A 71,663-nucleotide genomic window follows, 5' to 3' on the forward strand; every position below is an offset into this window, starting at 1 on the left:
CCTATTTCTATATACTCTCACCAGCAAAGACCAATAGAGAGAGAGATAAATTCCATTAAAATGACTAGACAATATAAAATATTTGGGAGTTTACCTGCTAAGACAAACTCAGGAACTATATGAACACAAAACATTCTCTGCCCTTGGAGAGGGTTGGGTACTACTACTAATTCTTGGAACTCACCCTTATTTGCACTTTGCTCCAAACCCATAAAAACAACTTCTGTTCAACTGCAGGCAAAAATAGGTTAGGCTGGTTTTCTGCTGCCCCCTGCTGACTCTCACAAAAACTACTGACTCCTTAACTTCATGGGCAGATTTCAAATTATATTGGTAAGGAGTACTGTGCAATGACATACAATAGTTTGCGACAAATGTCTGCTTGAATCCAGATAAGTCAGCATAGTTTCATCCATCTAGGGTCATATTAGGCTGCTTCTGCCCTTTCCGTGGTTAATATTTCCTGGGCACCCATAGAAATAGGGGTCTTATCCCCTCTCTTTCTTGTCCCCAAAACCTTGAAAATTAACTTACACGCTCCATAAATGATCACACTTATTATCGCTATCATTAAATAAGTCATGTCCTTAGGGTAGTTTTTCCAGAAGAGGAAATGAATTTACTTCTATCCATCCATGCTTTTCCCAATAAAACTTCTCTTGCTTGGAACAAGCAGTTCGCTGAAATAATCATGAAATCTGTGTGTTTATACAGAGAGGAAGATATGACTTCTGGTTACCTGAAAGACTTCTAAGCAAATAACTGAATAGCTTAATTGTTTAGGCTCTAGGGACAGTAGAAAGAAAGGGGCAGAGAGAAAAGCAAAAACAAACTTGAAGAATTTCCTAGCACTACAGACTTGTATGTAGGGAAGCTGGTTGCTAATATGTTCTTTGATTCAAAGACCCTAAAAATAGCTAAGAACAAACTTCTCCAATAGATTGTTCTATTCTTTTATTCTTGTATATTCTACAACATGCTCTAAGTCACTTAATTTCCCTGATTTCTGTATACTGTTTACTTTGATAAAGAGGTTTGCTAAATTACTCATTCATTAACCTTTTCTGTATCCAGGAGGGAGCTAAACTGGGGAGAATTAGCTTTTTCTGGAGAACAGTCAGGGAAAGTTAGTTTTGTCTGGAACCTCTAGGATCCCTAAATTACAGGTAGTTGTTTTGTAAGTTTCAGGGATGTTCTGGAACCAGAATCATGAGGTCTGATTGTTCAGTTTTCAAATGTATGCTTTTTAAATATTGAAAAATTTACAAATATTACAAATCAGGGCTTGATTTATTGTTTTTTAATTTTTTAGACCAGGAGCTGGGAATATCAGTCTCCACATAAAATCATTTGGTCTGGCTTCTCCACAGTCACTCCAAGTGGGACTCAAAATTCAATAAATCTAAGAGCTTTTTAGGGGTGAAGTAATTGAATGTCTGACCAAATATAGCAGGCTAATTTTCAAGTTGATAATTTTGTATGACTGGAGAATGATTCCATAAATATCCAAATGGCCTTTGGCAGAAAAAAAAGGTTCCCCAGCCCAGGTCTAGACTTAAGAAAATGATGGAAAAATGTTAAAAATGCAGACTAAATTTGAAATAGGGTTATGGAGTTTTGGAGAGTCAGTTGTTAAACATCTCCTAGTACACCCCTGGAATTCTAGACCAATATCTTTCTTGAAGATAAGCAAATGAAGTTACAGTCCAGGCAGGGCCCTCTTCCTCCTCTTTCAAAAGGTGAAAATTGAAGCCTGGTGGACATGTCTATTCATGCTACACATTGGTCAGCTATATTTATATTTGACAGCTATTAACTGCACATATATTTTCAGAATCAAAATGATATTGTTTAGGTTACATCTTCTCATTAGCCACAGCAGAAAGAGTTGAAGTCCAGAGAAAAGAAGTAACTCTTAAAAAATTAATTTTTACTTATATTTTTAAAATATTTATTCTCTTTCTCTCTCACTATCCCTTACCAGGTGAACAATTAAAAGAATAAAGAAAACGCTTCTAATAAATATGCTGTGTCCAGTAAAACAAACCCTTATGTTAATTGTGTTCAAAATTATATGGTGCATTCAAAAAATAAAAATAATGGCTAGTTCATATGAAGTACTTTAAGAATTATTTCATCTTATCCTCATAATAACCCTGAGAAATAGATGTTATTATTATCTTTGATTTATAGATGAGGGTGAGGCAGAGATTGGTTAAGTGACTTTCCCAGGGTCATGCAGCTAGTAACTATCTAAGATTGGATTTGAACTCAGATCTTCTTAACCCTGGGTCCAGATAGCCCTCAACCATTTCCAAACTCAAGTATTCATTTCAGTTGTCAAGATCTAATGCTGGAACTAACAGACACCCTCATAGTAAGAGTTAGCAAACGTCCCCAGTCTAGAATTTTTTCACTGCACCCACCTAGCTGCCTCTGCATTGTGAGTCCATAGCCTGTCTGGCACAAAGTAGGTGGAATGTTTCATCTATTTATCACTGTATGAACAGAATTCTAAAAGTCAGAGTTGTTTTTCTTTAGGACATTATTGCATAAATTGTTCTAGTTCTCAGTTAATTAAAGTCTTCCCAGAAACTATTTTATCATTTCTTTTTTTTTAAGCCTTTTTTTTTTTTGCAAGGCAATGGGGTTAAGTGGCTTGCCCAAGGCCACACAGCTAGGTAATTATTAAATGTTCGAGACCGAATTTGAACTCAGGTACTGCTGACTCCAGGGCCGGTGCTCTATCCACTGCACCATCTAGCTGCCCCTATTTTATCATTTCTTATGGGAGAGTAATACTCTATTATATTCACATAACACAATTTGTTTAGTCATTCCTTAACAGGGTAGCAACCCTCTTAGTTTATAGATTGGGCTACTAAGAACTGCTATAAATATCTTTGTACATATGGATTCTAGAAAAGAAGTAATTTGCCAAAACTTTCATGGTCAATCAACCAGCCAGGAATAGAGCTTGAACCTCTCATCCATAGCTCCCTCCAGCTCACCACTATAGCATGGAATCACTTATCTAGTTAATTTTTGACCTCTGTTTTTTGATGTTAGAGTACAAGTATGTTCTATCTTTTCCTTTTTTTTTTCAGTTTTTGCAAGGCAATGGGGTTAAGTGACTTGCCCAAGGTCACATAGCTAGGTAATTATTAAATGTCTGAGACTGGATTTGAACTCAGGTCCTCCTGCCTACAGGGCTGGTGCTCTATTTATTCACTGCACCATTTAGCTTCCCATTATCTTTTCGTTTTTGTTGTTGTTTTTGTGGGCAATAAGGTTAAATGAGGGATTTGAAAATGAAACAGAAATATGGCAGACAAGTTGGTTACTTTCCAATGTTGCTTTCAGTCTACTCAGTCTATTCTGTCTGTCTGTACAGACCCTAGCTCTGGTTGCTTTTAGATTTGTAACAACTATAGGAGGTAGATTTGATAACATTTTTCCAACCTTCCACTCTGTTGCTTGCTTTGGATGCCATTGGGATAGTTCTCAGTTATACTCTCAATTTCTGATGAAATATTTTAACCATGACTGACAAGAATCAGGGGTAAAGTCTGGTTATGGAACCAAAGCCAGGAAGGCTAAACCTCATCCAAAAACTAAAGGCTAAACACCTTATCCTATCCCCCAATACTATATTCTGACCAATTTTTGGTCAGCTGAAGTGTGTCAGATAGAGGTCTACTTATAACTTTAATTTCTTTAATCTCCAAACAGAGATCAGGTTCTTCTTGTTAATCTGTTATTGTAGCAGGGGAAAAACCAAATTGTAAAAATAGTAATCCTTCATTCCCTCCATTCCTAAATGACAGTCACAAGCACAAGAATGACATCACAGGATAAATGGGAAAAAATTCCTTTAGAGAGAATTGCATCTGGATGGCATAGTAATAAATGACTTTCTGCTCTATGGTGAAATTCCCTGGGATTTAAGAATTCTTGTTATTAATGAGTAAATCAAATCAATGCATATGACTGTAATCTGGAAGGATTAAGGAACTTTCCTTCCCCTATTTTATAGATAAGGAAACTGAGGTCCAAAATAACTGACTTGGGCAAGGTCCCATAGGTGGTATCTCTTGTGGCTCTTGGATCCACTCCCTTCCTTGTCTTGACTAATGGAATGGGGACAAATGGAAGGAGGAATGAGGTTCAGAGAAGAGATCAAGTTCAGAGAAAACTGAAAGTGGTTATGCCAGTCAAGTTTTGGCTACCAGAAGTGATTTTTTTTTTCTAAAAGGGATATATATATATATATATATATATATATATATATATGGAAGGATTTGACTTGAATAAACTCAAGTATCAAAGAACCAAAAGGAGCAAGGGTGGGCATGGTCTGAGTGTGCCTGGACCTGTTACTGACTTCATCACGCCACAAATGATGAACCTTCCTGGAAGAGTAATCAGGGATCTATGAGTCAGCTGCAACAGAGGGTAGGAGTAGAGTCCTAGCCAGCAATAGAATGGTGAATGCAGGACAGTAGCCAGAAGTGGAATCAATGCCCTAGGTCCTGAGGTCCTTTATGTGGTTAACACTGATTTTCTGGAAACTGGGGAAAAAATTGGGGATGCTTGCTAGCTCTAGTACAGCAAGCATTGCCAATGCTGATTCTGGCACTTGGGGGTGTCTGCTAGCTCCAGCATTGGGGATGTTGGGAAGATCCTTAGTCTATGCACTTGATTTAGAATACTTGGGTTTAGGATAAACCTATAGAATGGTAAAAGGTTGTCTGAGACTGTCAGGAGCAGCTATAGTTATTTTATGTTTGTAGTAGTTATTTTAATATATTTGATTTTATTTCTTTTGGTTTTTTTGTGAGTATGAGTAAAGAAACTGTATGGAATTCAACCATATTTGTGTGATCTACTTATTTATATCATGTTCCTATGATTGGGATCTTTTGAAACTTAGTAATAAGAGAAGAAGCTGATCTCCAGGTGATTAAAGCTAGGATCAAGAGATTAACTGAATAAATTCATACAGACTAACAGAAAATCATTGCCCTACATGTGAAGAGTGGAGCAAGAGGGGGAAAAAATTAATAATGAATCATAGAGAGCTCCTCAATTTCCCTAAGAGGCCCTCAATGCTGGGTGGAATGCATTAAAAAAGGGGGAAAGGGAAGTTGGGAGAAAGGAGGAGAGTTTCGGATTGTCATAATTTAGCTCTTTTGTAGAAGAGGGTCTGTCAGCTATATTGTAAAGTGGATAGAATACCTGCCCTGTAGTCAGGAAGATCTGAGTTCAAAATTGAACCCAGACACTTACTTAGCTATGTGACCTTCAGGCAAATCATTTATTTTAATTTTATTTTTTAAATGTTATTTTATTTTATTTTCTCCAATTACATTCAACATAGTTTTCAAGACTCATCTTTTTGTGAGCTTTTGAGTTCCACATTTTTCTAACACCCTCCCTTCCTCTCTCTCCCTGCCCCACGGCAGCCAGTAATCCAGTATAAGTCATACATGCACAATCGTGTTTTTCATATTAGTCTTATTGTGAAAGAAGAATAAGAACTAATGGGGGGGACCATGAAAAAAAGGGGAAAATCATGAAAAGAAGAAAAAAAGATAAAAGAAGTTTTTGTTTTTGTTTTTTCTTAGTTTTTGCAAGGCAATGGGGTTAAGTGGCTTACCCAAGGCCACACAGCTAGGTAATTATTAAGTGTCTGAGGCAGGATTTGAACTCAGGTACTCCTGACTCCAGGGCCAGTGCTCTAAAAAGAAGTTTTTAAAAGTGAATATAGTATACTTTGCTCCACATTCAGACTCCATAGTTTTTCTCTGGACATGGATGGCATTCTCCAATGTGTATAGTGTTCTGATTCTGCTCATAACACTCAGCATCAGTTCATAGAAGTCTGCTGGGAAACTATTTGCCTCAGTTTCCTCATCTGTTAAATGATCTAGAAAAGGAAATGGCAAACTATGACAGTATCTTTGCCACAGAAAATCCCAAAGCAGGTTGGTTACAAAGTGCTGATTAACAGTTGAACAGCAACAAAAGAACAGGATCTGACAAATGTCCAGAACTACTCTCTTGTGGTTAAAAGTTTTACTGAGGCATGAAAGTCAGGAGACCTGGGTGTTAGGCTCAGCTACTCCTGCTTTGCTGTTACATTGAGTAAATCACTTGGCCTCTCTGGACTTGTTTCCTCATCTGTGAAATGAAAGGTTTAGATTAGATCAAGAGTGATTAAACTTTTTTTTGGATCATAGACCTCTTTGGTAGTTGTCTGAAGCCTTTATCAGAATAATGTTTTTAAATAATTTTAAAAATGCTAAATTCCCAAAGATAGCTTTTTTCCTCCATCCAAATCGATGAAGTCACTGAAATCTATTCCTGCATCCCAGCTTAAGAATCCCATACTAGATAATCTCTAAAACCTCTTTTTAGATCAAATCTTCTAACATTCTATCCACTACCCTGAGTTTTGATGGGGAAAAAAGAAGGGAAGGCTGGGGAAGACAGAGAGAGGAAAGAACAGAAAGGAAACAGTGTTATCACCACCACCCTCCGCATTCTCTTTCTTCTTTGCTCCTACCTCCAGCATTTTAAAAAAGCAATTTAAGTTCTTTGGTTCCTATTAATTTTTTTAATGGAAAACATAGTGGGACATATTCTCTACCAAGCAGTCAGTATGGTGGTGAAATAGTATCAAAGATACATGATTAAAGGATATGAACAAGAAGTTTTCATACCAAAAAATCAAAACTATCTATAGTCTTTTGAAAAAAATGCTCTAAATCATTATTGATTAGAGAAATGCAATTTAAAACAACTCCAAGGGACCATCTCACACCAATCAGATTGGCTAATATGACAGAAAAGGGAATTAAACACTGGAGAGGATGGTGGAAAACTGGGACACTAATACACTGTTGGTGGAGTTGTAAACTGATACAATCATTTGGGAGAACAATTTGAAACTATACCCCAAAGGGCTATAAAACTGCATATTTTTTTTTTATCCAGGAACACTGCTTTTTAGGTCTGTATCCCAAAGATATCTTTAAAAAATGAAAGAGAACCTATTGGTTCAAAAAACCATTTCTAGCAATTGTATTTGTGATGGCTAAGATTTGGAAATTCTTATTGTCCATCAATTAGAGAATGCCTGAACAAATAATGGTGTATGATTATATTGAAATATTCTTGTGCTATAAGAAATGATGAGTTGGATGATTTCAAAAATCTGGAATTACTGATATAGACTGAAGAGAATATAACCAGTAGAACTTTGTACGCAGTAACTTTGTTCATAGTAACAGCAATATTGTGTGATGATCAACTAAATGACTTTAGCTATTCTCAGAAATACAATGATCCAAGACAATGAATGCCAAAGGATTCGTGATGAAAAATGTTATCCACCTCCAGAAAAAGAACTAATGACAGACTGAAGCATATTATTTTTTCACTTTTTTTTTTAGTTTGAATTTTCTTCTACAAAATGACTAATATGGAAATGTTTGACATGATTGCACATGTATAACCTATATCAGATTGCTAACCATCTCAGAGAGGGGAAAGAGGAGGGACAGAGAGATAGAATTTGGAATTCAAAAGTTTTAAAAAAGATTGTTAAAATTGTTTTTACATGTAATTGGGGGAATATAAAATACTTTTAAAATAGCATTATAGATTTAAGAGAATGTTAGGGTTTGGAAGGCACTTAAAATTATCCAGCCCCTTCATTTTACAGCTGAAAAAACTTAGAGTAAGATTATAGATTGCAGAGAAGATAGCATTCTACCTTGGTAAATGAAGGGCATGGAGTTTTCTACATTGATAAAATCACAGATAAAAACAAAAACAAAAAATGAAAAAACTAAATAGAAGACAATGGCCTTGCAAAAAGAAATGCCTCTACAGCCTGGGTGGGTCAGTGGCTTTCTTTCCTTCACCTCTCTTCTATTAAATATGGGCTGAAGGAATTTCAGAGAATCTTGAGATACCCTTAGACAGATTCTTAACTGAGAAGCACTGGCTGGCATTGTGGACTGCTTAAGTAAATTCACTGACATGTCAAACTCAAATAGAAATTAGATCTACTAAGTGGCCCATAATAAGCCCCTTGGTCACCATGGGGAGTGTTCTGGGTCTCATGTGGGCAAAGGATTTAACATCACTCTGAGGATCAGAGAATGTTAGTATTGAATGGGGCCTTAGAAGTCAACTGGTTCACCTTCAATTTCTAGATAAGGAAGCTAAGTCCCAGAGAGATGAAATGGTTACCTAAGGGTACACAGGTGGGAATGTGAAAGCACCAGGAGCATTCTTCCCTCTTTTCATTGTACCCTCTAGGGGTTAGAGGGTGGTGGTGGAATGTGGAATATTTATATAATCTCTGGTTAATTAGTTCACTGAAAATACTAAATGGTCTGAAAATTTTGTTTCATAAACTGGCAATGTAGAGATTTATTCAATTCTGGAATAACTTGTACGAGATGAATTTGAAGTTTTGAGCTTTTACAGTCAGGTTTTATTTAAAGGAAAGGTGAGATATGAACTAGTGGAGAGGAAAGAGGCCATTAAAATTGAGAAAATGGTATTAACATTCTTTCTGCCCCAAATCTGAAATGAGTAAGTCAACTGGAGAAGAAGAAATGTATCTATGTTAATAGGGTAGTTAACAGACAAGAATAAAGCAGTAAGGTGTCACAGTGATTAGAGTTCTGATCTTTTAGTCAGGGAGACCTGAGTTCAAATTCTGCCCTAACTGGAGCAATAGACAACCTCTCTCACTTTCAAGTTTCTTTACCTATAAACTAAAGATGTCCATAACAACTACTTCATAGGGTTGTTATGAGGATCAAATTCAATAATACACATAAGGTGCTTTGAAGAACCTTAAAGACCTATATAAATACTAATTATTTTCATTAATGGAGAGGAGAAAGGTAATGGTTAGTGGAAGACCTTGAAGTTCAGGCAGTGTGAATCAGATTTAATTGGTGACTATTGCAAAGTCTTTAGAATAGACAAGTAACTGAGTGAAAACAATATTTGGAATGATTATTCTAACAGCTGTGTGTAGGATGGTTGGGGAGACTGGAGGCAGAAAGACTATCTCTACCTCTGATTTTTTTTCCTTCCCCATTGCAACTACTTTTCAAATAGGTAATTATGTTTACTTTCCACATTTGCAGCCCTACTCCCATAGAAGCTTTTGGAACAACTGACCAAATAGTATCCATCATGGGAATCAGGATTCTTCACCCAATGCCCCCCCCTTTTTTTAGATTTTTTCAAGGCAATGGGGTTAAGTGGCTTGCCCAAGGTCACACAGCTAGGTAATTATTAAGTGTCTGAGGTCGGATTTGAACCCAGGTCCTCCTGACTCCAGGGTGGGTGCTCAATCCACTGTGCCACCTAGCCACCCCCTACCCAATGCCCTTTCAACTCCTTTCTGGTTATATAGCCTACAATGATCTCTTTCCCTTCTAAATACACTGGAAGGGCAGCCTGATCTGGAGTCAGGAGGACCTGAGTTCAAATTCAGCCTCAGACACCTGACACTGACTGGGTGACCTTGGGCAAGTCACTTAAACATGATTGTATTACAAAAATAAATAAATACATTGCTACAAGAAGTATTTTCTGTATCACTTTCTTGTCTCTTGACTAAAGATAAAGGGAAGAATGTGCTGGGTTTTGGGGTATACTTGCTTTTGTTTTTCAACTTGACTGTGAACTCTGAAGTCATTGACTTTTCTTAAGTCTTATTTACTTATTGTTATTCAGATACAAAGCCTTACCTAGAGTAAGTACTCAGGAAAACTTGTTGATGGATAGATAAGTCTGGAGACTGGAGTAAGATTCTGTAACTTTTCAGAGGATATCCTAACTTTAAATATTCATTGCCTCCCAAATGATAGGATTGGGAATAAGCTGTGTAGAGGTTAGATGACTTGTCCAAGGTCTCACAGCTAGTATGTATCTGAAGGTAAGACCTGAATTCTGGTCTTCCTGATTCCAGGTCTGGTGCTCTATCCATCACACACCACTTTATGATGAGATTAGAAGTCAGATTGCAGAGGATTAAGGAGAAAGGAGAGGGAATGGAAGGATTAAAATAATCTGGTTCTGAGGTTAGTGATCTTCACAACCGGGTTCCAGTCTACCCTTCAAGACTGATTATAGCTTTTTTGCCCGTCCAGCCATCGTGGTGGAAGCTTGGCTGTCATATCATCATGTCCTCTCATAAAACATTCAGAATCAAGAGGTTCCTGGCCAAGAAACAGAAGCAGAATCATCCCATTCCCCAGTGGATTCGGATGAAAACTGTCAATAAGATCAGCTATAACTCAAAGAGGAGACACTGGAGAAGGACCAAGCTCGGGTTATAAAGAATGTCCAGGGAAATGAAAGACATTCTACACTAAGACCACCTCCCCCTCCCTACCATTGCATCCATCCATCCATCCATCCATCCATCCATCCATCCATCCATCCATCACTTAAATCGCCTCATTGCCCCCAATAAGAAATAACTACTACTGCTGCCCCTCCCATTTTGGAAACCTGTCTGCCAAAGTACAGACGTCAAAGAAAACCTGCAGCAAAGTACTCGAGTTGTCTTGCCCTTGAATGTCTTCATCTCTTGCATCCATTCGTTTGGTAAAATGTGTATTGTGATATAATTTAAATTACTGTTCTCTCCATCTCTGTGTGGCATTTGTATGTTTGAGGCTATGCTTAAGAGGCAGAGATCATACCGCAACAAGTTATTCCTGTCAAGAAGAACCAAGCTCAAGCCCTGCCTCAAACAAGCCTTCACAACAACCTCTCTATGTTTTGTTTTGTGTTCTAAGGAGTTAGAAGAGAGCACCTACCTCACAGGGTTGTTGTGAGGATCTAAGATTTGCAAGCCTTCAGTGGAAGCCTCCAGTGCTGTCTCAGCCAGATTACGCGCAGCTGACTGTGTTCATTTCTCTAACTCACAGTCAGAGAAGTAGCCTGTTTGAGCCCCTGCTTATTTCACACAATAAGCCATCTTCGTTCCTTGTTGGGAGGTGGTAAATTAAGTGTTGGCAACTTTCTTAAAAGTTGTCGGTTATTTGTGTGTTTGGGAAAGCCCAACCTTTTTGTTAGGAACTAGACCTGGTCCAGGTGAATGGCTTCATAATTTTCTGAAGATGCAATTCTGCTAATAAAGGGCTTCTACAAAAAAAAACCCAAAAAGACTGATTATACATTCCTATCCTCTTTCCTCCCCCACCCCCCATCTCACTCCAGTCCATTGGTCTACATGAGGTTCCTCCAACACTTCATTCTTTCTCCTATCACCATACTTTTGGCTCCCATACCACCCATGTCTCCTATGTTTTCACTCTCCATCCTTCTCATCACTCCCTCTTAGAAGCCCTAACTAATCCCTCAAGGTTCAGCTCCAGTTTTACCTTCTCCAAGAGACCTTTCCTGATTCCCCCCAAGGGTTACTGCCCCCCTCCTCTTTGTACATAGATACCAAATCTGCCTCTCTTTAAGCACATTTCATCCTCCCAGTAGTATGCCAGTTTCCTGAGGGTAGGGACCAAAAGTTTCGTATTTCTATGCCAGGCTTCATGGTACTCACCATATAGGCACTTAATAAAAGCTTATTTATAGATTGATTAAGTAAAACAAGGGATTCTTTTAAGTTTCTTTTTAAAATTCATTTGAGGTAAACAGGCATCATCCTCCAAGCCCTTAGTAGCTTGTACCTTCATGTCAGTCAACCAATCTACAACCATCTATTAAACACCTACAATGTGCTGGAAATTAGATGGCACAGTGGATAGAGTGCAGAGCTCACTCACTTTCTTGAGATCAAATCTGGCCTCAGATCCTGATTAGCTGTGTGACCCTGTCTCTTCACTCTGTCTCAGTTTCTTCATCTGTAAAATGAGCTGGAGATGGAAATGGCAAACCATTCCAGTATCCTTATCAAGAAAATCCACAATGGCATCATGACGAGTCAGTTGTGACCGGAAAACAATTCAACACATGATGAGTACTGGGTAGATGCTGGCCAGTGACACAAGTGAAACAATCCCTTCCCTCAAAAACTTACATTTTATTTAAAGAATCATGTACACATGTATGGGATGTATAAAATAGATGCAGATGATTGGGAAAGAGGAGGGCACTGGCAACTGGGAGGGATAAGGAGACACTTCATCTACAACGTGGCACTTGAGCTGAATCTTGAGGGAAATTCTGAGAGGCAGAGATGAGGAGGAAGGGCATGTCAATCAGTGGGATGTCACTTGTGAGTGATGGCAGCTCAGTCAATTTAGGTAGATGTGGGGAGAAATGTGTAATAATTCTGAAAAGACAAGCTGGAGACAGAATATCTTGGTCCTTTCATTTCCTCTCCTTAACTTGCTGCCATCTGACTTTTAATTTCATTATGAAGCAGCCAGGTAGTGTTGTGGATAAGGGATTGAACCTGGAGTCTGGAAAAACCTGCTTTCAAATCAAGCCTTGGACACTTATTAATTATGCAACCTTTGACAAATCACTCATCCTCTGTGTTTCCTTATTCGATAGTAACCACCTCTCAGGGATGATGTGTCAAAAAAGATAATTTTTCATTAAACAAATAATCTATTTTTACAAACAAAAAGAGATAATGTAAAGTGATTTGTAAACCTTAATGTGTAAAATAAATGCTAGCTATTATTATCACTATCATTCTATTGAAATTACTTTCTCCAAAGTCACCTATAATGTTTCCATTGCCAAATGGTCTTTTCTCAATTCTGAGAAAATTCTTTTTGGCTTTTCTGTGGTATTAACACTGTTGACCACTCATTCCTCCTGGACACTCTCCCTTCCCAGGGTTTTCATGACAAGGTTCTTTTCTCTTTTAGGTCCTACCTGACTAATCCCTCTCAGACTCCTTTACTGGCCCATCATCCATGTCATGCTCACTAACTTTGAATGTATCCCAAGGTTCTATTCTAGGTCTTTTTCTCCTCTATTCTCTTCTACTTAGTGATCTCATCATTAGCTCCCATATCATCTTTATGTATATGAATGACTCACATCTATTTATCCATTTCTAATCTCTCTTCTGGGCTCTAGTTTTAAATAACAAACTGCCTATTAGATGTTTCAAACTTGACATTACATAATTCTATCTAACATTCTATGCAAAATAGAACTCATAATTTTTCCCCCAACTCTCTTTTCTTCCAAACTTCCCTTTTACTATTGTGGGCATCACCACCCTTTAGTCACCTAGTTTTGCAAACTTGTCATCTTCAACCCTTCACTCTCATTCTTCCTATAGATCCAATCAGTTGCCAGATTTTGTCATTTCTCTCCCAACATGGTTACCATTTTAGTTCAAGCCCTCGTTACTTCTGACCTGGACTATTGTAATAACCTCCCTATTTGGTTTCCTTGTCTCAAGTCTCTCCTTGCACTAATCCATTCTCTATACAGCTGTCAAAGTGATTTTTTTAAAGGTACAGGTATGACTCATCCAATTCCAGTGGCTCTCCTTATTATTGCAATGATATTTAAAGCCTCTTACAACATGGCCTCTTCCTAACTTTCCAGTCTTTCCCTCACTCTAAGGTCCAGTCACACCTGCCCACCCATCTCTTTTGTTTTGGCTTTCTTCATAGGACTGGAAATGCCCTTCCCTTGAAACTCAGCTTCTTGGAATCAGCTTCTTGGGAAAGAGGAGGGCACTGGCAGCTGGGAGGGATAAGGTGACACTTCATCTACAAGGTGGCACTTGAGCTGAATCTTGAAATGAGAAGGAAGGGCATGCCAATCACTTGTGAGGGATGGTAGCTAGGTCAATTGAGGTAGGTGGGAGAGGAATGTGTAATAATTCTGAAAGACAAACTGGATATAGGATGTCTTGGTCCTTTCATTTCCTCTCCTTAACCTGCTGTCATCTGACTTTTAAATTCATTATGAAGCAGCCAGGTACTTTGGCTTCCTTCAGGACTTAACTCAAACACCATTTTCTGTGAGATACAACATGGTGTCATGGATCAAGAGCTGCAGACCTCTTAGTTATATAATCCTAAGCAAGGTATAGAAAGCCTCTAAGCCTTAGCTCTTTAATTGTAAAACAAACTAGTTGAACTCAATAATCTCTAAGATTTGTGATTCTTGCTCTCTCATTCTCCATCTTCTAAAGCCTTCCCCTCCAAACTGTCTTTTGATACAAGTCTCTTATATATTCCTCTTTATGCACATGTTTTCTCCCAATAGGGTGAAGATTCCTTGAGGACAGGGTTTTGTTTTGCCTTTTTTTTGTTGTTTTATCTTTGTATTTCTAGAGCTTAGCATATTCCTTTAGTACATGGTAAACACTTAAATGCCTATTGATTGGAGAGAGCAGTTTCAGTTGACCAATGAAATTGGAACCAAGATTACAGAGTTGAAAAAAATGAATGAAAAGAGATGAAGTGGGAATGAGTAAATATATTTTTTTTCCTAGAAAAATGAGGAGAGGTATAGGACAATTATTTGATTAGAAGGTAAGGTAATGACTTTTTTTTTAAGGAAAGAGATAATTGGGCATGTTTTTAAGCAATTGGGTAAGAACTAAAAAAAAAGGAATTTTGAAGATTGGAGAGATGGGAATGGGAGAGAATCATCTTAACATTCTTTGGATTAGCAATTTTAAGATTCTTTAACAGTGGACTGATTACAATAGAAAATAGAAAAAAGTTACAGGCAAACTGTGATAGAGGCAAGAAAGAGAAATGGGGCTTAGTTTGATAGATTTTATACTCTGTGTAGGTTTAGTCCCAATTATAACACTCAAAATTATCTCCTGAGGGAGAATCTCCAAGGTCTCTTCCAGTTCTAAATTTAAATTTTTAATAGGGGATTGGACTAGATCCCTTCTCAGATCCTCTTTAGTTCCAACATTCTATAGTTCTATACTTCATTTTACATATATTTCAGACTAGAAACAAATTCAAGTTTAGTGGAGGGGAAAAAACTAAAGAAATGTTACATTTATCCCAAACAATAAATTCCAAAGGGTAGTTTTTTTTCCTTCAAGGCTTTTTGTTTTTTTTATTTTCACTACAATAAAGTGGAAAGAAAGGTATTTGACTAAGTGACTCAGAATATGTTCCAGAATTTTCCCACCAGCCTCCTGTATAGCCTAAAATAACTTTCACTCTGGATTCCACTCATTGGAGTATGGTTACATTTGTATAATGTTACAGAAGAGTAGACAAATCACCCACATTCACACAGTGACTTATAGGAATGTGGGATGAGATTGTACATGAGTATTCTCTCCACTTCATCTCCTGAGAAATAGCTAACTACTGTTGCCAACCAAATCCAAGTTCAAAGAAGCATGGTTTATGTGTCACAAACAGGAACTGCCTTAACATTTTTTTAACAGTTAAAAAATATGTCCTTTGGGGGGCAGCTAGGTGATTCAGTGGATTAAACACTGGCCTTGGAGTCAGGAGTACCTGAGTTCCAATCTGGCCTCAGACACTTAATAATTACCTAGCTGTGTGGCCTTGGGCAAGCCATTTAAGCCCACTGCATTGAAAAAACTTAAAAAAAAAGTCCTTACATTTTATTTTAATACAACACTTTCCAATAAAAACTCAAATAATTTCCCACTCCAACTCCCAAGAAAGTATATTTTCTAAAAATAATTCAACAATTGTTCATAAAAAGGATAGTAAAGCTAGACCTGGAAGAGATGTAAGAGCTCATTGCATCCAACTCGCTCGTTTTTTTAATAAGTAAACTGAGGTCCGGGTTAGTTACATGAATTGCCCAAATACACAGGGGTGAATGGCAGTTAAGAATTTAAACCTATAATTTTGGGGAGATAGTGTGAAACAGTGGAGGGAGCAAAGTCAAAGGAATTGTGTTCAATTTTTGGCTCTACCAATCATTACCTCTGTGATTATGGGCAAGGTACTTAATATCTCTGGATTTGTTTCCTCAACTGTAAAATAAGGGTGAGAATAGACTAGATGACCTCAAGGGTCTCTTTCATTTATAAATCTATGAATCTATAATTCTTTTTAGTTTTTGCGAGGCAATGGAGTTAAGTGGCTTGCGTAAGTCCATGAATCTATAATTCTAAATCCAGCGAAGCATATCATCTTCAGAAAAGATGTGCCCTTTGATAGCATAGTGTTAATGTTGACTTTGCTGTCTCTCCATGTAGATGTAATCATTATTGTAGTCACAGTGTATAATGTTATTTTGACTTTTTTCCATTCTGCATCACTACATAGAAGTCTTACCATATTGTTTTATAATCTTCATTACTCATTCAAGTCAACAAGCATCTATTAAATACCTACTATGCCAGGAAAGAAATAAAGGAAAGAAATAAAACATACAATCCCAGTTCTCATAGAGCTGATGGTCTAATGGGGGGGATAGCATGCAAACAACTATGTATAAACAAGATAGAGATTATCTCAGAGGGAAGCCATTAGCATTATGGGGATTAGGAAGGATTTCTTGCAGAAAGTGGGATTTTCATTGGGACCTGAAGAAAGCCAGGAGAAAAAGATGAGGAGGGAAAGAATTCCCTCCTGGAGAACATGTACTGAATGTCTGGTCTGGGGACCAGAGATGGAGAATCTTTTGAGAGAAACAAGGAAACTAGTGTTAATAGATCATAGAATACACGGAGAGGAGAAAGGCGTAAAACGGGGAAAGTAGGAACAAGTTTATGAGGGACTTTAAAAGCCAATAGAAAATCATATATTTGATCTTGTGAATAATGGGGAGACACTGGATCAAAATTGCACTCTAGGAAGATGTTTGATAATTGAATGGAGGGTAGGCTGAAATGAGGAGAGATTTGAGGGAGACCAACTGGAAGACTACTGTAATAACCCTGATGTGAGGTGATGAAGGTCTGTACTAGGATGTTGGCAATCTTAGAGGACAGTCTCAGAGTGACCTCCATGTAGCTAAGATCATTTTGATGATCACTTTGTTGATGCTAAACTAGAAACAATTGATTAGATAAGGCAGAATGGGGGTGCAGGAAAGAGTGAGGAATTGAGGATGTCACTTTTGTGATAATAAGGGAGATAATAAGTTTAATTTTGGACATATTGATGTCTATGGGCCTTCCAGGTCAAGATATATCATAGGCAGTAGATGTGGGTAAGGTCAAGAGAGACAAACTAGACAGAGGATAATCTACATAGAGATGATAATTAAATCAGTGGGAGCTGATGTCACCAAACTAAATAGACTGAAGGATCAGACAGAGGGAATTAGGAAACAATAGTATGAAAACCTAGGAAATATCAAAAAGGAGAGGGTGATTTGCTTGGTCAACAGAGATTTCATTAAATTTACACACCCCGTATACAACAAAAATGTCCAGCACTATCTCTTCTGGGTCTATAACCTGAAGAGATTAGTAAAAGGGTAAAAACATCACCTGTACAAAAATATTCATAGCAGCCATTTGTGGTAGCAAAGAATTGGAAATCGAATGGAATTCAAGGAAGCCTGGAAGGATTTGCATGAACTGATGCTGAGTGAGATTAGCAGAACCAGAAGAACATTGTACACCCTAACAGCAACATGGGAGTGATGATCAACCTTAATGAACTTGCTCATACCAACAGGGCAGCAAGCAGACACAATTTTGGGGTGTCTGTAATGGAGAATGCCATCTATATCCTGAGAAAGAATTGTGGAGTTTGAACAAAAACCAAGGACTATTACCTTTAATTAAAAAAATGCATTATTATGTAATTCTGCTATATCTCATACTATATGTTTCTTCCTTAAGGATATGATTTCTCATCACATTCAACTTAGATCAATGCATACTATGGGAATGATGTAAAGACTAACTGCCTTCTGTGGGGTGTGGGGGGAGAAAGCAAGATTGGGGGAAAAATTGTAAAACTCAAAAATAAATAAAACCTTTCTAAAATTATAAAAATAGAATAAAAAAATAATAATTTTGCACATATGCTATAGATTTTTTCTTATCAATAACCTCCTTGATCCTAATTGGGTCAATTCAACAGGAGTCTAAAAAGGGTTAATTCTCAGAATCTGGGTTTTATTAGGATTGACATATCTGTATACTGGGAAACAGACTGAAACAGACAAAAAACTGGTCTACACAATATTTTTAAATTTTTTTATTTTGAGCTCAAACATCAATTTTTTTTTACACACACATAACACAAAAGAGAGTTCTATAGGAAATCATAAGGGTCCATTTCATACCACGACTTAAAATACATACACATGTATATAATATATATATATATGTATATGAAATCTTTCAAAATTATATTGCTTGTCTAAGCTTCCTCCTATTCTCTTTGGTGCACCCTAAAAAATATCTATCAATGGTGCTTTTTGGGGCATAATTATAAAATACTATGTGAAGTGAATTGTGAACTTTTTGTTATTCAGTTGTGTCCAACTCTTCATGACCCCATTTAAGATTTTCTTGGCAAATATACTGTGGGAGTTTGCCTTTTCCATTTTCAGATCATTTTACAGATGAGGAAATGAGGCAAACAGGCTTAAGTGACTTGCCCAGGGTCAGACAGCTAGTGTCTGAAGCCAGATTTGAACTCAGGAAGATGAATCTTTCTGATTTTAAGTGCTGCACTCTATTGTGCCATCTACCAATCCTAAATTGTTGATATATAGCATTTTTATAATAGTTTAAGAATTACAAAATGCTTTATATACACACACACACACATATATTTTCATTTGATCTTTGCAACAATTCTGTGAGGTTTTTACAGATAAGGAAACTGAGGTTTTGAGAATAGGTATCTGAGACAAGTTCTAAATTCAGATCTTTCTGACTTTAGGTCCAACATTTTATTCACTGCGTCCCTTACCTTGAGTGGTAACAGCAATAATGAAAAGAAATATGTTGCAGGAATAGATTTTTATGATAGATCCAATATAGAGGAGAAAAAGAAAGATTCAAAGAAAACTCCAAGCCTGTGACTAGGAGAATACTAGTGGCATTCATGAAAGGAGAGAATGGAGGCTGTCTATTAGGAAATGTCTAATAGTGAATTCTGTTTGAGACATGCTGAATTTGAGTTAACTTGCACATAAATATTAGGGAATGTAAAATCAGAATAAATTAGAACTTGAGCTCCTTGAGGACAGGGTCTGTCCGGTTTAGCCACCCACCCAGCTCTTAACCCAGAGTCTAGAATATTGTAAGTACTTGATATTTAGAGACTGAATAAAAAATCTAGGAAAAGGAAATGAAAAACTTAGCACTCCTGGAAAATAGTATACCTGAACCCCAAACAGGAAGATAGCAGCTACAGTCAATAGCTACCAGCAACCTACCAGTCAGTTCTATGCTGGAATTGCCTCCAATTAATGCATATAACAAGGTAGAAGGTACCTGTTTTCATCACACACTAGGGGCAGTCTAGGGACCCTGATGGTATAGGACTTCACTGCAGGGGGCACTGTGACTGCTTCTATCTGCAAGGCAGTCCTAGATGTCTTTCTTTGATGAGTAGGCTTCTTGGGACAATACTCTTTTCCTGAAATTTCTCATGTCCTTGGGATCTTCAAGATCTTTATAGCATCTTTTTAACGATTCTCTCCCTCTTGAGGTATGTCTGTCAAAAATCAGGGATTCTGATGTGAAAATGAAAATTCCAATGTGAATTCTTTTGCTATCAATTCTTTTGTCTGTTTCCTAAGGAAAAAGGAAGTCCTAGCAAATAGAAAACCTTGCAGTTGGGGGGGGTGGAAGGTCTTTGTTAATTCAATTTCATTAAGTGCTTGGGGGTGAGGGAAAAAACACGACATGTTCACAAACAAATAATATATAGAATTAGAATGAGCAAGTGCCTGGTTGATGCAAAGAAAATAATTTGAGATTTCAAAGGAGATAAGGGTTAATTCATGATTGAGAAAAATCATTAAAAAAAATACAAGTGGAATGACTGAATCTTCAAGGACGAGTAGGATTTTTTAATAGCCTGAGATAAAGAAAGGATCGGTATTCTAGGAATAGGAAATGGCATAATGGTTAAAGAAAGCAAAGGATATATTGAGGGTATAGCAAATAGTTTATTCTGGTTGCTGTCTAGGGTTATGTGAAGGACAGTGACTTATAACCTAAGGACCACCAGCAGATACCAAATCTGATTCTGACTCATCTAACAGCAGTCCAAAGAGAAATGGACACATTCTTTTTTTTTATTTTTTTTTTTAGTTTTTTCAAGGCAATGGGGTTAAGTGGCTTGCCCAAACCCACATAGCTAGGTAAGTGTCTGAGGTCAGATTTGAATGCAGGTACTTCCAACTCCAGGGTCGGTGCTCTATCCACTGGGCTACCTAGCTGCCCCACCACATTCTTTGTCTTGACTAAGTCTCCTAGGGATTCTGTTTGCTACAAGTCACCTTCAGTTTTTTTCTGTGTGAAGGATGTACAGGATCCTCTCTTATATCAACAGTGGGAATATGCTTCAAGAAGAAATGCAATCCCATAGCCAGAAGGTGGTACCCAGAATTAATGCTGGCAGACCAACATCAGAATGGCTTCAGCGTTGTTCACAACACTAAGAGCAGCAGACTGGTGACACAGAGTTGTGCATCACTGATTCCAATATTAAACCAGAGTTAACAATGATATTCTAAACATAAGCTTTGGGGTAGAACAGATTTTGTGGGTTACAAGTGCTTGTCTCAACTGGAACACTTATTTTGTTTACAGTAAAAGTCTGTACCATGGCCAGATTTTCTTTGTAGCTACATTGCTTCTCTAGCCAAGATTTTTGATAGACTTAAGGCTTTGCTTAATCACTCCATTCTCTATTGGTTTTACTGTTCTAAAATAGAGAGAACATCTAGAAGGAAAAAAATACAAATATAGACTAAAATATATACTCTATATACATACATATATATATATAATATATATATAGTGACTAGGGGCAACTGCTTAAATGCATTTAAACAAGACAATGACAATTCTGAACTAAACAAAGTTGTGTAAGAATTTTTGTGCATTTAGTATTTTCTTGCACTTAGTTCATTTTCCCATTATTTATTATATTTAGCACATGAATCATTACATAACATTGAAGCAGCATAGAAAAAAGTGCTACTTACACTGGGGAGTCAAATACATGTGACCTCTGCCAATGACCAGCCCTATGTATGATCTTTAAAGTCATTTTGCCTTGCTGGGGCCCATCAATTTCCTTATGTAAGATGAGGGATCCTAGGATCATAGAACTCAAGGTTCTGGGTGTGATAAAACCCTATTTTTAGAAAGAGGATTAGTTCTAGAGAGCCTACCTTTGGGGAGAATCCCAGACAGATACTGTGGCTCAAAGGGACTCCCCATCATGATGGCCCAGATAATGAATCCCTAAATTCTAAAGACTGGCTTCCTGAAAGCCTTGCCCAGCCACTTTGGATTTTTCCACTACTTTACTTCACCCTGCATATCCTGAAAGGGCCTTGAAGACTCAAGTCACATAGTATGCCCTTTTGAAGTCTGAGGCAGATGAGAACACCTCCCCCCCAGGTTCTTGAATCTGTCTGGCAGGCTCCAAGAGGTGCCGGCATGTTGCCTTATTTCATGGGTCTTTCAGTAGTAATGGGTCAATGAGAGGCCAAAGCAAAAATGCAGCTCAATCCCAGACAAGACTTGTAAATGGGGCCTAATTCAGATATGGATCAGTAATCAGGGCTTCAGAAACCACGACAAACACGTCTAGTTATTATATTCTTGGTTTATTTTCCATTCTTAAACTGAGCATTGAAAGTTGTCCACACATATATATAAATAACACTATGGTTTCTTATACACGTTCTGCTGTCATGACTTAAAGTGTCCAATAGTGAAAAGAGGAAGGAAAAAAATCATCTTCTTGAAAGTTAAAGTTGGTTATTCTTCAGTGGTGGTATATGATTTCTCCCCCAGCTCCCTAGCCAAGGAAGCCACGTGGGAAGACAATATGCACAGATTAACATGGTGTGCCCTTGCACACAGAGGGCCCCTGAATGACTCAAGGTTGGGACTAACCTTTTCAAACAATAAGCAGCTTCTTTATTTCTACAAGAGAAGACTACATAAGAAAAGCATCGTTTTTCATTCAGCTCTTTCGGAGCTTATCCCTACTCCCTCTACCCTGGCCCAAGCTGTTACTGTGACCCCCCCAAGCGGCTAAGTTTATTATAAACCAATGGCTGCACAATTCCTGAAATGCATGCAACTGAAAATGTCTGTAAGCACACAGGGTCAAGTTCCCAAGTCCAAGTTAGCGTTTTATTTGGAACAGTTGGTGGCTTTGGTTCTGCTGGGTTATGCGCTGTTTGGGCTTGAACCAGCATCTACGGCCTCTTTGGGTTTGGCCTCCTGGACCTCAGTTTTGGATTTCTTCTTGACATTTTCATCTCCTGTGCTCTTCTTACTTTTGTCAGCTGCTGAGGTGTTGTCTGCCTCAGTATCCTGGAGGGCCTTAACATTTTCTTGGGAACTCGGCTGGAGTTCGTAAACTTGAACTTGACCTGGGACATCTTCAGCTTTCTGTTCAAGTTTTTCCAAAATCTGCTGGACCTTTCTGACGCCATCCCTCCTGGCCTGACGCACGTCGGCACGTCCTTCAGGGTCCACGGAATCCAAGGCCAGAAGCTCTTTGGTCAAATATTCTTCAATCATCAAATATTTTTTGTCTGTCTTCTTTCCTTCAAATGAATTCACAGCCTGCTCTAGCCCTTGGACCTTCTCCAGAATCGCTTCCACTTTCACCACACCAGGATGTTTGGGGCCTGCTTCCCCATCGGCTGGCTTCTGGGGGGCTGGTTCAGCAGAGGAAGGAATAGGGGAGGCTGGCTTGTCTTCTGCAGCTATGTTCTTGGAAGAGCTGGGGGCAGGGGGAGAGCAGGGAATGGGAGATGGGCTGGGAACTGGAGCAGAAGGGACCTTGACTTCAGCCTTCTCAGGAGGAGGTGGAGACTTTTGGGAAACCGGTTTAGAATCAGTCTCCTTATGAATAACTTGAATTGGGATGTAGCCTGAAGAGAGATCTGGTCCAGAAGAACTTGACTGATTTTCCAGCTTGTTTTCAGGTTGAGGCACTGAAGATGACTCTTGGTGGACCACTGGCTGCTGAGAAGAAACCTGAAGACAAATATATTTTTAAAAACAGATTAGTTTAAACTTAAATTTAAACAATTTGCAGGAGATGTAGGTAGTCATGGGTGAGGAGGACCTTTTTTTTTGGAGGGGGGGAGTCAGGAGAGAGGAGAAGGTTGGAACTTTGTCTCTTTAGCCTATACTGAGATTCAACTCAACCGTTAACTGCTGTTTCCTCTTTTTGGTAATAAAGGTTTCTGGTCAGTGTTTTCTTCTAAGATTCCATTTCTGAAATTTGGCACTTCTTACTGCTTAGGGTTGTTTGTGTCAAGGACACTCAGCTTTTAGAAAGGATGATCAGGATATTTAAACCTTTAAGAATTGTGCTTCAGAGAAATGGGGGTGGGGGGGTGTTGAGGGCCAAGGAGAGTTCAAGCCAGCAGTGCCAGAGACAAGAAAGTAACTAACTACAGGCAGTCAACTGGCACAGCAGACTGTTAGTCTCTGAATCAGGAAGATTCAAGTTCAAATCCTGCCTCAACTGCCTCCCATGTAAAACTAGAAGGTTGGATGTTCATGTCCTCTAAGATTCTTTTCGGCTCTAAAATTATGATTCTATGAAGAAATGTCAAATATCTACTTAGAATGATTGAAAAGAAATAAAATGACATAGATATTTAATCTTTTAAGAACTGTGCTTCAAAAGGGGGTGGAGCTGGGCTAAAGACAAGAGCAGAAGCTACAACTGTAGATGGTGCCTAGTGGACCCCTGGACCTAGACTCAAGAAGCCCCAGGTTCCAATCATACCTCAATCATTGTGTGGTCTGAGACAAGCCACTAAACCCCCTCCCACAGTCAGATGATTCAATTGTAAAATGGGGATAAAAATAACAACTACCTCGTGAGGTTGTTTTGTTTTGAGGATCCAATGAGATTAAGAGACTATATGTAAAGTATTTGGCAAACCTTACATAACTATTATTATTCAATGTGTTTGCACTGACTTTCTGAGTGTTTTTAGGAAGATAAAAGTTTAGGGTGAGACCCTGTCCAAGTCCTGTTGCTTCTTAATGAACAATTTGTTGGTTGATAGGTGGATTGAATAATCAAGGGGAGTCAACAATGTCACAGTCAAGGAGTTCATGATCCTAAGATCATGGATCCTAAGATCATGAATTGTCTATTTTTTTCTTTACATAGCATAAACAAAGAGAAGGAGATGGTGGATAGATCACTAAATTTGGAGCCTGAACGAAATAGGTTTTAAATTCCTCTCAGATCTTAATTGCTTGGTGACCCTGGGTGAGTCATTTAAATTCAGCAAAATGGAGATTTTACTTCACTACACTTACAGCAGCCACTACACATCAGACATAACCTATAGAAAGTACTTTGCAAACCTTAAAATGCTTTATAAATGTGAATTGCTATTAAGAAATCTTAATATTCCACAAAAAAACAGGGTAGTTCTAGCATTTAGGCTCTGTGGAGGGGGAGACTGAATGGAAGTGCCTCAGAATACCCCTGTGTCACAAGGTGACTCAAAACTGAATAATGGCAAAACATTCCCACAATGACATTACAAAGAACAGGGAGGAAAAAAAAGTCCTAAAAATATTTTTTGACAATTAATATTTTCATTATGCTAATTCAAGAGGAAGCTATCTTCATTCAACAGACAACTATCTGTTTTTCAAGTAGCAGTCTGGCTTTTTTTAAAAAACTGTTTAAACATTTTAATATAACAATTTTAAAAATCTTATAGCTTGACAAAAAAATTAAGCCAGCCAATCAACTCTTAAGCAATAAGCACAGCATCTTTTCACTTAAGAATAGATACAGTTGGGGCGGCTAGGTGGTACAGTGGATAAAGCACTGGCCCTGGAGTCAGGATGGACCTGGGTTCAAATCCGGTTTCAGACACTTAATAATTACCTAGCTGTGTGGCCTTGGGCAAGCCACTTTAACCCCATTTGCCTTGCAAAAAAAAAAAAACCTAAAAAAACCAACAAGATACAGTTGATTGAATATGCTGTAAAGGTTAGGGGAAAAAAAAACCTTTTCATTTCCCATTGTTTAAAGATAAACAGCATAACCAAAGTAGAAAATAAACACAGGCATGGTGTGTTTTTGCTGAAATGTTATTTACAGTTTTACCCCATAAACATGAATATCAGTGTTCACTTTTCCTTCCCTCTTATTGTTTTGATTATGCTAAAAACAATTTTTCCCCCACTACTAAGCATAAAACTCTAAGAAAAAGGTTCAAAACACACAAATTAGAAAACTAGATATTAGATGAAAATAAAAACTGATTCCTAAAAGGTGAAAACCTTCACATTGAACATTTTCAGCCCTGGTGTGTGCTAGCAGCCTGTTTTAAGCAGACCGAGATATGTCATTGGTGTAAAAACACAAGAGGTCACTTCAAGGACTTCTGGGAGGGCAGAAATGCAGGGCAGCTCTCCTGCTGGCAGGTCCACGTGGCAGCAGACGCACATTAGATAATAACAGGAATCATAGCTAATATTTATATGGCACTCTGCAAACCATTTCACAACTTAATTTCATCTGCTACAGCTCTGTTGGTTGGTCTCCTATTCCTCTAGTAAAGATGAAGACACTGAGGCTAAGAGCAATGCAAAGACTTGTCCAGATCAGGCAGCGAGAGTGGTTGGAACAGGATTTAAACCCTCCTCATTTTCAATGAGGCTCCCACTAAGCTCCCAGCTGCTTCAGCTCTCAGTAGGAAATGCTGTTTTATAGACAATCTAACCTTTCAGGTAAATGTAAGGCACCCATCTCGTATCCCAGGACATCACTTAGGGGAGTCCTGTCTGTCTACTGGCAGCTTGATCTTTGGTCCCCTGGCAAACATCACCAAGGCAAATAAAAGCTTAACTAAACAAGCAGATTAAAATCATGGGAATGAGAGACCTGAGAGATCATCTAGTGTTTCTAATCCAAACTCCTTATCTTATAGATAAGAAGGAAAGCCCAAGGAAGAGAATGACTTGCAGTGGGGCTTTTGGAGTAGATGAAAACCTGCCTTAATTAATGGACAGGGTAGAGGAATTGATTCTTCTGGGCCCTTCAGAAGTGGTTTCTCTGACTTTTGGGGAAAGGGAGGACCAGTATATATATATGTGGAGGCTTTGTTACTTTGAGGTGAGAGTGATTAGTCCTCCCCACCCCAATATTCAATAACATTAAAAAGTCGTGAATCACAGCTAAGCCCCAGGAACCTATGAAATTACGCCAGGCCCAAAACAAGTTAGGCTGTTACAATGCAAGCTGAAGCATGTTGTGACCAGGAATCTTATTTCTGGAGGCAGCTCAGAGGAAAGGACAGGAGTACAATAATGGAAGGCTTGCAAAGTGACTTCCAAATACCTGAGCTTAACGGGCCTTCCAACAGCCCTGGAGGCGGGTGTTGTTATTAGCCCAAGCCTGAGAGAAGGTCAGTGACTTGCTACCAATATCTGAGCCAGACTGGATCTTAGGATCTTCCTGACTTCAGGTTCAGCACTTTATCTACCACCTCACTGAGCTGCTGGGTGTGATGAAATGAAGAGTGCTGGATTCGAAGTCCAGCTATAACTGGGTTCAAATCTAATTTTTCAGGCCCAAATGGTTCAGAAGTTGTTCAGCTATTGCCATTCTGTCCACCCTAGGGGAAAGTCACTGAACCTCTTTGTTCTTGATTTTGCTTCTCTATAAATGAGGGGAAGGGGGGAAAATGTGAAAGTTGGGGCTCTAAATTCAGAATCCTTTCTAATTATGAATTCCAATTAATTGCCTTACACGAAATGCATTAAATGCATCACCTCTAGAAATGATGAAAGATCACTGGGTGACAATTATTACTAACCCTAGAAGGGGTAAAAGATTAAATATGTCTCTGGAACAGCAGTCTTCCTACCTGAGGGCTGTCTATAACAGTGTGTACTCTGGCAGGAGATGAAGAAAGCCCTGGTGCATTTGTTCTACAAGGAGATGCTTCCCGGCTGGATGTGCCCCTGGTGACCACTCTAAATGGGGACTGTGCACGGACAGCCCTGGTGTCCCGCTCATCAGGATGGACTCTGTATGTTGGCTGTGGAGATTGGTATTCTGCCCCCTGGGAAGCTGGATAGTGAGTCTTCTGTGCCTGATGATAAGCCTGGGCTGGAGGCCTGGGGAGGTTTTGCTCATGGATCACAGGAATAGGGATGTAGCCTCGGGGAAGCTGGCTTCCCTTGGTGCTCCTGGCAGCAGATGGGGGCAGCCCAGAGGAGGAGGAGCAGGAGGAGGAGTCAGAAGCGGCTGGAGACTGGGATCTCTGCAAATCATAAAGGTAAAAAAGAGATTTCTCTTGAATGACTTCTCATCCTATGCATTCCTTACATACATTCACTCAATATGATGGCTTGGTTTCTTTTATTTCTTTTTGCTGGGGCCAAAGAAATGGGAACAGATTCTATGTCCATTTGCTGGGGAAAGGCTATACATATTGTGGTTCTGGCATGCAATGAAGATTATCAGGTTGTGGAAAAACAATGAAAATAATGAATACAGAGAAAAATGGGAAATATCATATGAACTGACACAAAGTGAAGCAAGCAGAACCAGGAAAACAATTACATAATGACTCCTACAACATAAATGGGAAGTTCAACCAAAGAATCCAAACTGAATGCTGTGAAAAAATAATGATCATATCTGGCCCCAGAAAGGACACCTGAGAATGCATGTCCCTCTCTGAAAATATGAAGGACTATGGATGTAAAACACTGTATATGGTGCTCAAATGGGAGCTGTATTATTTAGTTTTACAGAAATGTTTTTTAAAAAGATCATCTCTATTCTTTATTTACCTAGCCGTGTGGCCTTGGGCAAGCCATCTTTAAGGATGGTTCTGTGTAAAGGGAAGGGAAGGGCTGAGGGATACCTTGGAAAATACAGGTGAGGTTAAAAACAAATCAATAAAAATCTAAAAAGAAAAATCCCACAGAACACAAATACAAGCATTACATGTCATAAAAGAGAAAGCTTCCCTTGATGTTCCACATCATCCACATCCACATATTTTAATGTGGGTAGTACAAATCAAACAGATGCAGAATGCAGAAGGGATGAAAACTATCTTTAGGGCACACAAAAATGGAAAATTATTGTATAAAAGGCAAGTAATATTATTTCCACCTAGCATGCCTAAGGTTTTGAGCCAAATAATGGATTAGGAGCTAGATTTCAGATACTAATGCACTGAACTTAACTTCTAGAACCACTGCTTCAGAGTTGCCAGGGATCTGGTCCAAGCCCTCATTTTTGTAGATGAGGGAATGGACCTAGAGAAGTTACATGATTTGCCCAGGATCACTGCTGGCATAGAGCCAAGAATAAAACCCAATTCTTGAGACTCCCAAGTCCTTTGCTTTCCTACAATGCTTTCTTTTTGTTGTTTTTTTTTTAGATTTTTTTTTTTTTGCAAGGCAATGGGGTTAAATGGCTTGGTAATTATTAAGTGTCTGAGGTCGGATTTGAACCCAGGTACTCCTGACTCCAAGGCTGGTGCTCTATTCACTGAGCCACCTAGCCGCCCCCTACAATGCTTTCTTGCATAGAATCATAATGCTAGGAAATTGGGAAAGGACTTATAAAAAGTCACTTAGCCTAACTTCATTTTATAGTTAGAGAACCTAACCATATAGGGCAGAGTCAGTATCTGAACCTGAACCTCCTTCTCAATACCAGCTAAGCCAGGCTGCAATTAAGACTGGCAGCAAAGTAAAGTGGAAAGAGATTTAGGTTTGGGAATCAAAAGATACTTAGGTTGAAATTCTGCCTCTGAGACTATTTATGTATTCACATAGCTCTTTTCCAAAATCATAGAACCAAAACTCAGGTCTCCTCAAAATGGGGATTATATCTAGAATGCCTACCTCATAAGGTGGTTGTAAGAATTAAATATTACAATATAGAACTCTAAAAAATACTATATTATTATTTGATGAAATAGCCTCAAGGGATTATTAAAAGAACATTCAAATATATATTTTCAGAGAATGTCTATTGTGGGAACTTTGGATAATTGTTGGAAGGTATCTTTTGTCAAAACAATGTATGGGGGTGGGGAGGGAAGAAAATCAGCTTTTCCTGAGTGGTTGGTGATTGATGAGGACACCCAAATAATATTATGTTATGAGTCAAAAATGCTCAGAAAGGGGCAGCTAGGTGGCGCTGTGGACAGAGCACAGGCCCTGGAATCAGAAGGACATAAGTTCAATTCTGACCTCAGTCACTTAATAATTACCTTGGGCCAGTCACTCTAAGCCCACTGCCTTGCAAAAACTCAAAGCTAAATAAATAAATAAACAAAAATTTAAGACACCCCCAATTACCTCAAGGCCTTGAGAGGCTGGAGCCTGGACTGCTGCAGCTGCTGTTGCCTTTCCACAAGGCTTTTCTATTTGGGTAGATTCAGATGAGCCTCTGAGGGGGGATTCTGATGGGGAAAAGGACCTTAAAGGTGACTGAGATCTCAGAGGGCTTGCATTTGTTTTCACTCGTTGCATCCCAGGCTGGTGATGGGAGTAGAATGGGTGGGGCTGTCGATTTTCAAAGCCCTCATGGATAACTGGAATGGGTATGTAACCAGCACGAAGCTGGGGGTACACTGAAGTCCCCCCTCCAACAGGAGGTAGCTTGGGACTCTCCTCCGATGGGCCATTGGCTGATGATTGACTTTCCTAAACAAAAGAAATCAGAGACAAAGAAACGGGGGATTAGGAAAATAAAATATTCAAATCTTCAGAAGCAAAGAGAACTTCTTGATACCCCATATGGGAATGTTTTTAGACAATCAACTTCAATGAACATTAAAAAAAAAAAAAACTCCAAAAACCATGGCACTTATTCCATCTGACTCCTGGGGTAGGAGTCACAATTATGCTTGCTCCTCTGTCATTTCCAAATTATTCTCTTAATGGTTAGTCTTCTTTTGGGGGAGATTTTTTTTGATAAATGTTGAATATTAAAAAAATATCAAAAACAACCACTTCCAATCATTATTCTCCAGTCCCCTCCCTTTCAGTGGCTACCATTTGATTAAATCAAAGACTCATAACAACAAAGAGAAAGCAGGTTGAATAAGGTCAGTGTCCAAAACTGGCCAATTAGGTCTACTTTGGGTGATATAATGGCAAGAGAACAAACCATGCAGAGAGGTATTTGTGAGCTTTACTGAGTCATCTGGAACCCATCAGGGAAAGTTGATCAGTCTTCAGAATTGATGATTAAATAAATTTAAGAACACCAAATCACTAGATTATTTCAAGACAATTCATAGATTTAGAGCTGAATGGAATTTGGGGCATTAAATCCAATTACTTTATTTTTACCAGTGAGAAAAATGAGGCACACAGATGTTAAATAACTTTTCCTGGGTCACACAGCTAGGAAGTATCTAAGGCAGAATTTGTATACCCTGGTCTTCAAGGTTCAATCTCATAGCCACCATACTATACTTAATATGCCAAGATTTAGTCTCTGTTTAACTAATTAGGAAGACTAAAGAAGAGCCAAAGAAGTATGTAACAGTGATCTTGCACCAACAGAGAGGCTAGCTCCTGGAAAATCAGTTTAAGCCAGGGCTCAAGTTGAGAATGGGATAAAAAAGAAACAAACTTGAAACATACAGAAAAAATGTAGCAGTGGTTATGAACTTAGGATTGCAGTCTAGGACTATTTGTGCCTTACTGATGCTAACAAACAGGTTAAGAATGACTGGGATCCTCCTCATGTCCTCTTATGAAGTTCTTTCTTCAGTGGCCAGTCTATTTTGGGGCCCTATAGAAGGCCAAGTTCCAGATGTACCACTGGGAACGATCATGTTACAGACAACAAGGCACCTCAGTCACTCAACTAAGCAATGTCATTATTCCCCATGAAGAGAGCTTTCCAAATGAAGGCACATCACACAAATATGTGGAGTTCCCCCCAAAGTAGTTAAAAGTTATGAGTAAAAATTGTCAAATGGCATCTGACCATTGAAAAAACTGTACTATGACCATTCATGTACTTTCTAAATATGGAAAACGTCTTTGAAAAGTACTCATTTTCTGGTTCAAATAGAAATATTCTTCATTAAGTGATCATATCTTTGAAGACAAAAAAAAAAACCCCAACAAAACAATTTAAAGCTAAAGAAACTTTGAAATTTTAGAGAGAAACTCCTCCTGCAACAAAATTTGTCAAATAAAATTTCAACATGAGAACTATGTGACAGATCTAAGTTTTAGTTTTATTACATGAATATGCATATGTATATAAACATTTAGATGACCCTGGAAGCTAAATATGTTGACCTAACAATGTTTCTCTCTCTTCTCTCTCCCTTCTATCAACTTTCTTCAGCCATTAGCAAAGGCAAGAATATCACTATGTCCTTGGGGACACTGGCAGCCACTACCCACTCTCAGGACTGGATTAGCACACCCACATGCTAGGGCTCCAACATATTTTTTATTAGCATGTTTAACTCTCCAGAGTTAGGCATCATACCAAGAGTTGGATTTCTACCCACTAAAAGGGGCTGTATGAAAAAAAGAACAAGAGAAAAATACTACTTTCTGTTATAAAGGATTTGTTACTTCTTTCAACTTTAAAAGTGGAACTGGAAAAAGGCTGAGATTTCATCATTTGCTAATAGAGCTTTAGTGGTTTTTTGGGGGGGATAGGGGTGGAAGTTGTTGTTTTCACCTGTCATACTTTCCCAGTGTTTGAAAGTCTTAACTGGGTTACACTCAATGGGGCCAAGTCAACTAGTATTCCTTAAAAGCCTTCAATGGGCCAACACAGAAACATACATAGTGGAAGATATCTCTCTTTTTTTTTAAGTTTTTGCAAGGCAAATATGGTTAAGTGGCTTGCCCAAGGCCACACAGCTAGGTAATTATTAAGTGTCTGAGACTGGATTTGAACCCAGGTACTCCTGACTCCAGGGCCAGTGCTCTATCCACTGTGCCACCTAGCCGCCCCTGGAAGGTATCTCTTACCCTCTCAAATAAAGCTTAGTCTAATAAAAGTGGCAAGAATACACATTCATAATCATAGTTGGAATATTTTCTTAATAATTACAACTATCCAAGAGGAAAATACATGTAGCAGATTCTCACTGAACAATTTTTTTAAAATTTTTTGATTATATAAACTTGGGCTTAGTTAATTTTTTAAAATGTTTTGATAATTATGTTTCAGTATAATTTGTTTCCTTTATAATCTTAGGCTTCATCAGAATGCCAAAGATGGGGAATCAAGGGAAGAAAAAGACTATTGTTTTTAAGAATGGGATAGAGGGCAATGTAAGTAAAAAGATATAAGGTGGTTATGTGTCAAGGTCTAGTTTTAGTGGGACAAAAGTGGTGGTATGGTTGGAGATTGCAAGAAGTAAATCGGGAATGCCTTCCCTTTCTGGTTGAGTTTGCTTAGCCTTGATATGACAGTCAATAAAAGGGAGACACTTTTTCTAAGTAAGTAGAGTAGGATTACATAAGGAAAACATTGTTTTACAAAGATTCTCAAAGATTGTACTCAAACTTTTTTTACCCAGTTAGGACCTGCAAGAACTTGTGCTCCATTCCACACAAGCAAACCCATGGTATGTCCCTGGAATGAGACTTAAAAGGAAGCTAGGATCAGAGAGGTCGCTCAATCACCTCTCAGCTAACCTACCTTAAGGTGAACAGGAGTTCCAGCATCTTCCAAGCATCTGGTCCCCTGGAGGGGCTTAATCAAGTGCTTGAATAAGTTCTAGGCTGCCTGAAGGAAATGGAGCTACACTCTGAAAATGTCAAATTCTTGAAAAATTTTGAAGATCAAAGGAGATCAAATGCAGGATGGATTGGAGAAGGCCAGAATGTAGGAAGAGAGGCAGCTAGGTGGTGCAGAGGATAGAGCACGGCCCTGGAGTCAGGAGTACCTGGGTTCAAATCCGAACTCAGACACTTAATAAATTACCTAGCTGTGTGGCCTTGGGCAAGCCACTAAACCCCATTGCCTTGCAAAAAAATAAAATAAAGTAAATGACTCACAAACCTGTATAACTAGCACTGGTTTTTCTCAAGCCTCAGTGCCACATCACTAATTAACCTCTAACTGGATGTTCTATATGCATCTCAAACTCAGTAGATCTAAAATAAAAATAAAATTTTCTCCCTAAACTTCCTTATTTGTTCTGTTAAGCTTACCATTTTTCTAGTCTCCCTAGTTCACAGATTAAGAACCATCCTTACTCTCTCTCCCCCATCCCCTTTTTTGTTCCCGATTTAATCAATGTCTAAGACATAGGTTCTTCATCCACAAAATATGTTGTCTACTTATAGTGTCTCCCTACTTATAGTTCCTTCTCTCTAAACTTCACAGCTATCAAAATAATCTTCCTAACGTATACATCATTCATTTCCCTGCTCATGAGTCTTCAGGGGTTCCCCGCTGTCTTTGGATTGAAATAGAAACTCTCCTGCAACCTGGCTCCAGTCTCCCTTCGACACTCATTGTGGGTTCCAATGAAACCAACCTACTTACTTGCTGTTCCCCTAAAAGTCAACATTCCAACTCCTACTCCTGGGTCTTGTAGAGATTACTCCTCCAGTTTGTCTGCTGTTCCCCAAACCTGGCATTCTACCTATTGTCTCTGCATAAACTGCCTCTCACCTCTGCAGTGAACCCCACACCTCCTCACCAACACCTTGGAAGCTTCTTTTTCCTCCTCCATGACTCAGCTCAGATATTAGTTTTCCCCCTAAAGAAGTCTTTCCTCATACTTTTGGCTCTTTGTGCTGGCTGCCTTCTCAAATTAGCTTCTGGGCTAAGATATGTCACATAAGAGTCAAGAAAAAACTTTTTCAATGGAGTGAAATGGGGGAAGGTGAGGGGGAATGAGTGAGCCTTCATTCTCATCAGAAATGGCTCAGATAGGAAATAACATACACACTTAATAGGATATAGCAATCTATCTTACCCTAGAGAAAAATGAGAGGAAAAGAATGGGATAAGGGAGAATGGGGGGAGGGAATGGGGGAATAGGTGATAGATGAGAGGGAAGATTGTGGGAGAAGGTACTCGGATACAACATACTTCTCAACAGGGACAGGGTGAAAGGAGAGAGAGAATAGAACAAAGGAGAGTGGGGAGGAATTGAGTGGAGGGAAATACAGCTAGTAATAGCAACTGTGGAATAAATATTGAAGCAACTTCTTTGGTGGCTATGATGGGGAAGGCAACTCATCCCAGAGACAGAACCACTGGAATCTGAACACAGACTGAAATACACTTTTTTCCCTCTCTCACTATTCTTGAGGTTTCTCATCTTCTTGAGGGGAGGGGGGGTTTTTATGTTTATCTCATAACAAGATTATTACAATAATATAAAATAAATAAACCAAATTAGCTTCTTATAGATTGGATTCTCCAAAAGAATGTAAACTAAACTCTCTGAAAACCAGGAGGGACAGGTTTTCATTTTTTGTTTTTTATATTCCTAGTGGTTTACATAGAAAAAATATTTGATAAATTCTTATTAAGCTAAATTCCAACCTTCCAATTTATCCCCTTTTCTCTCTCCCATCCTGCCTCTTGGAAACTCTACCTGACACCTTTTTTTCTTTTTTCTTTTTGCAAGGCAAATGGGGTTAAAGTGGCTTGCCCAAGGCCACACAGCTAGGTAATTATTAAGTGTCTGAGACCAGATTTGAACCCAGGTACTCCTGACTCCAGGGCCAGTGCTTTATCCACTGTACCACCTAGCTGTCCCATCTATCTTACACCTTTATACAAAGTGTGCTTTATGATTTACAAAATCCTTTCATTCTATTTTGATCCACTCAAAATTCCTGTGGGCTCCTTTCGATTCAATAAGTATTTTCTGGCTTTTCTGGATTGGAACATTGTATTTGGGGTTCAAAATATAAAGATCAAACAGTCTTGGCTATTGTGGACTGTACATTCAACTTGGGGAATAGAGCATAGGACATATACACAAATAAGTAAATACAATATATGGAGGTTAACCCAAAGGAACTTTTGAGAGAAAGAGAAATGGAGAGGGAGCACCAACGTGGTGGTGGGGGGGGCCCTCAGACTCCCAGAGGTGGTGGCACCTGGATGGTGCTTTAAAGGAAACCAGGGATTCTATCAGGCATTATTTTTAGCCTACTGTCTTTTGGAAGACTTTATTAGTTTCTGTCATGTTCAAATAGAATTATATCAGTTCTAATTAAATAAAATGATAATCACAAAACAAGCTTCCTGTGATGTGGGAATAACCCTTATCATTTCAAGGAGCTCTAACAAGGGTGGCAGCTAGAATCCAGGTCTTCCAGAATCCCAGGCTGCTCTCTTTAAGTAAAGTCCAGTTCCCAGGTGTTCTATCAGATAAGAGTGCTACTGGAGTCAGGAAGACCTGGGTTCAAGTCTAGCCTCAGACACTCAGGTGCTGTGTGACCCTTGGCAAGTCATTCAACATGCTTGTCTCAGTTTCAGAAGGAAATGACAAGTCCCTCTAGTAACTCTGCCAAGAAAATCTCAAATGGGATCATGAACAATCAGGCATGCCTGAAAAATGATTCAACAAATAAGAGTCACACTAAGAATAAATAATTTTGGTAAAGGACAATGCTGATTTCTCTATCCAAAAATCTAAAGTGGCTTTGTCTTTATAAGTAATAAAGAGGAAAGTACCCCCTCTAATGAAGATCTGCAATCTATCTGGTAAATTGTAGCTACCTAGGACAGAGAGTTTAAATGATACACATGCCAATGGTCACAACAGCTAGTGTATGTCAGAGGCAGGACTTGGACCCAGGTCTTCCTGACTCCAAGGTATTTCCCTATCCATTGATCATTAAAATGACTAAACAATATGTACCAGAACATTCATAGTGGCATTCCTGGTGGCAGCAAAGAAAAGGAAATAAAGGTGGTTACCATTAAAGAATAGCTAAAAAAGTAAGGAAATGGTCAATGAGGAATTCTGACAAAATGATGGAGGACAAAACACCAAAAGCCAAAAGAACAATGTACATAAGAAACACAACAAAGTGAATGAAAACATCACTAGAAGGAAACCTAACAATGAGTAATGGGAAAAAAACCACTGAAGGGCTCAGAGAAGAGATGATGAAATACCCTTCACCCTCAAGTCAAAAAGGAAGGGGAACTAGTAAGCCAGGAACACTTTGAAATGTAGTCATTATAGCAAATGCATTTAATTGTTTTCTTTAGTTACATGGAAGGTTCAATGAAGATGGGGAAAGGAAAGGAAAACAACTACAACACAAAAGACATCAATAAAAATGTAATCTTTAGAAATTAATCAACATGAAAACAAGTAAGCTTAAATACAGCTTCCCTGATTATCTTATATTATGGCACCCTTATCTTCAAATTTAGGCATAGTGAATCTTGGAAGGCTTTTTTCTTTTTTCTTGTAGAAAGCAATGCTATTAACCACAAAAATCATAACATACAGGCAGTTACTATAATTATATTATTCCTTATTCATCATCATTCCAATTTATTTACAAATGACATAACAGTATACCTTCAACATTTACTCTAAAAAAAAGGAATATGTGATAAGAAATTTGAACAGATTATCATAATTTAGAGGGTACAAATTGGCACAGTGGATAAACTGGACTTGAAGTCAGGATAACCTGGGATTGAATTATTTTACTATGCTAATTAATATTGGTGTGCTCATGGACAAGCTATTTAACCTCCCTGAGCCAATTTTCTAAACTATGAAATGGAAATAACAAAACTTATAGTATTATTATTCATCTCACAGAATTGAAAGGAGACTCACATATATACAAAACTACTTTTAAAAATGTAATATTAATGTTATTTAGAGACATAATTTGATAATTTAACTTTTATATTCCTTAGTCTTAGCATTCTGGGAACTACTTTTGCCAAACAATTTTGCTAACTTTCATCATCTTTTTTGGTAAATACATTGGATTATGTATTATTTGCTAAACCCAGATAGGAATGAAAAACTCACTGCTTAGCCTAGTGTATTCCATTGAAAATCTGATTGTAGGGGCGGCTAGATGGTGCAGTGGATAAAGCACTGGCCCTGGAGTCAGGAGTACCTGGGTTCAAATCCAGTCTCAGACACTCAATAATTACCTAGCTGTGTGGCCTTGGGCAAGTCACTTAACTCCATTTGCCTTGCAAAAACCTAAAAAAAAATCTGATTGTTCTTGCCTGTAATCTTGTAAATTGCCTTGAAATTCTCAGTCAATTGCCCTACCCTCAGGTGCCAGGTTCTCCCGCTGAGTTTCTCCAGGGAAAATTACCAGAATAAGAGATAAGGAAAAATTACCCCTGATGAGATGAGTCTGTCCCATTAAGAGCAAGGTATTATTAGAGGAAACCCTAGGCAAGTTTTTATACTAGAGGAACTTAAACTATTTGGATACAAAATCTAGAGGGGACTTAAGAGAAAAGCAATATTTAAGATATTATGAGAAAAACACTTCTAAGTTTACAAAGCACTTTCACATCAATCACTGGTGGGTGAAGGGGCCAGTACTAGTATTGTCTTCAACATGGTATGTAGAACATGGATGTTGAAGGCTGAGTTTGGAGTTGGCTACTTTGGGCCCCCAAACCAATTCTTCACCTAGCTTACTTTACAGGAAGGCAGTACAAACATTGAAACTGAGCTCATAGAGGGTGAGCAAATTGCTCAAAATCAGATAGTAGAACTGAGATTCAAACATCTTCAGAGATCAAGCAAGGCCTGCTTTGTTAGCTAAAGGTAATTGTGAGAATGTTCCTCCTAGGGAACTTGAATAAAATATACATAAGGATGGCTCCATATGGATGGGGTACTATGTGACATGAGGTCAGCACTGCTTAATCGTTTTTATTACAAGAGGCAATGAGAGATGTGGTGTGAAGGTTAAGGGGAGGCAACAAAGACAATAATTTTTTAAGTTTAATGTTATGAGAAAATTTAAGAACAATAAAATTTAACCCAAAAAACCAAATGAAGCAGGTAGTGTATCCGTTTGGAGTTCTCAGCAACAATGAAGGTTACAGCCTATATGTCTACCTTTTGGAATAACTCTCATCCTGGTCTACCTATAAGTTTGCTTTAGGAGGTGGCCCAACGTTTTGCTGAAGCTTTCTTTTTGTGTCTCAAGGGTATTTGTAACAGGAGCACATAGATGGACAGTCCATCAGTTATTATTCACTTTCACCATGTGACTGCTATGACTGTATTTCTTTTTTATTTTTGTTTCATGACATGCTTTACTCTGATTCTTTTTCCTAGATCCTTATTTGTTATGGGTTGCAGTCTGTTAACTACCAAGCTCCAGGCCATTGTTCTTGAGTGATGATTGAATTTTAATTCTTTGGATACAGTAGTTTCCACTCAATAATTGAAGTATAGAATTATATGGCATTAAATAACAAACTTTAAACCCACATTCAATTAAGCCAAACCCCCCACCCACCCCCAGAGGATTCAAGATGAACTTCAATGCCTTCAAAAAGTGTTGTTCCAAAATGGAGATAATGCTATCAACCCACCAGCAAGTACTGAGGCATGCTTATGAATGTATAGTGCGAAAGGAGAATACTGATCCATCTTTCCTTTCTCCTCTGGCTTCCCTTATGATCAAGGAGGAACTAATTTGGGAGGTATCTTGTCTGGGGGAAGGTCTGTCTAGTCAACAACCAAAGTGATTGTGACTAAACACAAGGAAACCCCCAATCCTGACCACATTTGCACAGTACTAAACCTGTTGTATCCCACTTGCTGATGCTGCAAATCAGTCCCCAATACTCTTGCTATCCAAGATTCTTATGGTTTACTATGAAGAGACTTCAAAAGCTTATTCCATTGTTCTCCTTGGCTCTCACAGGACTGTAGAGCTAGAGCTGGAAAGCACCTCTGAAAACCAGCGTCCAAATCCCCTTTGGTTTAAAGATGAGGAAACTAAGACACAGAGAGATTAAGTGATTTGTTCAAGGTTATACAGGTTAATAATCGTCTGAGGCATTATTTGAACTCAGTTCATCTGGCTCCTGCCAGTTACTTCAATTCCCTGAACCCTGGAGACGGTAGAACAGCCTACAAGAACAAATTTAGATAATTTATTGATCTATGCACAGAGTAAATAGCTTGGAATAGGAAACCCTGCTTTAACCAACAGAGTTGAGGTGACTGCTAAGTCTAACATATCTAAAATGAGTCAGTATAATGATGTCATCATATGGTGTAATAGAAATGCTACGATTTTGGAGTTAAGATATCAAAGGTTTTTTAAAACTGAACTCTGTTGCATACAATCTGCTGCTACCTGTGTGACCTTGACCAAATCATTTCACCTTCACCGAGGACTGTTTCCTTATCTGAACAAGGGTCTGGACCAGATGCCATCTAAGGCAGTTTCTGCCTCTAAAATTCAATGACCTGAGATCACCAAAGTAATAATAGCTCCATTGCACTTCTAATTTCATAACTATGGAGCCCTTAAGTAGGGCAAAGATTTAATTATCTGAGTTTTTAGGCCAGAAAAGTCTTTTTAAATTATGACTTAGATCATACAATCAGATGCTGGGTTTCACTGATGATCAACCAAGAAAAGCATGGCAAAAGAACAGAGGATAATATGTTAAGAAATAAGGAGCCTGGAATCCTTTTCCCAGAAATTTTGGAATACAAGCTAGTTTTCAAATAAGTGATTTGAGCTAAAGAAAAGACATGGTGTAGCAGGGCAAGTGATGGGCTTTACCATTATTATTATTACTCATGAGCAATTCTAATGAATTCATTTCTCAATATTATTTATATTTCTCAATGTGGAATATTAATCCAGAAAGAAAAATCTTTATATAATGCTAGAATCATAGCTAGAAAAAATGCTCAAAAGTCTATCTTATAATGTTTTCCAGCCTCCTTATTTTACAAATGAAGGATTCCAGAGATTTGAAGTTGCTTAGAATCACTGATTTGGAAATGGAAGAGATCTCACAGGTCATCTATTCTAATCCCCTCCTTTTACAAATGAATAAAGTCTAGAGAGGTATCATACCTTATCCAAAGTTGCCCTGTAGTAGGTGGCACAGCTAGGTGAGGTCCACTGACTCCAAATACAGTCATCTCTTCACTGTACCATGAATGCCAAACATTCCAAGCAACAACTACAAGTTTAGTGTCAACCAGTAGGAAATACTGGCTAGTCAAGGCAGATGTAAACTCCCTGGGAGCAGAGGGCAGGAGCAAGGTGCTCAATGTACTTTTTGTATTTAGAACCTCAACAAAACAGGAACCTAGGGAGATTTGTGAGGAATTAAAATCTACCAAATCTAACCTGAAAGTCAAGTAGTGACTATCTGAATATTTAATTCCAAAAAAGGAACAAAAGATGGGTGTTCACCATCTTCCTATAGAAAACAAAAAAAGCCTAGGTTCTGATCCAACTATTGTAGAAAGCAACTGGGAACTAAGAACTACAGCCTCCAAACTATTGAACTCTCTCTATATATACCCATTGATTGAGCAATTCTGGGACTAGATGTGTACTCCAAGAGATTAAAAAAAAGAGGAAAAGAACCTATTTATATAAAGATATATTTGCTCTTACAAATTCTTTTTGTGGAGGTAAAGAATTGGAAACTGAAGGAATGGCCACCAATTGGGGAATAGCCAAACAAGTTTTGTGTATGTGATGGAATGCTATTATGCTGTAAGAAATGATTCAGGACTGGGGGCAGCTAGGTGGTGTAGTTGATAGAGGACCAGCCCTAGAGTCAGGAAGACTTGAGTTCAAATCCAGACTCAGACACTTAATAACTGCCTAGTTGCGTGATCCTGGGCAAGTCACTTAAACCCTTGCCTTAAATAAAAATAATAATTAAAAAAAAAGAAATGATTCAGGGAAATGCTTGAGAAAGCCCTGGAAGATTTGAAAGAACTGATACAAAGTGAAGTGAGCAAGACTAAGAGAATAATGTCCATAAAACATGTTATATACCTTCAGAAAGAGAAGAGATGGTAGGAATTTGTTTTATTCGAATATCTCTGATAGGTTTTGTTTTTCTTGCTTTATCAGTGGTTGGGGAAGGGGAGACAGGACAGATTCATGAAATTTAAAAATGCTCTTCTCTGAGCTTCTGTCTGTACCAAGGTAAATAGCTATACTTTTCTGATCATTAATAAGCTGCTTTATTCATATAAAGACAAAGTTTGACATGCCTTCTCTATTACTGGCTTTTATGCAGGCTGGTAACCAAGAACTTTATATTATGCAGCACATGTCTGTAGATTTAAAAACCCCTTTCCAGCATTAAAACCCATACAGCAGTTTATTTTATAACCACTTAACAGATAACTTGTTGAAGACTCAAGAACTATATCCTCAAATGCATGATATTGAAACAGAAAGTGATATAATTCAAGTGCCCTAAATTCTTTAAAATATCCTATCTAGCCAACCAGGTATCAACCTATTCAAAATAAAAATGTCATGATAACAAAAGGACAAACTCTCAATGGTATGTTCTATTTTCAGTGATCACACACCTATACCAAAACTGTAGAGCAGGGGATTTCCTTCATTATTGAGAGAAAAACAAAATTTCATTTAGATGTTGGTAAAAATAAACATGAAAATTTTTCTACATATGAGCTCATTTGGTTTTTTTTGCCATATATTATAAAAAATAACTATCGTTTGCAGAGTTTCTTTGGGCCAACATATTTACCTATCTGACCATGTTTTCCCATAATTAATGTGCCCAATGATTTCAATAATAAAAATGAAAAGAGTACCAAATGGTAGCTGGACTCTGCATAATTAAAAAAAGTGAAAGTTCCAGAGCAGAGAAATAAGATAAAACATATTTTCCCTTCTCATAGGATGTAAAAAGAGGAGAAACTATAAGAATAGAAGATTGCATACATAAAATTTACTCATAAAATATTCATATGTATATATGTACATATAGTTACATATGTGTAGATATATATATATATATAAGCATATTACTAAACAATCTTAAAGCTTAGAGATAGAAAATTAAAAGTTGTCTATAAAATCAACATGCTACAAATTTGAAAACTTTAACTCAGGAAGTTGGTCCCTTAACCAGGAGATCTAAATCGACCAGTAGATTTCCAAGGCCTGTTCCTGTTTTGGGATCTCTAATCCAGCTGGCATTGTTCTATTTCACTGCCCCTGAATTCAGCAGGAAAAGTAAACCATTCCCTCCCTTTCCTCATCTTATTTGTGTCTTGTCTTCAGAGAATTGCAAAACTAAGGCCTCCTCACAAAAAAAAAAAAAATAAGGATTTCCATTTTAACCAATTCCAGGGTGAAAAATCATAAAGAAAAAATCACCTGAAGTTTCCAAATAAATTCCATTCCTTTTAAAAAAGAGAAAATAATTTTGCAATAATACTCAAATAAAGTGACTAAAATATCCATTACCTGTATTCCAGAGATCCTGGGGCTAGGCTTACAAAGTCAAAGAGAGAAGGAAGTCCCAGGGAAAATCAAACAGGCAGGAAGGCCCATATACATATCAAAATAGTCACTGCAACACTTTTTTGGGGGTTGCAAAGAATTGAATACAACATAGGTACTGCCCAATGACTGGGGAACGACTAAGCAAAGGTACATGAATTAATGATTACTGAAGCATAAGAAATGAAAAATATGAAGAATTCAAGTACATGTGAACATATGAACAGTGAAATGAATAAAATGAAGAAAACTATATTACATGTGAAAATAAAATGAATAATAAACTCAAACAGAATGCTTGGTTATGATGAAGGAACTCAGCCCTAAAGAAGAGAATGGTTTTCATTGCAGAGCTACGGGATTAGAGGCATGGAATACTGCATTTCCTGCCAGACACTGATATACTGATATTGGTTTTAATGAATTACTTTATTTTAAAAAAAATCTGTTACAAGGGATGGCTTATTGGGAAGGATAAGGGGGAGAGAGAAATGCAAGTGATGTAAAATTATTACTAAGAATAAGAACTAAAACAATGACATTCTGGTAACAGCAAGGAGCTTTCAAGGTCTGCTTTTAAAATATTTTTTATTTTTATTTTTAGTCAATTGCTAGGATGTCTTATTGACCTCAAATATTCGGCGACTTTGAGAAGCGACTTGTTTTAATCTTCCCTTTAGCAACACATTCAGTAAGAGCCAGTCAGCCACTAAGTCCAAACACTTTTTTTAATGGGTAACTAGGAGAAAGGGCTTCGCTGGTTTTTTTAAGTCAGAGAAGCAGGGAGGGTGTAAAATCCAGCCTCTACTTCCCAAGTAAGCCTGGGGAAGTCACTGACTCATCTGTAAAATGAGGGGTTCGACCCCTTCCTCTCCAGAGCCTGCATGTCTATGTGCCTGTCCTGTACCAAGAATCACAACTCATCAGACAAATGGGCAGCCACCGCGTCCAAAACAGGATCTAAAAACAGCCCATGGAAGCAGAAAGTCTCTCTTGTTTCAAGGATGGAAGAGAAAGATGAAGGTTTTGTTCCTTTGGGCAAGAGAAGTCTATCCTGTGGGGGAAATTCTAACCTTAATAAGTAATCTGACCTAATTTTGATGAGTGGCATTTAAAGTTGAAGCAAAGTAACAAGAGGAAAAAAGTGGGTAGCATAGCATGCTGCTTGAGGAATATCCCGAAAAAGTTATTAGAGAAACGGTCAGCGGGGCCACGGCAAGTCGCTGTGATAGTCCACTTCTCCCCAATTTTTTCAACAAATTCAGACTTTTATTATTTTTAAAACCTCTATTATGCTTTTATCTGCTTTTATTCAAAGCCTTGAAGGGACAACTGCCAGCTTGTGGTGTCCTGGCCAGAAGACCATGAGGCCTGAGGTCCGCGGGCCCAGGCCCATCTGGGCAGCCAGCAGTGCCCGCCGCCCCGCCCACCCGAGCCCGGGCGGGAGGTGGGGGGCGAGTTTCCTTCCTTAACCCCGGGAGCCTCCCTAGCAACTTTCCCGGGGTCCCTACTCTACGTTCTCCCAATTCCCAAAATTCTGCCCGTGTTTGTGTAAATAAAGGAAAGAGGAGCCCCGCCCGCCCCTGGTCGAGAACATTCGGTGTCCACAGAGTCCACAGCCCAGTGCTGAGTCACTTCTCCAGCGCTGACCCAGGGCGCCCAGGCCCGGGCCTGAGTCACCGCGGCTCCGGCTCCGGTGATCTGGGGGAGGGGCTGTCTATGCGCCACTCTTAGAGAAAGGGAAATTAAAATACATCCAAACTGACCCCCCCCATCAGATCCGATAATAAAGGCAGAAAAGGCAAACAATTTTCTCACAGCAATTTTGCTCTTTTGTAGCAAGGAACTGAAAACAAAGCGGCTGCTATCGATTGAGGAACTGATGAATAAATTATGATAGATGGCTGTCATGGAATGCTCCTGAATCATAAAAAAAATGATGAATGGGATTATTTGGGAATGGGAAGCCTGATACAGTGAAGCAGGTAGAGCTGGGAGGTGTACAGTAAAACTACAATATTACAAAGGAAATCACCTTTGAGAGATTGAAGAACTCTGGCAATGCAATGACCAAAAGGCTGAGGATGAAGCCCACTTCTTGGGAGAGGTAAAAATGAGACATAAATTATCAGGCAAAAGCAATGTGTAAATGTTTTGCTTGAATATGCCTATTTGTAATAAGGGAGGATTCATTTTGGGAGTAGAGAGTTGTACATAATAAAGACTTAAGAGTTTCATTTATACTACTCTCCCCCCTTCTTTCTATATGGAAATGTTCTTTAAGGTATAGCAAGTTAATAATATTCAGAAAAAATTTTAGTGAGATATTTTAAAAGAAATAGTCCTCATAGGGAAATATAGAGACTAAGAGTGCTAAATAAAGGCACGCTGCAGTCACTGCAAAGTAGCAAAAAGTTTTGTGACTCAGTCTGAAGGTCCAGAGTTTGTACAACATGGAAGTAGTTTCTATTTTGCTAGAATGTCAGCTCCTTTAGGGGTGGTACATGTTGTCTTGTTCATCTCTATGTGTCTTACATATAGTAGTCACTTAATCAATGTTTCAATTAAATATATGTTATAGGATCAGTTCTTAGTATCTTCTCCAAATCAAAGAATCCAACATTACTGGTCCATACTTTTATGTAAAGTCATTATTTTGGGAAGCTAATTGGTCAATACTTGGGCCTTTATATAGAGGTACTTCTGAGCCTATATAGAAGACTATATTCTACAGTCCATATTCCCTGGGAATAGTCTAAATAATAGTCCAAAGAATAGAAAGCCTATACTTTCTTTTTAGGTTTTTTTTTTTCAAGACAATGGGGTTAAGTGGCTTGCCCAAGGCCACACAGCTAGGTAATTATTAAGTGTCTGAGACCGGATTTGAACCCAGGTACTCCTGACTCCAAGGCTGGTGCTCTATTCACTGGGCCACCTAGCCACCCCTGGAAAGCCTATACTTCTTTGGAACCACGACAACAGGAACCACAATGCCTGTCCTGGAATGACCCAATAGAAACTGGTAAGTCCCATTTTATTTTGAACTAAGCTGCCTTGTTCTCCAAAAAACTGGATAGGTCCCTAAAGATATGTCCCTGTTCTCAGTGAACCTGTGGTCTTCTTTAAAAGATTAAGGCAGGGGGCATGGTGAAGTAAATAAAGCACCAGCCTTGGAGTCAGGAGGACCTGAGTTCTAATCCGGTCTCAGACACTTAATAATTACCTAGCTGAGTGACCTTGGGCAAGTCACTTAAGCATATTGACTTATCCAAAAAACCCTCAAACACAAGGAAAAAAAAACAAAGATTAAGGCTGTATACCAAGTAAAAAAACTGAAAAAGTAGGAAAAATATTACAAGTCAGTATACAATAAAGGTACAGATAAGTTTTATGGAATAAACAAGGCATTAGGAATTAAAAAGGCCTTACTACCCAAATAACATGGTTTAGGTGAGAAAAAAAAAATCAATGCTTCTCTGACCCTCAATTTTCCCACATGTTAAGATGAAACTGTTAAGTGAACCCCCTTTTTCATCAACCACAATTTCCAGAGTTTGGGAAGAAATGACTGGCTTTAGACATAAATACTACAGGAAACCTTAGATTTTTCACAAACCATGGAAAATTTGTGTAGAGGAGAGTACAATGATACAGGGAGCAAGGTATGGGAACATTTGAGAGTCAGATTTCTAGAAGGACTTATCTTAAGTTTGCTACCTTACATGACCCCTTTTCCACATGTTTAATACTTTTGATTGGGATTTTTAAAAGTAGCTCTTAAAAAAGCTTACAAGATCAAAAATAAAAAATATACAAGGTAAGTGAATAAGAAATACTGATTGAATTCATTGAACTTGGTTTCATATTCTGGCTCTGATGCAAACTGTTAGACAATCAGTAAAAACTATTTAAAGTTACTGGTTCTCAGTTTTGTAATCTATGAGCTAAGGAGGAGCTTACTGAATGGTTTCTGAGAAAGCCCTATATTTACAGCATCCCTTCAATAGTCCCACCTCCTATTTCCTTCCTAGATATCTGAAAAGCTCAGAAGGAATTTTACTTTGGGAAAGCCCAGTGAAAGGATGAAAGTTCTCTTCCAACTGTTTGCTGAGTTATTTCATTCACAAATTAGGATTCTACACTGTTCCTGAAAACAGGTCTAGCTATATACATTGTAAAATAGGATAAGTGTAAGACATCTAATTTTCCAGGAAGTCATAGTGCAGCAGGAACGAACCTTTCTGGATAAGAGAGTATGGGAAGACAAGTTAAGGAGAGAAAGTCACCCTATGAGAGAGAGACAGGGATAGTGAACTGCAGATTTATATTGTATTGTATTTTCATTTCTGTTAAATGTTTCCCAATTACATTTTAATCTGGTTCTGCCACTCATAGCTGAGTTGGAGACAGAAGACCTTAGGAAGTCCTGGCTCCATCACAGACTAGGGCAGATATTTGTTTGTAGAATCAATCCCTTATAACTATGAATTCATGATATTTATATTACTTGCATCATTTTTATAAGGAGAGTATTTTTTTAAGAGTCATAATTTCCCAAAGTGATAGACTTTCAAATTTACCTAAAACAAAGTCCTTCTCATCTGATTTTTTTTTTAAGCCACAGCCTATATGATTTTTTTGGGCAGACCTTTCTTGCACATAGCTTTCTGGACTTGTTAGACCAGTTTCATGTTTACAACAAAATGCCAATCTATCTAGGCCATTCAACACATCACAAGAAGTAAATGCTCAAACTTGATAATTATTAACATCTGCCTTGAATTTTCCTGATTTCTACATATTTCCCATAAGCTGGCTTATTTATACAGGAATGACATGGCAAAATAAATGTTCCCTAACTACCTGATATTTTAAACTGATTTAAAATGACAACTCAGCTAACAATACAAACTCTTCCTAAGATGATTTCTACCTCACCCAAGTATCTGCGCATTCCAAAATTCATGTACACAATTATGTCCTAGGTTAATTATAGAAAATTAGTCAGCTGTGCTAATTTTTAGAAATGAGTATACTATTAATTACTTGTGAATTTATGTCTGTGGGCAGGGGAGTTTCCTCAACATTGTAAGATTATAGATCATAGTATTGGGGGGGGCATCAGAGGTCATCTAGCTCAACCTTTATTTTATAGTTCAGGAAACTGAGGCCTAGGGAGGCTTGGTAGGTATACAGTATTTTATAAAACTCAAGTGGGGAAAAAGCATTTTTCTAGGTAAAATACTAGTTATAAAATACTTCCCTAAAAATTTTTAATACTTGAGAGCCTTTTAAAATTCAAAATAACCTGTCAACTGGTTTCTGCTTTGCTCATCCTTCTGGCTTTGGTTTTTGTCTTATGAACTGTTGCCTGCCCCCTTCATCAATCACAATTTTTACACGTTGGTCTTATTTTTTTAGTTGATTTGCCCTATTTTGCTTACATAGTAAAAGCCGTTACCAGCAGACGCTAAAATGAATGCCCTAAGTGGGAAGCCCAGGCGAGGAGAGTCACCTTCACAGGGGCCGCCGCCCGCGCCGCAGGAGTGGGCCCAGAAATAGGCCGCCTGCCTGCCCTGGCCACCATTTTTAGGGGAACAGCTGGGAAGTTTCAACCCATTTCCGAAGAAGTGTCAGGAACCTTCCTTGGCAGCTAAAGGAGTCAGGCCTTGGGAGGCCCCGGGCCAAGCCCGCGGCTCCGCCGAGTCCGCCCAAACTCCCTTCAACACAGGCCTCAGCAGCCTCCGCGCCTCTAACGCGCTTCCCCGGGGCCGCAGGACTCCAGAGCCCACCTAGGCCCGGCCCGGGCTCCGAGGGGACACTTCTGGAGTCACCCCACGCTCCAGGGAACGTCAGTGTGCCCCAAACGTAACCAGAAACCATCAGTGGTGTCGGGGGCGCCTCCTTTCCTCTCCTGGCCCTCCTGTCGGGATGGCTCCGATCCTCCGTGGAGGACTCCGAGCCGCAGCCCGCAGGGGCCCGGGGCCGCCAGGCTCGGAAGGCAGCGCCTCCGCTCCCGGGCCGGGCCGGGCCAGCAGCCCGCCTCCCGCCTCCCGCCTCCCGCCTGCATCTCTATCTATGGGCTTCTGGGCGGCGGAAACGCCTCCTCGGCGAGCATCCCTGCACGCGGGGCCGGGGAGCGCCTCCGCCGCGGGCTCCGGGGCGGCTCGGCCGGACTGGGCCGGCGCCTCGGGGCTGGGGGGCAGGGCCCGGGGTCCCGGCGCCGCCACGCCGCCGGACACAGCAGCCTGCCCCGGCGGGGCGCGCGCACGCAGGCGCGCACACTCGCCCGCGGCCCCCCGCGCCCCGGCTCTCCGCTCCCAACTTTCCGGGCGCCGCGCGGCACTAACCCAAAGCAAAGCGGGGGGAGGAGGGAGCCCCGCGTCCCGCGCTCCCCGCCCGCCCCCCAAGCCGCCGCTGCCCCGCCCAACAACTTTCTCCTCCGAAGCCCCGACCCCCCGCGCTGCCCGCGGGGAGGGGTCGGAAGGCCGGCGAGGGGGAAGCTCGCTCACCTTGTGCCCCTCGGGGGTGAGGCGCGGGTCGTTCCACGTAGTGGTCCGGTTGTTGTGATCCACGAAGAAGGGCCAGCCGGTCTGGGGGTCGATTTTAATTTCCCAGCCCGGGGGCAAGGGGTCCCGCTCCCCGCCGCCGCCGGCCGCCGCCTGAACCATCGGAGAGTGAGTGGCCGCGCTCATGCTCTGGGGAAGGCGCGGCTGGAGCTGGGGCCGGGGCTGGGACCGGGGCCGGAGCGGGGCCGGGGCCGGGGCCGGGACCGGGGCTGGGACCGGGGCCGGAGCGGGGCCGGGCTGCGTCTCGTCTCGGGCTGCGGCCGGCGCTGCTGCCGCTGCTGCTTGCTGGCGAGGCTGCTACTAGCCGGGCTGGGGCTGGGGCGGGGAGAGGGGACGGAGCTGGGCTGGGCCGCGGGGCGGGGGCCGGGGGGAGGGGAGGCTAAAGAGCAGGCGGCTGGCGTCCGCCCACAAGTGTCCCGAGATCCGCGGCCCCGCACCTTTATGAATTACTGGTGGAGTGACGTGGGAGGAAAGCGCTGGAAGGATCTGGAAATAGCCGTGCGGACGCCGAGGCCGGAGGAGAGAGAGCAGAGGAGGAGGAAGCAGTCGAGCGGGGAGAAACTTCTGGTGCCATCGAGCGGACTTGGCCGAGCCCCTTGTCCAGGCCGCCGAGCTCCCCCCTGAGTCATCGGCTATTATTGGGGCCCGCGGGCCTCCCGCCTGCTCCGGGCTGCCTGAGCCTCAGGAGAAAATCGCGACGCTTCACGGGCCGCGCCTGGCCCGGCCGCGCCTTCGGGGGGAGTGGGGTGGCCGTGGAAACTTGGGCCTTTCCAGGAGCCCCCCTAACGACCGATGGTCCAAAAAGAAATCGGATTGGGAATGTGGATCCTTTTCTAGTTTAGCGACTCCTTAAAAGACAACGGCAAAGCCAAGGAGGACGGCTTTCGGCCCGGATTCTGTAGGACCGGGGCCTCGCAGGAGCCGGCTGTGTACCAGCCCCAACGGGCAATTTTCCCCTTCTCTGTACGATGACGTTTTAAAATCTCGTCCCCAGTAGTTTGAGGATTTGGAGGGGTGGGGTGGGGGGTAAGAAATGTTGAACGTGCTGCACGGGAGTGGTTCTGCTTGAGTTCTAATACCCCCCCCCCCCAAAAAAAACCAGACAGTTGAGATTGGAGGCTCTGAACATCACATCCTCAAGAAAAAATCCACATCCATCAATCCAAGGTCGTCTTCTGCTTTTGTGCCCCGGACGGTTATCCATTCCCACCCATTCTCAGTTGTTCATGTTACAGGTCCCTCAATCCCCACTCCCCACCTGCCCCAACCTTTGTGTCAAAGAACAGTTCAGTAAACCTAACCCAGCCACCCTCTGGACATCTATAGAAGATTCCACACTCCAAGGCCCTTCTCCAAAGATTAGAGAATTTCCTCGTTTCTTCTTTGGGCCGATTGTTCAATATAATTAAATACAAACCAATGAACTTCATTTTTTCAATGAACCATTTCTGAATTGATTGCCATTAACAAAATATAAGCTGAATTTAAGAAACCAGAAATATAAATCTTGATGTGTATCTGTGAATAAGGAAACAAGGTCTACTAATTTTTCATTAAATCCCATTACAAAGTCTTTAGACTACAGTAATTCCATGAAAATTTTATAGACAGATTGGGAAAAGGGTTGGAATGGTTCAGTTACCTAGTATTTCAAATTAAGTTAGTTCATTCTTCCCATACTCAAATGACTAATGTACTAATACTAATTCTCCAATCTACAGGTTGGAGGCTGAGATAATCACGTAAAACCAAAAAATGCCCTACCTAAGTTCTAGGATCCAGGAATCTATGTTACAGTGCCCCCCAGGGAAGTGGGATTTCAGTGATCACTCTGATCCCATACTCCTAGATATAGGGGAAATGGTCTGTGGCATATCTTCCAATCAAATGATGTTACTAGAGCAGTTAACTCTCAGAGATTATATATTCAGTTAAAAAACTGTTTAATATAATGTAAATGTTTAACTTACACACACCTTTAGTTTATGTGCTTGATATCTGTCCACAGGCTATTGTGGATTATAAATTTTTTTTTTTGCAAGGCAAATGGGGCTAAGTGGCTTGCCCAAGGCCACACAGCTAAGTGTCTGAGACCGGATTTGAACCCAGGCATTCCTGACTCCAGGGCCAATGCTTTATCCACTGCACCACCTAGCTGCCCCCTGGATTATAAATTCTTATAGAGCAGGTGCTGATTCCCTCTTAATTTTATTTAGTATAAATACAGGGTATTCAATTCTATCTACTCTTACTTTATTCTGTCCTTAACTATACTCCTCCCCTAAAAATATGATTATACTTGGCCTATATAAAATATAAACATCAAACTGATTTAATAGCTCTTATTTTCCTGGGTCAATTCGACCATAGATTCAGTGCTGGAAAGAATCTTGGAGATCACTAGTCTAATGCCCTCATTTTACCAGATGAGGGAAATGAAGCCAAGAGGCTAAACTGGCTTACCTAAGTTCACACAGGTATTAGGTGGCAGAGATGTCCTCCTATATCTATTTCATCTTAAATTTGAGGTTATAAAAAGTCATATCCATAGACAATGTCCAAATGGCACCAATTAGATTTTTGATAGATGTATTCAGTTGAAGATGATTTTCAGTTCTTTCTATACCAAGATACTATATGAACATATTTATAAAAGGTAAGCATACAGACAAGCCATCTGTGTCCCAAGAATAGTCAAGAAACATTTCATGTCATCAAGTAAACTTTTATTGAAATTGTTATGTGCAGAATACTGTCCTAGACACTTGGGGTGGAGGAGAAGGCATGAAAATAAGTATAGAACATGGTCTTTCCTCTCAAGGAATTTCTAATTTCCAGGAAGGTAATAGTATAGTAAAAAGAACATTTTAGGAGTCAGGATGAAGAGGCCACAATCTCTGTAAAGTACCTTCCCCTAGACAATGACTAGGTAAAATCCCTGCCCCCAGGCATCCTATCAACAAAATAATAAATCTCAACCCTAGCCTGAAAGGATTAAGTCTTGGAACTATCTCACTCCCACGCCATTATTCAGGACTAGTAAAATTTATTTAAAACCTACCCATACTTATGTCCCAATCCCTACCCTAAAGAAATTTTTTTTTATGTTGCTCCCTCTTTATGCTGCTTACCCCTTACTGGCTGCTTCTGATCAGCCCAGTTGCAACACCTTGAAACTCCTTTCCTTCACTAAATACCCATTACAATTTCTTTTGTCCTTTTTTAAATCTATTTTTTAATTTAAGGCAAGGGGTTAAGTGACTTGCCCAAAGTCACACAGCTAGGCCATTATTAAGTATCTGAGGCCAAATTTGAACTGGAGTCCTCCTAACTCCACAGTGCCACCTAGCTGCCCCTACGACATCATGCAGATGAACTGGATTTGAGTGAGGGGGTGCTGTGCTAAGTCACCAGCCTCACCTCCAGGGACACCTGGGTCCAGCGGCCAGATAGGAATCTGGACGGCTGGAGATGGCCCTGGAGGTGAGGCAATCAGGATGAAGTGACTTGCCTAGGGTCACACAGCTAGGAAGAGTCAGGTGTCTTGAGGCCAGATTCAAATTCCTGTTTTCCTGACTCCAAAGCCAGCACTCTTAACAACTAATTCCTTTTACCCCTTTTTTCCAGGACAACTCCATATAAACCCTGGCTTTATCCCATGCTGCAATACCCTTACAGCTTTCTTAGCTTTGCTACTATAAGGAACTCCAGCAGTTTCCCTAGGAAATTTAGCCCAGTTACAATACTCTTATAACTGTTCTTAATTTTCTTTCTCTATGCTGCTCCCACTTTATACTGCTTTCTCCTTGTGGGCTGCTGCTGATCAGCCCAGCTGCAACTCTTGTAATTGTCCTTACTTAGCTTCATTAAAGCCCTATTACTGCTTAATCCCTTAACTTACTTTATTGGGGGTTTTTTTGGCAAAGCAATGGGGTTAAGTGACTTGCCTAAGGTCACACAGCCAGGTAATTATTAAGTGTCTGAGACCATATTTGAACTCAGATCCTCCTGACTCCAGGACCTGTGCTCTATCCACTGCACCACCTAGCTGCTCCAACTTGGTTACTGTAACAAAATATACTTTATTGCTTCTGGGTTGAGTTGGTCTTTCCATTAATTCATTAACATTCTTGAATCCAAGACTAGATCACTCCAATTTATTTTTTTATATCAAGGAGACCTGAATTATATAAACCCAGTTCTATCTCTTTATAGCCCCAGCTGAATTATGTATCATTAACTGGGATATCCCCAACTCTACAACCTAACAGCTGTGACTTTGAGCAAGTGATTTCACCTCTGTCTCAAATTTTCTTATCTGTAAAATGAAGGTACTAAATTACATGATTTCTGAAATATTCTTCTAAAATTATGGGGGGGTGGTTAGAAGGAACTATATATAAACTAGTTCATGATCATCCACAAGCCTATGATCTAGTTGTAGAAACGAGCCATAAACAAAAAATTACTTATTTTTTTGTTCCTACCTGTAATTAAACAAAGATACCTAGTTTTCACTTGATACAGATCAACCTCTTATCGTCTTACTGTTACCTTACAATCTGAAAGGTTATTACTTTCCTATAATTATACAGCAGAACTTGAACCTAAGTCTTCCTGATTCCAAGGCTGGCCCTCTAACCTTTGTCTCACTGCCTTTCTAAGCACCAATACGTGTATTAAATAACAGTATAAAACCACAACACAAGAAATGTCATAAAGGGTGTCACCGTTAATTGCTAAATCATTGTTGAGGTCAAAGGAAAGTAATGTCATTTTGAGATTGAATGGTCTAGGAAGGCTTAAAGGAGAAGGGACTTGAGAAGTCTTTTTTTTCAAATTTTTTGCAAGGCAAATGGGGTTAAGTGGCTTGCTCAAGGCCACAGCTAGGCAATTATTAAGTGTCTGAAGTCACATTTGAACTCAGGTCCTCCTGACTCCAGGGCTCCTGCTCTATCCATTGTGCCACCTAGCTGCCCTTAGAACAGTCTTTTAAAGGTTGGGTTCATTTTGCCCTCTTGCAAGTCAAATTTAAAATGAATTTTAAATTCATTTATGTCTTTCTTTGCGGAATATAGTGTATAGTGTAGTAGGGTGTTTTTTTTTGGTGTTGGGAATAGGGAGTCTGAACCTGTGATTTTATCAGTGTAGGGAACTCCCAGTATGGAATTTCCTCCAAAATACTTAGTCACTTATTAGCAACATCAGTCTTTTTTTTTTTTTTTTGGCTTTTTGCAAGGCAATGTGGTTAAGTGACTTGCCCAAGTTACATAACTAAGTCTTAAACTGTCTGAAGATAAATTTGAATTCAGGCCCCCCTGACTCCCTCTATCCCCTGCACCACCTAGCTGCCCCCAGTAATATCCAGCTTAGGGAGTTTCCTGGTGCATTTAGTTCAGTAGCTTGCCCAGGATCCCCACACCTAGTATGTGTCGGAGGCAGGTAACTCAGGTCTTCTCTGCTCTCACAACTTTCCACTACATCTTTTGCCTCAACTTTTTTTTAGTAGATTTTGTAACTATTTGATAAATGTAGGTTGAAGTCTGTAAAGTTATGATTTAACCCTCCTAGGTATTGTCTTGAATAAACCTTTGCTGACATTCTTTGCTCAAGCTGAGCTCTGCAAGTTTTGAGCAGTTATACAGCCCAGAGGACTGGATTCAAAATGGTGTAGTTCAATTCAGGGATATGGAGGCTTCTAAGGCTTCTTTAAATAGCCCTAAGCCAGGATAATTAAGTGTGGCCAATACCACCATATTATGGATAACTTTTATAGGGCTGGTGAGACAATGCAAACTTTGTCCCCTTGACTTAAGACTTGCCTTAAAGTCTAAACAAGGGCAATATTTGTCCACTAAGAAAAATGTAAGAAAGGACCCACTCAATTCCTAACAGCAGTACTACTCAGAGCTTTGAACAGTTGAGATCATGGCTCAGGCTAATTGAGAGCTCCCTTCAATCTTTATACCTGTTGCAGGACTTCAAAGCAAGGTGGTTTTGTGGGTGAGTGCTACCTCCATCACCATTACATCACAATTCCTCTACTCCCTGGCAGATAAGACTTTGTGAGTTGTGGAAATTAAAAAAATCACCTAGTAACCACTTAACTGACCTCACTTTGGACAAGAAACACCCCGATTCATGCCATGGCCAACCTGGTACAGAAAGAACTGAGTGGACAATTACAGATCTCTTAAGAGAACTAAGGGGGGCAGTTAGGGGGCTCAGTGCTGGCCCTGGAGTCAGGATGACCTGAGTTCAAAATCTGACTCAGACAGTAACTGCCTAGCTGTGTGACCTTGGGCAAGTCACTTAACCCCATTGCCTTAAATAAAGAAAATAAAAAATTTTTAAAAAGAGAACTAAGAATCAGGAGCTATTCTATAAGACTGTAGGCCTAAATTTTTTCATCTTCACAAGACAAAAGGATTCATTACAATAGTGCTTATTCCAGGATCATAAACACAGTAATAGAGATTGTGGTAAAGGAGTGATGTGTATGTGTGTGTGTGTGTGTGTGTGTGTGAAGAACAGATTTTCCTATGTGAATATCTTATCACAAGAATTTGCCTATAATCACAATCCCATTCTATCGTAGTTGGGGTGGGGAGGTGGAATAGCATTTTTCAGGGGCAACTAATTTTTTTTTATTAAACTTAAGCAGTTTCATAGAAGATTGCTATGAAGACTTATTAAATCAACATCATTAAAAATAATGCACAAGACTAAGCATAACTTAAGTTTAGTACCTTCAAATTGTTTGGTTTTAAATCTCAAAAACTCATAATCTAAAGGATTTAATTCATTTGGACACAGGAATTGCAGTACAATCAGTTCTCTAATATCTCTATTAATGGGAAGGGACAAGAAGCAAAAACAAAAACCTCTAAAGTCATTTTTATGCATGCTCCCAAAGACTAATACACATATGTGCCCAACCCTCACCCTATCCACTTATTCTCTCATGTTTTCCTGTCCAAGACTGGCAGCTTAAGACCAATGGGAAGCTAAAGGGGAAGGAGGCTAGTAGGGAAGAGAAAGAAAAGTAAATCTCTTTAGATTCAGGAAATTATGATATCTATAGTTAATTCAGTCAATGAGTAACAGAATATTTTTTAAAGCAATGATTGCATAATATTAATATTAAAAAGATGAAAAAGTTAAAGTTTTCAGAAATTGCAAAAGTACAATAGCTTAATTGATAAGAAGCTGAAAAACCATGGGCATGAGGATTGTGATAATATACTCGGAATTCAGCTAAGAATAGACAAAATTGAACAACTGGACTTCACATTTTAGCATTCATTTTGAATCTTATTAAAAGTCTGACATTCTCATCATTTGGAGGATGACCAAATTATGTAAATGAATGTGATGGAATACTATTGTTCCATAAAAAATGATGATGAATATAACTTCAGAGAAACTTGGGAAGACTTGTATTGATTGATTGCTGTTTGTCCTTCATTCTGTTAGAGACCCAGTAACATCAGGAAGGTGACATCCTGACTTTCAAGTGAATTGTATGTAAGTGTGGGGGCTGTGCAAGGTCATCAGGCTCACTCTCTCCTCCAGATGTATCTGAGTTTAGTAGCAAGATATTGATCTGGATGACTGGAGATGGCCCCCACAGAGAGATGCAGGGTGAAGTGAGCAAAACCAGGAAAACTATGCAACAACAATACTGAAAACAAACTCTGAAAGACTTTTGGACTCTTATCATCACAATGGCCCACAACAATTCCAAAAGACCACTGATGAAGCTTACTAACCACTCCTTAATGGTGGGCTGACAGAATCTGAGTACTGAATAAGAAATATGCTTTTTGGACATTTGTCTTGTTTGACTTTATAAATTTGTTTCAATTGCTTTGTTTTTTTATATATTTTTCAATATAGAGGGGAGAGAAAAAGTTTTTTAATTAAAATTAAATTAAATTAATAATTTAAAGTATTTAGATTCTGATGTGGTTCGATTCTACTTTTATTTTATTTTTCTATTTTTTTAAATGTTTTATTTGTTTTTCCAACTACATGCAATGACAGTTTTTACCAGTCATTTTTTTTTGCCAGGTTTTGAGTTTTACATTTTTCTCTCTCCCTCTCCCTGCTCTTGACAGAAAGTAATCTGAAAGTTCTACATTTATAGCCATGCTAAACATAGATCCATATTGATCATGTTGTGAGAAAAGAAATCAGATTCAAATAGAAGAAAGAAAACCACAGAGAGAAAAAAATGACAATACATGAGATAACTTTTTTTGGCAGTTTTTCTTTTGCAAGGTAATGGGGTTAAGTAACTTGTCCAAGGTCACACAGCTAAGTAATTAAGTGTCTGAGGCCGAATTTGAACTTAGGTACTCCTGACTCCAGGGCCAGTGCTCTATCTACTGTACCCCTAACTGCCCCGAAGATGACTTTTAAAAATTGAAGATAAGCAATTCAATTAAACTGGATGTGTATAGTATTTTCTATTACAAATCTTTTTAAATTGTCTTTGATTTCTGTAAACTGTTTGTAGAATAGAAATTAGGCATTTGATTGAAATGACCCCCAAGTTACTAACTTGAATTGTGGAGAGTTCATCTGGTAGCCTTGCATATCCCCCTGCCTATTTAAAACAGAACTTAAAGGCTATATAAATAAGTTGTTTTGTTGTCATTATATGTCATGTGGGTCTTATTATAGATTATGATTCCATTACTTTCTGATAGTGCTGGGAGTTGGGGAGTTTTTCCAGTTTTAAAAATGTCTTAAAAAAATGTCTTACAAGAGCTCACAGTAACCTGTCCTTTGGGTGTCAAGCAAGTTTGTGCATGAAACATCTTGCAAACTGTCAACTTGGGCAGAATATTCTTTCAATTATTAGGGAGTAGTCTGCCATCATGAAGCAGCAATGGACCTATTATTTAAATTAAACATGAGTGCTGGATTGTCTATCAAGCTATTAAACATCTTCATTTAAAATGATTCTCAAAAGTTATTAGCAGAATTTTTAAGAAAAACTTTCTTCATAAGCAAGTGGAGGCAGACTAGAAATGAGATTTTTTTAAACTTTTGAATATTTTTGATGAGTTCTTTCAACTTTGGCTAAATTAGAATAAAAGTGCTCTTCCTACTCCCTCAGATTATCTTGTATAGATTTTATATTTACTGGTGTAAATGTGCATCCTGCCTTTTCTATCTCTTCTAGCACTTTGCATAGCCTTACCTGGACCACAGTAAATATTTACTAAATCCTGCTGAATTAATTTGAATATTAAAGTAGAAATATATACCCTAGGTGTCATCTAGTTAAAAAAATAGTTAAAAGATAGTAAATTTGGATTCAAATTCCTGTTCCCACACTTGGGAACTCTGCAACTTGGTCTACCCACCGAAGGAGCAGATAGTTTTTCAGTGGGGATCCATCATGCACCCCGATGAAGTGTTGAGTCATTGCTTTATTTTTGTGGTTACCAGAGTCAACAATCATCTTTACCTCTGCCTCTCCTTACAGGGCAACATCAATTATTATTTAGGGGGGTCTGTGTAACCAACCCCATCAAAATTAGTCACAAGCCTCCATCCATTTGCTAACCTCATTCTCTCATTCTCTCTCTCTCTCTCTCTCCACACACACACACACACACTGGATTTTCAATTATCATTCATCTCATCATTTGATCATAATTATAATGGAATAGTCACAGAATGCTATATTTATCATTTTTACTCATATAAAATATCACTTGAAATATGATTAATACTTATACATTTTACTATATGCACATATACATATATATGTTAAAAGCAAAAGTACCGAATAAATAGAACACAATGCATAATAAAACATAAACTTCTACTAAGCAAGCTTACCATTCTCTTAAAGTTAATCCCAGACAGTGACTGGGAACTAAGTTCTCTTTTAAACAAGTAAGGTACCCCACCACAGTTTTCAGAATACTCAACTCATGCTTCCCTTAGAAACAGCAACTCTAGACTGAGGGTCTCAACTGAGCCATGGCAGAGAAGCTGTTTCACAGGATTTGATGTGAACTGGTCCTTGGAAGGTTTGCTACTTTAACTAGTCATTGGAGGAGACTTTGGATCTCATGTGGAGAGGACTCCAAGTAGCAACCAGCCTAGGCAAGGATGCATGACACCAAGTATTCTTATATTGTTCTCTTCTCAAGCTGAGCACCACACTTCCTCTGCTCAATTTCTGCCACAATCCTAATGTTCTTGCTTAATCATCTTTAAATTGATAATAATCCTTGTACTTAGTCCTAGGTTATGGATTGTGGTGATAGAAGTGCTTTTTCACACCTTAAGGCACTACAGACATTTGATGTGGTTATTTTATGTGGTGGAAATGGAATCAGAAACACCTGAGTTCAAATCCCTTTTTAGATATTTATATGGTGACCCTGGGCAAGTTTTTTGGTTTCAGGTTCTGAAAAATGAAGATAACAGCCCTTTAGCTCACAAAATAGATGTGTTACAAACGAAATGGTATATATCTTTGCAAACCTTAAAGTGCTCTACAGATATTAGAATTCAATTAAGAAAATTTAGATCTATAGAGAGGAAATACATTACTCACAGTCAGAAGAATGAGTGGCACGGGCAGATCTCAGAATCCATATCTACCCAGGCCAGCTAAAATGACTTGAGACCACACTGGAAGGAATTACATTTTTATTTTTGTCTAGATATGTGATTTAAAATCTTGCCTAAAAAGCACATATTAAACAATGGCTATAACTTAGGTGGGTTTACTATTTGTCAATAGCTAATTTTATGCTTTTATATGGTTTTATGAATATCCAACAGTTAGTACTAATTTCCCATTCAAAAAAGGAATATTTTAATAGGGTTGGTTTCGTATTTTTATTTACTTATTTATTTTTAGGTTTTTGCTAGGCAATGGGGTTAAGTGGCTTGTCCAAGGCCACACACCTAGGTAATTATTAAGTGTATGAGGCCAGATTTGAACTCAGGTACTCCTGACTCCAGGGCAAGTTCTCTATCCACTGTGCCACCTAGCCACCCCTGGTTTTGTATTTTTAAAAAGATGGAATGAAACGGGTGGCTAGGTGGCGTAGTGGATAAAGCACCAGCCCTGGAGTCAGGAGTACCTGGGTTCAAATTTGATCTCTCAGACACTTAATAGTTACCTGTGTGGCCTTGGGCAAGCCACTTAACCCCATTTGCCTTGAAAAAAAACCTAAAAAAAAATGGAATGAAGCAATTAAAGTTTTGTACTTTGTATCTGTCTACAAAGAAAAGGTACTAGGACTGGATCCAGATTTGCTAAGACCAGAAGGATCTGGTTGTGAGAACTCCCAGTGTGGTGAATGAATTGCTATAAAAGTAAATTGAGCAAAGCTAGTTTATTAACATTGATATGTATTAACTGTTAACAATGAGAGATGAGAATCAGACTGACCACCTGAGTAAGGTCAGTGACTCATGGAGAAGGGGACCTTCTTTATTAATATACACCAAAAAAGGGGTCTTATAGGTAGGAGAAAAGGTGATAGATAGTAGGTTTGGGACAAAAACATGATTGTCTTGAGAAAGGTAGGCTGGCATTTAGGTAAGCCTAATCACACCCCTCTCTAATAATCCAGTCAATAGTAGCTATTCTGTAGGGGCTTCATCTATATCCTGTAATCTTAGCTAGAAGATCACAACTAACAGGTTTGCTGTCTCCTTTGAAGAATGAAAAATTCCCATAACTATACAAAAACAGGAAAGGATAGATCACATCTCTTTTGGGAATAATAATTTTTGGTACTAAACAAAAGAATATTTATGAAATATCTTAGGGGATACTGACTTGAGAGATAATCTTACTGTTAAATTAGTTTTGAGCTAGCTCAGCAGGATTCCAGTGGATGAAGATTCAATTGCAAAATTAACATACCATAAAGTCAGTTTACATTGTAAATCAATGTAGTAGAAATCCAAATAGAGGTAATATTAATTTTGATCATTTCACACAATGGCACTAAGACTATGGCAAAAATGGGTGCTGTGCAATGGAGTATTAAGCCAGATTAAACTGACCTTACACATGGCACCATGAAATATAACTGGTGCTATTCCATGAGTTTTAGGCTATGGATACAAAGGGCTCCATTTTGAACATTTAGGTCAAGAAAAAATCCTTAATCATTAAAAGAGGTTCAAGAAAAAGCATTAACAGTAGCGGAGAAGATAAGAGAGATGAGAAGAAGTGGGTGAACATTTCTCTCATTAGAACTTGCTTAAAAAGAGAATTGGATACAAAAATCTGTTTTACCCTATAGGAAAGTAGGAGGGCAAGGAATAAAAGAAAAGGGAGGGGCAGTGATATAAGGGAGGGTAGATTGGCTGAGGGGATTGAAGCAAAACACTTTCGAGAAGAGACGGTAAAAGGAGAGAGTAGAACAGAAGGGGAAATAGTTTGGAGGATAATACAGTAGTAATCATAACTTTGACAAAAAATTTTTGAAGCAAGTATCTGATAAAGGCCTCTTTAATATAAGAGAACTGAGTCAAATTTATAAGAAATGAGTCATTCCCCAATTGATAAAATGATCAAAAGAAATGAACAGTTTTCAGATGAAGTCATCAAAACTATCTAAAGTTACATGAAAAAATACTCTAAATCACTATTAACTAGAGAAAGGCAAAATAAAACAATTCTGAGTTATCTCATACCTATTAGATTGACCCATAGGATAGAAAAAGAAAATGCCAAATGATAGAGCAGATGTGAGAAAAATAAGAAATTAATGCATTGTTGGTGGAGCTGTGAACTGATTCAACCGTTCTGCGGAAGAATACTCTTTGACTGAGCAATACCACTACTGGGTCTGTATCCAAATAAAGATTAAAAAGTACCTTTAGATACAGAAATATTTATAGTACTTCTGTATAGCCTGCACTGTTCAGAAATATATATATATATCACTTTCAATTACTATTTTATCCTTTGGTTCTATGATCAGGGTAGTTTTCCTTGATAATTTCTTTCTTTTTCTTTTCATTTTCTTGCAAGGCAGTGAGGTTAGGTGACTTGCCCAAGGTCACATAGCTAGGTAATTATTACGTGTCTGAAGTTGGATTTGAACTCAGGTCTTCTTGACTCCAGGGCCTGTGCTCTATCTACTGCACCATCTAGCTGCCCAGATAATTTCTTAAATGATGTTGCTCAATGGGGTGGCTAGGTGGTGCAGTGGATACAGCACCGGCCCTGGAGTCAGGAGTACCTGAGTTGAAATCCGGCCTCAGACACCTAATAATGACAGAGCTGTGTGGCCTTGGGCAAGCCACTTAACCCCATTGCCTTGCAAAAACCTTAAAAAAAAAAAAGATGCTGTTCAGTTTTTTTGATCCATTAGTTTTAAAGGATTTCTCCTTGATCTGCTGTTTCCCCAATAAAGTATATATTTTCTTCTTTACTTTTTCATCTTTTGATTTTGATTCTTATTTCATTACTCAAGAAAGAAAATCGAAGGTTCAAAGACAATAAAATGCTATTGTAGTTTCAACCATAAACAATGCTGACTAGAGACTGAGCAAAATTATTCCAAGGACGCCTGAGGCAGTTTCTGGGTGAAGAATTTGAAATTAAGGGGATATTCATGAGTTGGGGGAAGGCTGAATAAATTGTGACTGTGATGGATTATTATTATTGTGCTATAAGAAATGAGCAAGATGCTCTTAAAAAAATCTGGATTAACTCAGAAGTTGATACAAAGTGATATGGACTATATAAATTAACAGCAATTTTGCAAAACAATCAGTTAAAAATGACAGCCATTTCTCAACAATACAATGGTCTAAGGCAACTGTGAAAGACTTATGAAATATACTCTCTATCTCAAAGAGAGATGTGTTAGTATCTAAATACAAATTGAAGAATACTTTTTTACTTTATTTTTCTTTCTTTGTTCAAACTCTACAGTTCTTTCTCTGGATACAAATGGTACTCTCCGTCACAGATACCCCAAAATTGTCCCTGATTGTTGCACTGATGGAATGAGCAAGTCTGTTAGGGTGTACAATGTTCTTCTGGTTCTGCTCATCTCACTCGGCATCAGTTCATGCAAATCCTTCCAGGCTTCCCTGAATTCCCATCCCTCCTGGTTTCTAGTAAAACAAGAGTGTATATACATATTACGACAGTTTATTAAGCCAGTTCCCCAATCAATTTCCAGTTCTTTGTCACCACAGAGCTACTAAGAATATTCTTGTACAAGTGATGTTTTTACCCCTTTTCATGATCCCTTCAGGGTATAGACAGAGTAGTGGTATAGCTGGATCTTTTTCGTTGCCCTTTGGATGTAATTCCAAATTGCTCTCCAGAAAGCTCCACCAACAACGTATTAGTGTCCCATATTTCCCACATCTCTTCCAACATTGATCACTGTCCTTTCTGGTCATATTGGCCAGTCTGAGAGGTATGAGGTGGTACCTCAAGAGATGCTTTTAATTTGAATTTCTCTAATAATGAGTGATATAGAGCAATTTTTCATATGATTATGGATTGCTTTGATTTCCTCATCTGTAAATTGCCTTTGTATATCCTTTGACCAATTGGGGAATGGCTTGTTTTTTTAAAAAAATTTGACTCACTTCTCTGTATATTTTAGAAATGAGTCCTTTGTCAGAAATACTAGCTGAAAAAAATTGTTTCCCAATTTACTACATTTCTTTAGATCTTGGTTACAGTGGTTTTAACTGTGCAAAAGCTTTTTAATTTAATGTAATCAAAATTATCTAGTTTTTTTTAAATGATATTCTCCATCTCTTCTTTGGTCATAAACTGCTTCCCTTTCCATAGATCTGACAGGTAAACTATTTCTTGATCTTCTAGTTTGCTTATATTTACTTTATTTTTCTTAAAGGTTTGGTTTTTTTTTTTTGGTTTATGTTTTCTTTCACAACATCACTAATATGGAAATATGTTCTGCATTACTATATATGTATAATCTTATATTTAACCTCTTGCCTTCTTAATGAGGGGGCAGAAAGGGAGAAAGGGAGAGAATTTGGAACTCAAAAGTTTTAAAAATGAATGTTAAAAATCATTTTTACAGGTTCATGGGAAAAAAATGCCAAAAATAAAAAAAAAGATTACGCTCATTCTCACGCTCACAGTTTTGAGGGTAGTCAATTCTTTTTTTTTAAGTTTAATTATTAAATATCTGAGGCTGGATTTGAACTCAAGGGACTCCTGACTCCAGGGCTGCTGTTCTATTCAATGCGTCACCTAGCCACCTCAATTCTTGATAACCTAAGCTCCTATGCTTTCTAGAATTCCACATTCTAAGTTTCCTGATCCTTTAAAGTAGTAGATGCTAAATCTTGTGTAGTTCTGACTTTGACTCCCCAATATTTGAATTGTTTCTTTCTGGCTGCTTACAATAATCTCTCCTTGTCTTGAGAATTCTGGAATTTGGCTATAATATTCCTGTGAGTTTTCATTTTGAGAATCTTTTTTTAGGTGATTGATGAATTCTTTAAATTTATATTTTATCCTCTAGTTCTATGATGAAGGCAGTTTTCCTTGATAATTTCATTTCTTTGGGGTTTTTTTTTAGGTTTTTACAAAGCAAATGAGGTTAAATGGCTTGCCCAAGGTCACACAGCTAGGTAATTATTAAGTGTCTGAGGCCAGATTTGAACTCAGGCCTTCCTGATACCAGGGCCAGTGCTCTATCCACTGCACCACCTAGCTGCCACAGATCCATTAATTCTTAAATGAACTCTTCTTGATCTACTTTCTAAAGCAATTGTTTTCCCAATAAACTATTTTATATTTTCTTCTTTATTTTTTCCCCTTCTTTTGATCTTGTCTGATTCTTCTTTCATAGCTCAAGAATGAAAGTTGAAGGTTCAAAGAGAATAAAATATTGTTGTAGTTTCAATCATAAACAATGTTGACTAGGGATTGGGTAAAGTTATTCCAAGGATTGTCTGGGGCAGCTTCTGGGAAACGAGTCTTTGAGTTCTAAGGAGAGTATAACTATACTCATACTACATGAGTAAAACCATTATTCAGCAGAGTTGAGTAGCACAATTTAATCACCTTTCTGATGATTAGATCATCAAGAGACAGATTAACTATATCTCATTGTTAAAAAATTGTAGATGTACTATAATGACGATTAATCCACTGACAGATTAGCTATACTGTGTTGTCACAAAGTTGTCACCAAAAAGTCACCATACTTTTGCCTGGTGTTGCTGGAGTGTAGTGCTTAATTGATACAGGAGGAAACCATATCTATAAAGTCAAGGACTCCCAAGCATCCAGCCCTTCACCAGAAGTTGTTTCAAATCAGGTCATGGGACCAGGTAGGGTTCTGGAAAAGACAGTGAGAAGGATGTCTTTGCACAATATTTCCCTCACCACAGTAAACATAATGTGTAAGTGATGCCATCATTCATTTGATGGTATGTTCTTTGATTATATGGGACAACAACAACAACTGTCTCAGAATCATCAGCTTCTATTTTCCCAATCTAATTTTTTTTTCAGTCGGTGTTCCAACACCACCAACTCTGTCGTGGATGGATCACATTCTTTATGTTAAGTCGATCACAAAAATTATTTCCATATTTTTCCACCATTGCAATTGCTGATCACAACTCCCTCCTTTCACTCTGTCTCTGCTGTAGAGTAGCTGAGTGGTGCAGTAGACAGATTCCCCTGCCCTGGGACTAAGAGGCCCGGAGCCCAAATACCACTGCTTAGGCCCAGAATCCACCTGGCCCTATGGTCCCAGACAGGCCATCCAATCCCAGCCCCTTGCAATAAGTAAAAAGGAAAATGTGTTATGTTATATCTGACCAATCTCCCCTCATGGTCCATCCTCTCCTCCATCACTCACCCCCCCCCCTTCCCCCCGTCCCCCTTCTCTCCTTACTCCATGTCTATACACCGCTGAGTATATATGCTGTTTCCTCTCCTAGCCACCTCTGATGAGAGCAAAGATTCCCTCATTCCCCCTTGCCTTCACCCCTTCCCTATCATTGTAATAAAGAAAAATCTTATTATATGAAATATCTTGGCCTATTCCCCCTCTCCTTTTTCTTTCTCCCATTATATTTCCCTTTTTTCTATTGACTCCAGTTTTACACCACAATGTATCTTCAAATTCAGTTTTCTCCTGTGCTTCATCTATAAAATCTTCTTACTTGGTCTATTAAATGAGAAGGTTCATATGAGTATTATCAGTGTCATCTTTCCATACAGGAATACATGCAGTTCATCATCATTAAGTCCCTCATATTTTCCCCTTTTCCTCCAACCTCTATGCTTCACCTGAGTCCTGTATCTGAAGATCAAACCTTCTGTTCAGCTCTGGCAATTCCAACAGGAACATTTGAAATTCCCCTGGTTCATTGAAAGTCCATCTTTTTCCTTTGAAGAGAACATTCAGTTTTGCTGGGTAGTTGATTCTTGGCTGCATTCTAAGCTCTTTTGCCTTCTGGTATATTATATTCCAAGCCCTATGAGCTTTTAATGTAGTTGCTGCTAAGTCCTGTGTGATCCTGACTACAGCTCCACGATATTTGAACTGTGTCCTTCTGGCTGCTTGTAATATTTTATCTTTGATTTGGGAGTTCTGGAACTTGGTTGTAATATTCCTGGGGGATGGTTTTTTGGGATCTCTTTCTCGGGGTGGGGGGGGAATCGGTGGATTCTCTCCATTTCTATTTTGCCCTCTGCTTCTAGGATATCAGGGAAATTTTCCTGTAGTAATTCTTTGAAAATGATGTCAAGGCTCTTTTCCTGATCATAACTTTCAGGTGTTCCAATAATTTTTAAATTATCTTTCCTAAATCTGTTTTCCATATCAGTTATTTTTTCAATGAGATGTTTCACATTTTCTTCTAATTTTTCATTCTTTTGGTTTTGAAGTATTGAGTACTGATTTCTCGTAAATTCAGCAATCTCCCTGAGTTCTATTCTTTGTCTGAAGATTTTCCTCAGAGAGCTTTCTTATCTCTTTTTCCATCTGGCCAATTCTGCTTTTTAAAGTATTGTTCTCAATAACTTTTTGAACTGTTTTATCCATTTGACCCAAGCTGACTTTTAGCATGCTATTTTCTTTTTACTTTTTTTTATCAGATCAAATTTTATTTTTCCATTGAAGAAACATGAAACTTAGAACTTCGTAGATCATGGAAATTAGTTTGATTTTCCAAATGTGACAGAGAGAACTTGGTCAAAAAAGGAAAAACAAATTCTACTTTAGAAGAGATTTCATTAAAGAATGCCAAATTTCCTTGAGTTTGCAATATACACAATTGATAATCATTTTTTAATAATATATATTCAATAAGTGTTATACTATTAAAAGTTTTAACTTTTTTCCATTGAAGAAATACGAAATGTAGAACTTCTTAATTCATGGAAATTTCAACAGGTATTATTAATTTTCAATATAACAAGAAAGTCATAAGAACAATCAAATATCCAAGTAAGGTGACACATGAATTTCATTAAATATACTATTTTCTTACTGAAATATTATTTCTTAGAACAGCAAAATAGCAGAGATTTTCTTAAATGTTATGAACATAACTTTATATATTTTGTTTATTTACTTCTATCCACATATACTCACATCATTCTCAAATGTCATTGTCAAAAAGGAAATTATTTTCTTCAAGAATTTGAATTATATACACTTGTGATAAATTTAACACAGTTCTGCCTATGAGGAATCATTATTCAGACTCAGGAAAGCAAGGGTGGAAATAAAACAAAAATTTATTAAAAAGGTTACAAGACATAGGAAGGGCGAGAGAGAGAGAGAGAGAGAGACATAAAAGAACAGCCAAGCAGTATTGACTGGGCCATGGTCAGAGAAGACTGTGGCCAGCATGCTATTTTCTTCAGCATTTTTTTTTTTGGATTTCCTTGACTAAGCTGCTGACTTCATTTTCATGTTTTTCCTGTATCTCTCTCATTTCTTTTCCCAGTTTTTCTTCTAACTCTCTCATTTGATTTTCAAAGTCTTTTTTTTGAGCTCTCTCATAGCCTGAGCCCAATTTCTGTTTTTCTTGGAGTCTTTAGATGCAGGAGCTTGTGCTTCCTCATCTTCAGACTGAGTATTTTGATCCTTCTTGGGCTCATTAGGCAAACTATTTCTTAATGGTGTTTTTTTCTCTGCTTGCTTATTTTCCCAGCCTTAGCCTGTTTTGGGGGGGGGTGCTTCCTGAGCTTTTGGGACACTTCCACAAGGATCTCAGTGTATGAGGTTCTGTCCTCCCTCCTGGTCTGTGAATGACCATATGCACCCCCCTCTGCCACGGGGCTGAGGCGGGGGGGGGGGGGGGGGGGGCCCTGCTGTTCTATGGGAGGGGGGGCCTAGACTGCAAGCAGGATCTGAATGTGGTCAGAACCCCAGGGTTCTGTTCCAGGGGCAGAGGACAGAGCTGTCTCTCTTCACTCCCCTCCCTAGGTTCAATGGGCTCATGCCCTGGGGGCTCCTGCTTACTGGCTCCGGGGGCTCCTGCTTACTGGCTCCGCCTGCTTCTGTTTCCTGGATTGGGACTGCTAGCTGCTCACTGTGTGCCCTGAGGGCTGGGCTTCAAGTGCTCGCTCCGGCAGAGGCCCCCCCCCCAGTCCCCCAAGTTGTGCCCAGTGCTCCCCAGGGGGCACAGGTCAGAAAACTCCCCTGTTGCTGTGAGCTGCTGCTCCCAGTGCACTGCAGCTGCCACTTCGCTCTGGTGGGCCGTCGCTCCGGCGGGCCATCCCTCCAACCCTAGGGAGCAGAGACTTTCTGCTATTTTCTAGGTTACCTTGGGTTGGAGAATTGCCTCACTGGATCCCTCTGTGGGTTCTGTCTCTCAAAAATTTAGTTAAGAGTTCTTATTTATAAGTTTTATGATAGAGTGCCTGAGACATGATCCTCTCTTGTTGTCATCTTGGCTCTGCCCCCCCTCCCAATCTAATTTTTTTTTTAGGTTTTCGCAAGGCAAATGGGGCTAAGTGGCTTGCCCAAGGCCACACAGCTAGGTAATTATTAAGTGTCTGAGACAGGATTTGAACCCAGGTACTCCTGACTCCAGGGCTGGTGCTTTATCCACTGTGCCACCTAGCCACCCCCAATCTAATTTTGAAGTAATTATATTTTAAATCCATTTTTAAGCTTTTCTGGAGGATTTTTTAGGCTTGAGACCAATTAATATGCTTCACATATAGATGTTTTGTAACTGTTATCTTCTGAATTTATTTTTATATTCCATTGTTGCCATTGTAGATTTCTATGGTTAGGGACTTTTTTTTTGTATTTCCTCATTTCCCAATCTATTTTGTGACTTTTAAAGTTTTATTCAGCTTCTGGGAATAGGGGGTGCAGTCCAAGCTTCTTGCACCGAGGGGCATTGCTAATTTCTTGACCGAGGCTTTTGGGGCTGGTGGCCTCCCCACTGGTCCACTGTACCAGTGGTCTGCTGAGTCAGAACTGCAGTGGCCTTAGTTGCTGGCCCTAGAGGCCTAGAGCTGGCTTGCCTGAACACTGCCTGAGCTGTGGTGAATTCCCCTTTTACCCATGTTAGATATTTCTTGCAATCTGTCTAAGGTTTCTTGAGCTAGAAAATTGATTTATCCTATCCTTTTATGGGTTCTATGACTCCAGAATTTATTTTGAAGTTTGATTTAAAGTTGATTTGGAAAAAATGATGAGAGCACAAGCAACTTCCTGTCTTTTCTCCATCTTTGCTTTACCTCTCCCTTTTGTCATTTCTTATGACACAGTAGTATTCTATTACATTCATAATCCATAATTTATTAGTCAACCACCACTTCCATGACCAACATCTTCCATCAGATCCTGATGGAGATAGCACAATAGTCTTAAGTGGTTAGGCAATAACAGAACCCCCCCCAAACCCATCAAAACTGTTTTCTGCCCAGTCCCCACAGCCATAATTAAGGGAAGAAATCATGATACAGAAGGGTCTACCTTCATTATCATCACTAGCAATAAATGTTGATCAACTGCTACCAACAATTAGTCATAGAAGTAACCCCCAAACCATGAGACTTGTTTTCATCCCATTATTCACACATCATCTAGAGAAGCAATTCCTGTGGAGAAGAGCCTGCCATCCCCATCAACTGTCAACCAACTGCCATAAATGGAGCAAGCAAGTCAATCTACTTGAAGAAGTAAGGAATCCTCAGAGAGAGGCAGGAGGCAACATGTTTCAGGCAAGTCTAATCCACCACCATCACCATCACTTTGACCACCATTTCCCTTCTGATTATGATACTATAGTTTAGGAACTTGAGCACCAAAACCTTTGGGAAATAGCAGTGCTTCCAGCTCAATGACCTCAGTCATATATTGGGAAGTAATGGATAAGCAGCCCTGCAATTGCTCCTGCTGGTGTCACTGTCATAGCTACCAAAGCCTCTGAAAAAATAATTTTTGTCATCAAAATCCTTGACATTATCAAATGTTTCATCATCAGAAGCTGATATGATTTTTATTACTGGAAATGACATCTAAGGAAGGGGCATTATTTTTTTTAATTTTACATAACTTATTTTCTTTTAAGTTCTCCCACGAAGTGGAAGTAATCTTTAAATATCAGTTTTATAAAAACAAAATACAATGGTACTTTGATAGTCATTGTTACGTTGTTCCAGAATTCTTGGTGAGTAATGAAACTGCCAAGTAACAAATTAATTTTTCCAATAAGAAATTATGTAATTAGAAGTAATTGGTGAAAGTTCTAGTTGGACTAGTAGTAAGTAATAAAATTGTTTTGTAATATAGGACCTTAAAGCTAAATAGACATGGATAAAAAAGCAATTCATTAGATAAAAATAAAGTAAAATTTGACTTTACTTTACCTGTACTGAGATGAATTCCTGACATAATTGGTTGTTGCTTGTCCTTTACTCTGGAAGAGAACCATGTCATCAGGGAGGTGAAGCCATGACATGCAACTGAATTGGTAAATCCAAGTGCAGGGATACTGTGCAAAGTCACCAACCTCACTTTGTCCTTCAGATCCATACTGGACTAGAGGCCAGAATTGGATCAGAACAACTGGAGATGGCCTTGAATGCAGTAGAAGACCTTGATCTTTTAAAGTTAAGGTCTTTCCAGTTTACAGTCTGACTGAGGCAAAGTCCATCCAAAGATTAAGGCTAGGTAAGAGAGAGACAAAGCAAAGGGACCAAGAATGGCCAAGATTGGGAGACAAGACTACCAGGGCTTCTCAATGATTAAGGAAAGTAAATGGGGGGCAGCTAGTTGGCACAGAGGATAGAGCACTGGCCCTGGAATCAGGAGGCCCTGAGTTCAAAGTCAGACTCAGACACTTAATAATTGTCTAGCTATGTGACCTTGGGCAAGTCACTTAATCCCATTGCCTTGAAAAAAAAAATCTAAAAAAAAAGTAAATGGAATGAGTCACTTTTTCACAGTTAAAAAAAAGCCCCAAACTTCAGG

At 39.0% G+C, this 71,663-nt stretch overlaps 1 protein-coding gene across 1 annotated transcript; it reads right to left on the bottom strand.

The window, feature by feature from the left end:
- Positions 1–21,740: 21,740 nt before the first annotated feature.
- Positions 21,741–49,370, bottom strand: BAG3 (BAG cochaperone 3). Its single transcript, XM_074233522.1, has 4 exons — positions 49,147–49,370; positions 29,486–29,833; positions 27,025–27,423; positions 21,741–23,146 (listed from the first exon to the last, which is right to left on the bottom strand). The coding sequence occupies exons 1-4, from the start codon at positions 49,327–49,329 to the stop codon at positions 22,328–22,330; spliced, it is 1,749 nt and encodes a 582-aa protein (XP_074089623.1). The 5' UTR covers positions 49,330–49,370; the 3' UTR covers positions 21,741–22,327.
- Positions 49,371–71,663: the final 22,293 nt, after the last annotated feature.

The sequence above is a fragment of the Macrotis lagotis genome, chromosome 4 (genome assembly GCF_037893015.1).
Source record: "Macrotis lagotis isolate mMagLag1 chromosome 4, bilby.v1.9.chrom.fasta, whole genome shotgun sequence".
In the NCBI taxonomy this organism is placed as follows: Eukaryota; Metazoa; Chordata; class Mammalia; order Peramelemorphia; family Peramelidae; genus Macrotis; species Macrotis lagotis.

Bases quoted from the DNA above. Each gene is read 5' to 3' on its own strand.
- BAG3 (XM_074233522.1), bottom strand. From the start codon at position 49,329: ATGAGCGCGGCCACTCACTCTCCGATGGTTCAGGCGGCGGCCGGCGGC. The intron at 27,424-29,485 runs GTAATTGGGGGT...TATGATTTGCAG, and splicing joins CAGCCTCTCAAGGCCTTGAG to AGATCCCAGTCTCCAGCCGC. The intron at 23,147-27,024 runs GTAGGAAGACTG...ATTTGTCTTCAG, and splicing joins CTGTTATAGACAGCCCTCAG to GTTTCTTCTCAGCAGCCAGT.